The sequence below is a fragment of the Lathyrus oleraceus genome, chromosome 5 (genome assembly GCF_024323335.1).
Source record: "Lathyrus oleraceus cultivar Zhongwan6 chromosome 5, CAAS_Psat_ZW6_1.0, whole genome shotgun sequence".
NCBI lineage: Eukaryota > Viridiplantae > Streptophyta > Magnoliopsida > Fabales > Fabaceae > Lathyrus > Lathyrus oleraceus.
In genome coordinates this window covers 254472729-254544817 of record NC_066583.1, presented here as the reverse complement: position 1 = coordinate 254544817, position 72089 = coordinate 254472729, and the positions used below count along the sequence as shown (strand labels likewise).

The 72089-nt window shown below is 35.6% G+C and overlaps 3 protein-coding genes across 3 annotated transcripts; 1 reads left to right on the top strand and 2 right to left on the bottom strand.

Moving 5' to 3' along the window:
• The first annotated feature begins 44637 nt into the window (after nucleotides 1-44637).
• On the top strand, nucleotides 44638-45183 carry LOC127080053 (uncharacterized). Its single transcript, XM_051020385.1, has 2 exons — nucleotides 44638-44703; nucleotides 44824-45183. Exons 1-2 carry the CDS (start codon nucleotides 44638-44640, stop codon nucleotides 45181-45183), a joined length of 426 nt encoding a protein of 141 aa, XP_050876342.1.
• A 10537-nt stretch (nucleotides 45184-55720) lies between these two features.
• On the bottom strand, nucleotides 55721-57513 carry LOC127083617 (CASP-like protein 4A3). Its single transcript, XM_051023931.1, has 3 exons — nucleotides 56630-57513; nucleotides 56178-56313; nucleotides 55721-56093 (listed from the first exon to the last, which is right to left on the bottom strand). Exons 1-3 carry the CDS (start codon nucleotides 57136-57138, stop codon nucleotides 55896-55898), a joined length of 843 nt encoding a protein of 280 aa, XP_050879888.1. The 5' UTR covers nucleotides 57139-57513; the 3' UTR covers nucleotides 55721-55895.
• A 1096-nt stretch (nucleotides 57514-58609) lies between these two features.
• LOC127083616 (protein EXECUTER 2, chloroplastic) lies at nucleotides 58610-66726 on the bottom strand. The gene is made up of 12 exons (XM_051023930.1): nucleotides 66564-66726; nucleotides 63243-63547; nucleotides 63012-63128; nucleotides 62871-62936; nucleotides 61855-61961; nucleotides 61675-61756; nucleotides 60628-61308; nucleotides 60414-60546; nucleotides 60153-60322; nucleotides 59955-60029; nucleotides 59208-59300; nucleotides 58610-59085 (listed from the first exon to the last, which is right to left on the bottom strand). The coding sequence occupies exons 2-12, from the start codon at nucleotides 63516-63518 to the stop codon at nucleotides 58984-58986; spliced, it is 1902 nt and encodes a 633-aa protein (XP_050879887.1). The 5' UTR covers nucleotides 63519-63547; nucleotides 66564-66726; the 3' UTR covers nucleotides 58610-58983.
• Between the last annotated feature and the right edge of the window lie 5363 nt (nucleotides 66727-72089).

The window sequence follows — 72089 nt, the reverse complement described above, 5'->3', positions numbered from 1 at the left end:
TGTCCAGGAGTAGGACCAAGCCAATCACCATGGTCAGTGACTTGATGATCGTGCTCCATAGGTTGAGAGTTGTCTTCATTATTTTCTTCCTCTTCTTCACCTTATTCATCCTTCTCCTCATCATCGTCGTCATCATCATATTCTTCCATAGGCCGAGCATTAGTGCCTGGAGCTGGTTTATGGGTTTTGTATAGTCGCGCTGAGCGATCCCAAGTGTAGCCCATCAAACTCAAAGTTTTCTGACAAAATTCTTGATGTATAGTTATGGATTTGTATGGAATTACTTAAACTAAAATATTTTCTCTATGAAGTATACTTTGAATAAATGAGGGATAACAAAGAGCAGTGCCTCTACCTGACTCTTTTAGAGAAAATATCCTACTTGGGACGTAGTGCGGCCAATTTACTTTTATTTTGTGTTTAGGCACATAAACCAGGTGTACTTCGGCCTTGTCCACTCGTGAGTAACCGTCTTGTTTAGGACGCAGAGTATATGTCACAATCCAGTGTAAAATGCTGTCAAGAGGCTTCAACTGACCCGTAGTCACATTAGTAGGGAATAGAGTGCTCTGAACAACATCTGGAGAAAACGGTTTCCTCAACATTTGGTTTAAGTAAGTCCTAAAATCATAGCCGGGAGCATACACATTGTCGGTAATCTTGAGGTCATTTGGAGACGATAGTGGAGAGATCTCAAACAGAGATTTCCACACGTCATCATTCACTTCAATAACATTATTACCAATATTGCATGTAAACTTAAAGCCCTCAAATCTTTCATCCACGCCGGTATAAAATAATTTGACTAAATCCTCATTATACTCGGTGATGCAGTTTAAGAACAAATCAATTCCTTGAAAACTAATACGTTCAACAACGTTTGGAATATGCATGCGTCCAACCACTAACAGTGAGTAATGTAGCGATAAATTCATGACCATCAAGCTATGGATAAGCTTAACGTCAACAAAACCAGAGTCACCACCGCGCTTTTATTGTTTCCAAAGGAAAAGGGAAAAGTACGAACAAAACCCAAAGATAAGAAGTTTTCAAATCAAAACTAATAAAATACCAGAGATTATAGGTAAGGGGGTTGGTTACACAGAGGGAAGGTGTTAACACCAAAAGTGTCCTAGGTACTCATAGGGAGCCCTTTTTTATGTGTGTATGTGTTTTTGGTATAAATATGTTTGCAATAAATGGAGTGTGGGGATGAGAAAAGAACTCATTAATTATATTTTTGTGTTTGACAAGACCTTCGGACTTGTGCCTACGTACCAACATAAAAATGAGGAATCAAAACCTCGTAGTTTGTGGTATCAATTTCAAAATGAGTTGATTGCTTTTAATCAAAATTTAAGTTTAAAAGAGGCACAAAGGCCCAAAAGAGTTTGAAGGAGTGTTAGTTCTTTTTTGTCTTTTGAAATTTTAAGTCAATATAATTAGATTCATTTACAAGTTTGAATTAAGAAAAGAGTTTTAAAATGTCATGGCATAAGGCCAAAGTTTCTAATTTACAATAAAGTCTAAGTTTAGAAATCACAAGCAAAGAAGTTTTTTTTGAAAAGGGGGAGAGATTTTGAAATTTAAGAAGTGGGAGGAGATGAAGAGACTAATCCTAAGCATAAAATTAAAAGTTAAGAGTTGAAAAGATATGACCAATGGGATGCAATTAGACAAGAATGTCATATAGAAAACCCATTTTCCTTTTGGACTTTTGAATTAAGCAAATATCAACAAGCAATTAGCAATATGGAGAGAAAGGCATCAAATAAAGATAGCCACATCCAAGCAAGCCACTTCACAGCTAACAATCTTCTTTGTCTTCTCATGTATTAGATGACATACTCCTTGATTAGCTCAGAATAAGGCATTAGACACATGTTCAAAGTAACAGTTGCATCAAGACCATGTAGCATATGAATTCATGTGGATTCCAATACTTACATCAGATGAAAGCTCAAATCACCATAACTTGGTCTCAGAAGTGTTGCCATTTGCCAAGTCCTTTTGCATAGGGAATGTTGCCTTAATTCTAAGTCCAAAAAGCTCAGATCAAATCCAACAGTCCACATAAATATTTTTTTAGGGTTTTTGTTGTTTATTAAGTATTTTAAGGTCCTAAGACCACAAACACAAACAAAATACACAAACAAATATATACAATCACAATATGGCTCAAATGAGCAAAGTGAAAATGACATAACCATAAACAAGTTAAATGATATGTAAATGACAAATGAAATGGTAAATGACTTGAATTTAAATTGCATAAAGTAAATGACTTGAAAGTAAAAGCAAGAATAATAAAAGTTAGTCAAATGTTAGTTGATTAGATGTTAGTGGTGTTTTGCTTTTCAATTGATTAAGTCATTATTTGGAGAACACTCAACCCTCTATTCACAAGCATGGATCCTTGAACCAAGACATCTTCCAAAGGAAGGAAAAAAGGCTAAGTTTCCGCACAATACCATGAAAGAGGGGAGACTTACAATCTCACTTACTAGAATGCAATACCTTTGGGTCAAAATTTAGCTCTATGTTAAGCAATCGTAATTGGAGTTATATAGAAGTCACAATTATCTGAGATCGGGCAATAGAAATTTTGGTGTTAATGCATGTTAGAGATATGGTATAATGAACCATACTCCTAAAACATGCCACACACAAAAAAGAAAAAGATCAAAGGATGGACTTATCTCATCCATACTTATATTGGTTCATCTAATACAAAGTTATTGATGAACCAATTAGACTTAGGATATTGAGACTTCATTGGTCAATGGTAGGGATGGGAAAGAATGGGATTGAAGATGAAGAGGGAGGGGAGATGAGAGAAACACAAATTGGTCATGAGAGGAAATGTACATTTCATCAATCCCCTAAATTCAATTATTTTAACTCAACAAAAGTCAAATCAACATTGACCAAGACCCAAACAAGTATTCAAACTTCACAAGTCAATAAAAATGGCTCAACATAATTTCTACACAATTAATCAATTAAAAATCAAATAAAAAATGCATTAAAATTAAATTTAGTTTTGTCAAAACCTAAAACCTCTTTGAAACATCAAATAAATGGCCAAGATATTTATCCTAGGTCAAAGGACCTTAGACAAAAAATTTCATGATTTTTGAAAAGTCAGAAGTATTTTTAAACAATTAAAAATATGCCCAAAAACAATTAATTCATGAAAAATATCAAAATTAATCCAAAAAATAATTTTAATTCAGAAAATGAAAAATAAAAATATTTAAAGATTTTTGGTGAAAGCCCCATATTTTTTGGATTAAAAATGAAATAAATATGGATTAATTAAAATAAAGGGATTAAACATAAAAATCAAAAAATCAAAAAAACAAGGGCCATCAGATCCCCCTCATTAATTGAGGTGGCAGATATGATGGCCAAAAGCGCGTATTCCACGAGTACCTGAGTCAAACGCGCTGCAGGCTTGGTAATCAAAAGCAAGGGACGAGATTTAAACATTTCAAATGGATCATGTGGCTGAGATGTGTGACAACACATCACCAGAGCTAGGGCTCTAGTCTTCTTCTCCGGTGGACCTCACCGGACTGGTCCACCATCAATCATCACCAAAATGAAAAACAAAGACATGGATTTAAAGAAAAAATGCTCAGGAGCTCGAATCTAGCCTCAATTTTCTCAAATTCCAAGTATATAAAAAGATACATGAATTTGAATTTTAAGGATCATGAACTGAGTTGCTTCGATTTGACCTCAAAGCAACTCAATCTTCTTGCCTACATTGATAGGACTTCAGACAACCAAAAATCACAAAAAATGGTGAAGAATTGAGGGAGAATCGAAGAGAAGAAAATTCTAAAATTCACCTTCAATGGAGCTTCAAACTGGCACGATCTTGATTCCAATTGTGCTTGGCCTTGCTTCAGATGCTTGTTGGAAGTGATTAGGATCAAGAAAAGGTCTGGACTCTTGGAGTTTCAATCTTAAAATAGATGGAGATTTGAAACTCATTTTCAAAGAAATCCTTCAAGATTATCCTTCAATGGTGAGGGTTTGGGATTGCAGGTTCAAAGCTTAGGCATGAGGTCCCTAATTCTGAGCAATGAGGGTCTAATTTATAGCCAAGGAGATTCATTTCCACCCACTTCCAAATTTGGAAAAAATGAGAAATTCCCATTGCATGATTGTATGGGCGTGTGATAGGCCCATCAAGTGATGCAATCAGGTCCAAAAATGAGTGAGAATCATGCTGAAATCATGTTGTTAGGCAATGCAATCGTGTATGATAAGTGAGAGTGGAAATCATCCAAATGGTTCTTCATATTGCACCCATGCGCAAGTCCTTCATCCTTTGGCCAAATGAGATGATCCTGGACTTTTTGGAAAGGTGAGATTAAGGGGAACAACTTTAATATTGAACATGTTTTCATTTGAAGCTTAGATCATGATGGATTTTGAGGTGGAAGTTTGGAAAATCAAACATATTTGAAAATTTTCTAAGTCCCAAGTCAAATGTTCACTTCTTCCATCTTGAATAACTTTTTCTATGGACTTAAAATGAGAAAAATTCCTTTATAAAAGTTTTAGCTATTTCAAACCTATTAAATTTGGTCACAAATTTTACCTCATTTGGATTTGGCATGAAGTAGTTATGCATTTTAGAAGTTATCAAAATCACTTGTTCAATGGTATTGGCCCAAAATGACCTATAATGTTTCCTCTTGGAACATGCATTTTTAAGTTGAATTTGAACTTCCTCCAAACATAAAAGTTGAAGTATACATCGTGAATTTAATCATGTAATTCGAATAGATTTCATCTCATAAAAATTGAGCAAGTTATGGCCTTGGGAAGTTGACCTCCAAACTAGGGTTCAGACAAAATGACCTATAATATTTCACCATAAAAAATGACTTTTCAAGCAAACCTAGCTCTAGAATTAAACATGAAATTTGTTTGGAATGTAATTTTGAGTAACTTTTCTCTTGGAAACATTTTCATATGACAAATATTGTAGGAGATAGTCTAGGGAACCCCAGATTTGACTAGTTGACTTTCTCTGATCAACCACCATGGACCATCTTGCTAGCTTGACATTCTATTGATTTTTGGGACTCATAGAGGATCATATATGCATAAGATGATGTAATATGAAGTATACCTTGAAATATTTGATCAATTGTTGAAGAAACTTGTTGAAGAAGTCACACAAGATACCCAGATGGATTAGGGTTTCCAAGGCAAACAAACTCCAAACTCTTGATGATTTCTTGATCAAAATGACATGTGAAGATCATGGGGATTCATATATGATGCTTAGATCCAATGTGAACCATTTATTGATTGCACTCCTTGAATTGAGGGTCTTAAACCCTAGATATGAGCTTGATAGAGCATAGGTGAGCATGCACACTACCTACAAAATCCACAAACTATACATTGGCATATTTTTGGTATTTTGGTTACTAAATAATGAAAAACAAAGTATGATACAATCAACATGTGCTTGGTGATCTCTCCCAATGCAAACCCAATAAATGAGGGGTAAGGAGGATGCCAAGGTGCGATCACAATGCCAATGCATATGATGAGATAGCATGAGGGATCTTAGGGTCAAAATTAGGGTCTTACAAGTAAATGTATTGGTTTATAACAGTTCTATTTTTGAACTTCTTTTCATAGATTTCAGCAAGATCATCAAAGAGTAAGGATAAAGCGGTTACCGGAACATTTGATCGAGATGGTGCATTCCCAGTGTGAGAAGAGGGTCCTCTAGCAGATCTTTTTCCAGATGCTCTTGAAGCCATTTGAGTGTTGTTGGTAAGAAGATCTTAGGGTTTTTGTCTGGAGGAGAGTGATAGAGAAACGGAGAAGATTGAGTGACCAACAAAAATAATTATGCAGAAAAAGAGAATTCTTGATAACTGAGTCGACCAGATTGAGAGGTATATGTGTTGTATCCAATAATGAAGATTCGACTCATGGGTCGACGTAGTGGGACCCGAATTTAATGCAATCTCTGTATTGGGTAGCGAAGAGTTGACTCACACGTGTGATGAGTCAACACACTAATGTTTGAAATCCCAAAAGAGTAGATACTAGGTAGCAATGATTCGACGCATGGGTCGACATGTTGGGACCCGAGGAAAATATTGGGATTGAGTTCTTAGTGATGGGTCGACGCATGGGTCGACATGTTGGGACCCGAGGAAAACGCAGAGATTGATGAGTCGACTCATAGGTCGACCTGTTTGGACCCGAGAGAAATATAGGAATTGATGAGTCGACTCACAGGTCGACCTGTTGGAACCTGTGTTACTAGTTAGATGATATGAGGTTCAAAAGAATTTTCTTAACGCAGAATGCATGATAAATAAGATACCTAAGCAATTTCAAGCATAATTCAAACATAGAAATGGATCACATCTAGTGCAAACCAATCAATAATGAATATCAAAACTTAACAAGTAAATATACATACATAATTGATCAATATGTATATATATATATATATATATATATATATAAACGCGATCCGAGATATCGAGAACACCAAGTTCTCTATGGATGTGGAAGAAAGGCTCTGTCACAAGTGGTTTTATGAAAATATCGGCAAGTTGATTTTTGCTATCAACATGCTCAAAGACAACATCACCTTTCTCAACATGATCCCTAAGGAAGTGATGCTGAATTTCAATATGTTTAGTGCACGAATGTAGTATAGGATTTTTGGTTAAATTGGTGGCGCTTATGTTATCACAAAAAATGGGAATACGTTCAAGCTGAACATCGAAGTCGAGTAATTGTTGTGTGAGCCACAAAATTTGAGCGCAACAATTACCCGCAACAACGTATTCCGCCTCGGTGGTTGACAAAGCAACTAAAACTTACTTTTTGTTGTGCCAACTTACCAAGGAATTTGAATAAAAATGACAAGTACCACTGGTGCTTTTCCTATCCGATTTGCAACCGGCAAAGTAGGAATCGGAGTAACCAACCAAAGAGCAATCACTTCCCTTAGAGAACCAAATCCCATACTTTGAAGTACCACAGAGGTATCTAAGTATGCACTTGACAGATTTTAAATGTGATTCTTTGGGACATGATTGATACCTAGCACACAAAAATACACTAAATATAATGTCTGGTCGAGATACGGTAAGATAGAGGAGAGATCTGATCATACCTTTATACCTTTTGATATCTACAGCCTTACCATTTTCATCCTGATTCATATTAACAGCGGTAGGCATTGGAGTGTCGATTACTTTGGATTTTGCCATATCGAAGTGTTTAAGTAACTCATTATAATACTTCGTTTGACTCACGAAAGTTCATTCTTCAAGTTGCTTGATTTGAAGTCCGAGGAAGTAATTTAGCTCCCCCGTCATTCTCATTTCGAATTCTCCCTGCATCAACTTAGAGAACTCCTTGACCAAATTAATGTTAGTAGATCCAAAAATAATGTCATCTACATAGACTTGAACTAAAATGGAGTGATTTCCTTGACGTCTAATAAAAATGGTAGTATCAACCTTGTAAGAACAAAAATTGTTCTACAACAGATTCCATGATTTTGATGATAACAAAGGATGAAACCAAAAATGGCACCCTAACGAAAAGTTTCTAAGTGTGCAGGGTTCTAAGGAAAGAAGGAAGAGATCTAATGACGCCTTCAGATACAGAATCATATCAGATACAAATCAGCAGAACATCAGAAGCATCTGAAGTAGAAACACGCTCAAGAAGTTCTAACTCTGAGCAAAACAGCAGAACATCAGAAGCATCTGAAGAAGAAGTGCACTCTAGAAGTTCTGACTCTGAACAACGGTATATCATTCTAGAAGCTCTCAGTGCCATCTGAAGACATCATCAGAAGCTCAAAATCAACACAGGAAGATTCCAAGATTCCCAGAGTCACTCAGACTTTGGTAATGGATTTCCTAATACAGAAAGAGTAACGTTAACTTCAAATTCAATGTGGTAATGGATTTCCTAATACAGAAAGAGTAACGTTAACTTCAAATTCAAATGGAAAGGAACTATATTTGGAAAGAAGTTTTTCGAGGAGAAAAAGTTGTTTTGGCAAGAAACAACAAATGTTATGGCATTAATTCCTATTCAACACAAATTATTTGCCATCAATTTCAACGGTCCTTTCACTCCTATATAAAGGACAGCAATCAACATTAAGAACAAGAATGAATAAGAGCAAGCATACACTGAAACTTCATCTCTCTCTCTCTCTCAACATTTTCACAAAGCTTTTGCTTAGAACGTGAAACACTTTTGTTCTTACTGTTGTAATATTTGCTTATCCTAGAAGCACTCTAGATTACATAGTTCTTCATCTATTGTTTTATTTCCTCAAGTGACTCTGCGCAGTCTGTATACTTGAGAGGACTAAGAGATCCTTCTCTTAGACGTTGGTTGTAAACAATCTTTCAAGATTAGTGGATTAAGTCCTTGTTGAAGGCGAAATCACCTTGGCCGGGTGGACTGGAGTAGCTTTGTGTTATAAGCGAACCAGTATAAATTCCTTGTGTGGTCTTTATTTTGAAAAAGCGCTTATTTTCCAAAACAATTCAAACCCCCCCTTTCTTGTTTTTTCTCACCTTCAATTGGTATCAGAGCTTCGGCTCTGTTATTGATTTTCTAATCAAACACTTAACAGTGTAGAGAGATCCAGAACGAGAAAAACTATGGCCCACACAAATGAAAGAGACAGTTACAATGCTAAGCCTCCTGTTTTTGATGGAGAGAAATTCGACTACTGGAAAGATAGAATTGAAAGTTTCTTTCTGGGTTATGATGCTGACCTCTGGGACATTGTCACAGATGGATACACACCTCCAGTCTCAGAAAACGGAGTTGAAGTTCCCAGAAGTAAGATGTCAGAAGATCAGAAGCGTGTCTTCAAAAATCACCACAAGGCCAGAACCATACTTCTCAATGTTATATCTTACAACGAGTATGAAAAGATCACCAACAGAGAAACAACCAAAGACATACTTGACTCTCTGAAGATGACTCATGAAGGAAACTCCCAAGTCAAAGAGACAAAGGCTCTGGCGCTTATCCAGAAATATGAAGCTTTCAAAATGGAAGATGACGAAGCCATAGAGGTAATGTTCTCTAGATTCCAAACTCTTATTGCAGGTCTCAAGGTTCTAGACAAAGGATACACAACTGCAGACCACGTCAAAAAGATAGTCAGAAGTTTTCCAAAGAAGTGGAGACCCATGGTCACTGCCCTGAAACTGTCAAAGGATCTGAACAATATCAGTCTTGAAGAGCTTGTCAGTTCCCTCAGAAGCCATGAGATAGAACTAGAGGAAGATGAGCCTCAGAAAAAGAACAAGTCTGTAGCATTAAAGTCCAGATCTGAAAGACGCAAATCTGACAGAACCAAAGCTTTCCAGGCAGAAACTGAAGATGCTAATGACTCTGAACCAGAAGATTCTGATGATGAAGAAGAATTGTCCCTCCTGACTAGAAGAGTTAAACAACTCTGGAAAAAGAGGAACAAAAACTTCAGAAGACCAAGACCTAGAGGGGATAGATCAGAATCAACCTCAAAAGGTAAAACTAACAAAGATATTACTTGTTATGAATGTAAAGAAACAGGTCACTACAGGAATGAATGCCCCAAGCTAAAGAAAGACAATCCCAGAAAAGAAAGTTTCAAGAAAAATACCTTCAGGACAAAGAAAGGACTAATGGCTACCTGGGATGATAGTGAATCTGGTTCATCAGAATCTGACTCTGATGAACAGGCCAATGTGGCATTTATGGCTACCACATCCAAAAGCAGCTCAGATGAAGAATCTGAAGAGGTATTTTCTGAACTCTCTCGGTCTGATCTAGAATCATGCTTGTCAGAAACTCTTAGCTCATATCAGAAATTAAAACAAAAGTTTAAAAATATAAAAGGCTGTCTTGAAGCAAAGTTTGAAGAATGTGGAAAACTTGAGATGACAATTCTAGCACGTGAAGATAAAATCAGATCTTTAACAATAGAAAGAGATGGAGCAAAAAGAAAATGTTTAGAATTGGAAGAAGCGTTATCTCAAGCTCCACAGACTTCAAATACAATAATTTATAAATACGAAGAAGCCTTTCAAGAATTTCTGAAAAAACTGGATAGGTAGGAGTGTCATGGCATCCATGATTTATGGAGTCAGTCAGAACAATAAAAAGGGAATTGGGTATGATCCTCAGGAAGATAAAACTTCTACTGGTGACCAACTTAAATCTCCATTTTCATATCACTATACACACACACAAGAACAAAAATTTGAAAATGCTAGAAAACCCAAAGTTATGAGAAACTCTGGGAAAACTAATCAGAAAGGACCCAAGAGAATCTGGGTACCGAAAGATAAGATTGTTTATGTTGCAGATATCCTATGCAGCAAAGTTCAAACACCAGTCATGGTACCTGGACTCTGCATGCTCGCGACACATGACGGGAAGAAAGTCTATGTTCCAAAGCCTGGAACTTAAAGATGCTGGATTTGTAGGCTTCGGAGGAGATCAGAAAGGAAGGATCAGAGGCTCCGGAACTATTGCCATGCAGGAAGAATTAGATCAATTCACAAAGAATGATGTCTGGGATCTTGTTCCAAAGCCCAAAGGCACTCACGTTATTGGAACCAGATGGGTATTCAGAAACAAGTTGAATGAGAAAGGAGAAGTCGTCAGAAACAAAGCTCGACTGGTAGCTCAAGGTTACAGTCAACAAGAAGGTATTGACTATAATGAAACCTTTGCTCCAGTCGCAAGGTTAGAATCTATTCGTCTTCTTGTATCTTTTGCCATTAATCACTCTATTAAATTATATCAAATGGATGTCAAGAGTGCATTCCTTAATGGTTATATATCAGAAGAAGTGTATGTCAACCAACCTCCAGGTTTTGAAAATCCAAATTTTCTAGAATATGTTTTTAAACTTAAAAAATCTTTATATGGACTCAAACAAGCTCCCAGAGCTTGGTATGAACGTTTAAGTAACTTTCTTTTGGAACACAATTTTATCAGAGGAAAAGTTGACTCCACACTCTTCTGTAAGAACCTTAACAATGATCTCATGATATGCCAGATTTACGTTGATGATATTATTTTTGGTTCTGCTAACGCCTCTGTTTGTCAAGAATTTTCTGAGTTAATGCAGGCAGAATTTGAAATGAGCTTAATGCAAGAACTAAAGTTCTTTTTAGGAATTCAAATTAATCAAACTTCAGAAGTCACATATGTTCATCAAAGTAAATACATTAAAGATGTTCTAAAGAAATTTGACATGGTTGAATGCAACTCTGCAAAGACTCCCATGCATCCAACATGCATTCTTGAAAAGGAAGAAGTAAGCAAAAAGGTTTGTCAGAAGCTCTATCGAGGTATGATAGGCTCTCTTCTCTATCTAACTGCTACTCGACCTGATATTCTCTTTAGTGTCTGCCTCTGTGCCAGATTCCAATCAGATCCTAGAGAAACTCACTTAACAGCAGTTAAGAGAATTCTCAAATATTTGAAAGGAACTCCTAACCTGGGCCTGATGTATGAGAAAACATCAGAGTATAGACTTTCGGGTTACTGTGATGCAGATTATGCAGGAGATAGACTGGAACGAAAAAGCACATCTGGAAATTGCCAGCTCCTAGGAAACAATCTGATATCCTGGGCCAGCAAGAGACAGTCAACTATCGCTCTATCTACTACAGAAGCAGAATACATCTCAGCATCACTGTGCACAACTCAGATGCTCTGGATGAAGAATCAGTTAGAAGATCTGCAAATCTTCGAGAGTAACATTCCTATCTTCTGTGATAATACTGCTGCCATTTGTTTAAGTAAGAATCCCATTCTACACTCCAGAGCTAAACACATTGAAATAAAACATCATTTTATCAGAGACTATGTTCAGAAAGGGATAGTAACATTGAATTTCATTGATACAGATCATCAATGGGCAGATATCTTTACTAAGCCCTTGGCTGAAGATAGATTTCTCTTTATCTTAGAAAATCTGAACATTCAAAATTGCCCTGAATAAATTGTGCCTCTGAGAATGTAAAATGAGACTCTGACATAAACAAATGTACCTCTGCCTCTGACTCTGATACTTCTACCAAGTTAAGAAGATATCTGAGTTAGAAATCTCCAGGAACCAATCCTTTGGTATTCCTGAAGATCAGATACATCAAACCACGTGGAGCACTTAGCGTCTAACCCTAGAACTTCTAGACAGCTGTCCAGAAGAAAATCAAAGGGCAAACGCTTAAGATCTCCTCGAGCAGTGTGCATACTGTTGGGATTAGACATTCATTAATGAGCCTTAATCATTTCTCCCCCAAGCGTGCTAACTTGATTTTTGTGCTAACGCTGAATTGTGTGTCGTTTTGCATGTGTTTTTGTTTAGGGTATTTAAACACTCCTCTCACATTTCACACACTTATCACTCTCACTCACTCTCAAACTTCTCTGAAGCAATTCTGCAAGCAGTTCATCTTCAACTCATCTTCATCAACTATGGATGCTCAACAACAACAAGTTTTCAACTTTTCACAACAAATGGAATCTAGCACTACTGCCCAAAGTTCAAGCATTCCCACTCCAACAGTTACAGGCGTATCCATTACTCCAGTGTACAAGGAACCCCATGTTCTTGATCGTGAGCCTCATATCAACCTAGCAACTCCCTTTGAGGGACTGGACGTTTTATGTGAATCACTGGTAGACTTCAACAACATGAAGAGAAATGGAGTTGATCTTACTGAAGAACTCCGTCAACAAGATTGGGAAAACTATTTCCAAAGGCTCTATGGCCCTGTTTACCCAAATCTCATCAAGGAGTTTTGGAGATTTACTGATGCTGATGATCATTTCATCGTCTCCTACGTATTGGGGGTCAAGATAGTAATCACTGAAAAATCAATTGCTTAATTACTGAATATGGAGAAAACTGGAGGAAGAAGGATCTATGACATCAACCCTAGATCAAGGTACATTGCCCAGGTAATCAATCCCACCATCTTCAAACTCAACACTGAAGGCAATCCATCAAAGAACAAAGAACTTCATCAAAACCTCAGAGTATGGCTCAAGATCATTCTGGGAACCATTCATCACCGCCCAGCATCGAACTCCTCTGACTACATCAATACAGATCAGAAGTGTATTCTGTATTGCATTCACAAGGGTTTGAAGCTCTGCCTCCCAGCACTACTCTTCAGATATCTCAGAGACTCTGTACGGGAGACCAGAAACAACATGAAACCCAGAACCTACATCCCTCTGGGAAGGCTTATGTCTGATGTTTTCATCGAAAATGGGCTTATAGATCATCTGGAGAAGAACAAGCTTATGGAGGATCTGGCGATAGATACTGGAAGGCCTCTGAACTCCAGAAACCTGAAGAGTATGGGGATTCTGAAGAAGATTCAATTCAAACCCACGCTGGACACCTCCTGGGACGCCTTGAAAGATCAGAGGAAGCTGCCACATGGTCTTGCAAGGTTCTACAAGAATGAACCCAGAGAAGCAATCCTTCACTATATGCAGCGTCTGAAGGATGAAGGAGTTGACATCTCTGACTTCAGATTGGACGATTGTCTAGATTCAGAAGAAGACTTCGTCAGGTTCAAAAGAGGCCCCTCTGAGAAGAAGTCCTCAAAGGCAAAGAAAGCAAGGCTAGGAGAAACTTCTGAAACAAGATCTCCAGCGCCTCTGCAAGTATCTACTGGTAAGTCTGCTCCCTCTATTCCCTCTGAACCTCCTGTGGCTTCCTCTAATCCTCTCCCAGCACCTATATACACCACCTCTGAAACCCCACCTTCTACAACCAGAACCTCACAACCTCTACCTAAATTTAATCCTGCCCATACCTCACTACCTCTATCCGAAGTTGAAGAACTCAATCAAACCACCTCTTTATCTTCAAACCCAGAATCACCCCCTACCTTATCCTCTCCTCTGACCCAGAACCCTCTGACCCCGCTTCTCCCACTTTAGCTCACCTTCATTCTCTAAATCAAAACTCACAACAACCACAACAAACTCCACCTGAACCTGAAGTCACTTCACCACCCCTAGAACAAACAACCAACGACCTATCTGAACTTCAACCCTCTGACCCTCATACCTCTGAAACTATCCCTCCAAACACTTCCGCTGAATCTGAACCTGAACCTGAACCTCTAACACTAAACTTAAGCCCTCCAAACTCTCCACCCCAAACATCTGAACCTGAACATTCCCTGCCTACCCTTGAGGAACCCATAATGTTGTTCGCAGGGGCTTCAGTATAAAAGGTCAAGTCTCTGACCATTAACTTTGGCATCAGTGATGATCCTGACTCTGTAAGGACACACTGGAACAGAGTCATTGGCTGGATGACTTCTGAAGCCTTCAAACTGAAGCACATCTCTGAGCAAGTCAGAAACGACTTCATCAGAGATGCTGAGGCAAGACTACAGGAGAAACTTTCCAGAGAAGCTGAGGAAGAAGCAAGAAGACAAGAAGAAGAAAGAGCTCGACAAGCAAAAATCCAAAGGGCAAAGGAAGCTGAAGCCAAAGCTCTGGCCGATGTTGCTGCTGCCGCTGAAGCTGAAGCACAAGTTGCTGCTGAAGCTGAAGCGAAGGTCGCTGTTGAAGCACAGAGTGCTCTGACTCAGGGGGAGTCCTCCACTGTTGTCCCTATGGTTCTCCAGACACTTGAAGAACTTAAGAAAGACCAGAAGGAACTCCGTGCCAGAATGGATAAACAGGATACCGTCAACGACAACATTCAGAACATGCTGGCTCAACTGCTTCAGAGGATGCCTCCGCCTCCCAACCCTTAGGCACTTAGGATTTTGTTTGTTTGTTGCCTTGTTTTCATTGTTCTGATGTTTGCTTGTTTGCTTCTTGCCATTATCTCTGTTGCTCTTTTATCTGAATATAACATCTTTTTTGATTAATTTGTTTAAGTCTTTTTGATTCTGACAAAAAGGGGGAGAAATCGAATATAGCTCTGATGAAATATATTGCCTAATACCTTAAGCACTCTGCAACATACTATTTCTTAAAAATAAATTCATCTAACACTGGACTTAAGAAATTGCAGAAGGTATCAAGAAACTTCATTGCTTGGAAGCTCTGGTAAGAACTTCTGAACTCCCTAGCTCATCTCAGGGGGAGCATCTGATCTGATATTTGTTTTGTTTCATCTGCTATTTAAGTTTGTTTTGTCATCATCAAAAAGGGGGAGATTGTAAGAACAAAAATTGTTCTACAACAGATTCCATGATTTTGATGATAACAAAGGATGAAACCAAAAATGGCACCCTAACGAAAAGTTTCTAAGTGTGCAGGGTTCTAAGGAAAGAAGGAAGAGATCTAATGACGCCTTCAGATACAGAATCATATCAGATACAAATCAGCAGAACATCAGAAGCATCTGAAGTAGAAACACGCTCAAGAAGTTCTAACTCTGAGCAAAACAGTAGAACATCAGAAGCATCTGAAGAAGAAGTGCACTCTAGAAGTTCTGACTCTGAACAACGGTATATCATTCCAGAAGCTCTCAGCGCCATCTGAAGACATCATCAGAAGCTCAAAATCAACACAGGAAGATTCCAAGATTCCCAGAGTCACTCAGACTTTGGTAATGGATTTCCTAATACAGAAAGAGTAACGTTAACTTCAAATTCAGTGTGGTAATGGATTTCCTAATACAGAAAGAGTAACGTTAACTTCAAATTCAAATGGAAAGGAACTATATTTGGAAAGAAGTTTTTCGAGGAGAAAAAGTTGTTTTGGCAAGAAACAACAAATGTTATGGCATTAATTCCTATTCAACACAAATTATTTGCCATCAATTTCAACGGTCCTTTCACTCCTATATAAAGGACAGCAATCAACATTAAGAACAAGAATGAATAAGACCAAGCATACACTGAAACTTCATCTCTCTCTCTCAACATTTTCACAAAGCTTTTGCTTAGAACGTGAAACACTTTTGTTCTTACTGTTGTAATATTTGCTTATCCTAGAAGCACTCTAGATTACATAGTTCTTCATCTATTTTTTTATTTCCTCAAGTGACTCTGCGCAGTCTGTATACTTGAGAGGACTAAGAGATCCTTCTCTTAGACGTTGGTTGTAAACAATCTTTCAAGATTAGTGGATTAAGTCCTTGTTGAAGGAGAAATCACCTTGGCCGGGTGGACTGGAGTAGCTTTGTGTTATAAGCGAACCAGTATAAATTCCTTGTGTGGTTTTTATTTTGAAAAAGCGCTTATTTTCCAAAACAATTCAAACCCCCCCTTTCTTGTTTTTTCTCACCTTCAAACCTTCCCTCTTGAGAATCCTTGCTCTAGTAGAAATTTGTTAAGACGCCCATACCATACCCTAGGGCTTATTTGATGTCGTACAAAGCCCGCTTGAGCTTATAAACATAGTTGGGATGCTCATGGTTTTCAAAGCCGGGAGGTTGAGATACATAGACCTCTTCATTTATGTGACCGTTGAGGAAAGCAATCTTGACATCCATTTGAAATAATTTGAAATTTTGAGAACAAGCATAGGAAAGCAAAAGGCGTATAGCCTCAAGTCGGGCAACTGGAGCATAAGTTTCCACATAGTCTATGCCTTCCTCTTGGTTAAACCCTTGAGCAACAAGGTGAGCCTTTTTGTGATTTATGACTCTATTTTTGTCTAACTTGTTCCTAAACACCCATTTAGTGCTGATTACTCGATGTTCTAGCGGAGGGGGAACAAGATCCCACACCTCATTTCTTTTGAATTGATTAAGTTCCTCTTGCATAGCTAGAAACCGATGTTCATCGAGTAATGCGTCTTTGGAGTTTTTAGGCTCATTTTGAGAGACGAAAGTGAAGTGATAACAAAAGTTACTTATCTTTGACCGTGTGGTAATTCCCTTTGAGATATCTCCTAGAATATTATCAATGGGATGATCCTTGGAAGATTTCAATTCCAATGGAAGATCATTGTTATTGATGGAATGATCCTCCTCTTTCTTTTCGGAATTAAGATCCGACTCCTCCTCAGCTTTTTCCTGATGAGGTTCAACACGATTTTCTTCTTGATCTTTTATAATGTCTTCCGAAGGAACATCTGCACCATCAATAATACTACCTTCTCCGACAGTTTTTGGATAAGATTCATCAAAGGAAACATGCATGGATTCTTCAATAATAAGTAACCTTTTGTTGTATACTCTATATGCTTTACTAGATTGAGAGTATCTGAGAAAGATACCTTCATCATCTTTTGAGTCAAATTTACCAAGGTTTTCTTTACCATTATTTAATACAAAGCACTTACATCCAAAGATATGAAGATGTGAAACATTAGGCTTCCTTCCCTATAGAAATTCATAAGGGGTTTTGTTTAGAATAGGACAAATGAGTATCCTATTCAATACATAGCAGGCCGTGTTTATGGCATCGGCCCAAAAATAGTTAGGAAGGTTGTTTTCATTGATCATTGTCCCTCCAAGCTCTTCTAAAATTTGGTTTTTACGTTCCACAATTCCATTTTGTTGTGGAGTTCTTGGAGCAGAAAAATTATGATCAATGTCGTTTGTTTCACAAAATTTCTCAAAGAGGTGGTTTTCAAATTCACCTCCGTGATCACTTCGAATAGTAACTATGCTAGTGTTTAACTTGTTTTGAGACATCTTGGCAAATTTTTCAAAAGCAGAAAAAGTGTCACTTTTACTTGCTAGAAAGATAGTCCAACAAAATCTAGAGTAGTCTTCTACTATAACAAAACCATAGTAGTTTCCACCTAGACTTTTAATTCTAGATGGCCCAAAGAGGTCCATATGGAGAAGTTCAAGGGGTCACGTTGTGGAAACAATATTTTTAGATTTAAACGAGATCCTTGTTTGCTTTCCCATTTGGTATGCATCACATAAGTGATCTTTTGAAATTTTGATTTTGGGAAGACCAACTACTAGATCTTTTGAGACAACTTTATTAAGCAAGTCAAAGTTGACATGCGTTAATCGCCTATGCCAAAGCCACGAGTCTTCACTCATGGAGATGAGACATTTAGCGCTTGTCGAGGATACATCATTCAAGTTAAGCATGTTTGCATTATTTTCCCTCCAGCGCTTAAGCACATCATTATTATTATCATTATGTTCAATCATGCAACAATCTTTTGAAAATGAGACTTTATACCCTTTGTCACATGATTGGCTGATACTAATGAGATTGTGCTCAAGGCCTTTAACTAAAAGGACGTATGAGATAGTAGTAGATGAGGGATTACCTACACTACCTTTTCCGAGTATAGCTCCCTTGTTATTGTCACCATAGGTTACAAACCCTTTCTTCTTAGCCACAAAATCAAAGAATAAGGAAGAGTCACCCGTCATGTGTCTTGAGCATCCACTATCGAGAACCCATGTTCTCTCCGTATCCTCAAGACATTCCACCTACAAGTTTAAATAAGGGAAGGAGGTACCCAATTTTCATTGGGTCCTAGTGTGTGAGTTAAACTTTGGTTGCATTTGGGCAACCATTGAAAAATGCCTTTAGGAACTAAAAATCTCCTAAATCGACATTTAGCAATAGTATGCCCCTTTTTGCAACAATATAGACAATTTAAGTTCGGATGAGAGTTGTTTTTGCTAACTTGATCCTTTACCACATAAGTGTATTTTTGATAAGGATTATTCATGTTACTTCTAAAATGTGATTGATCAATAGCAAAGGTAACTTTAGGTTGTAAAGCCTTGTCTAATTTAGCTTGGAGAGTTCTAACCTCTCTTTGTCAAACGTGACAAGTTTCACATCCAGACCATCTAAACCAAAATCCCTTATCGTCTTCCTTTTTGCCTTTAGTAGTGATCGGGAAAATAGCAAGTGTACTATTTTGCCTGTTATAATAATAATGGGGAAAATCCCCGAATGTCAATCTCAAGGACTGCACGTAGTATTGAGTTTAAATTATCATTCAATTAAACAAAAAGTATTAATTTGGATTTTTTTTAGTGTAAAAAGAAAATAATAAAGCAATAAGAAAATAGGGGTTTATGGAGAAAAAGGAACAATGTCAGGGAAGGTGTATGATTTATCCTTGTAATTACTCTGAGTTACTATTGCATCAACAAATATCAATTACTACCAGTTCTCAAGGGTATTTTCTCCCAAGTCCTTGGTGAGAAAACCTTTAATCAATCTACCCTCATTCCTATATCCATAGCCAATGAGTGTGAAGTTAAGTTGTATAATATCAAGAATGCTCTGGTTCATACAGGGTATCCCTAGTCCTAGGTGATATCTACTGCAGAGTAACCTGATGAAAACCTTATCACTGGCGGTCCAGCCTAGGTGATAACCATATATCAATCTCGATTGGTCCGAAAGAGAAAGCAATAAACACATCAAAAGGTTACCGTAAATAAAATATTATAAATGCAAATGTAAACTCAAATTTATTACAATTCTAAATCAGGGACACCCCCTAGCATTGGGGGGGTTTAGCTACTCATATTGTTTAAAACCAATGCAAGATAAAAATTACACATTACAAGTAATTGGATGACTTTGATCTTCAATCGCTCCCGCTCATGAATCTCTCCAATTCTCCAAATGCCTTGATCTCTGTAATACTTGATTGCTTCATAATATTGTGGTTTGCTGTACTCCCGGATGATCTTTCCTTTGGTAGAAGAACTCTTTTTATAGTGAAAGTTCCCAGCAGCAGTTGGACAGGTCCAAAGATGTCTCCACAAAGCCCGAAGGATGAAAAGCCCGGAAATATTGGAAATATTGGGCTTGGGCTGACACGGCCCGTGTCAGCTGACACGGGTGGCCGTGTCAGCCTACTGGCTATCCTGACACGCCCCTGGCATGCCCAACACAGGGTGAAGTTCTTCCTGACACGGGTGGTCGTGTCGGGCTACTGTTTTCTTCCTCTATCTCCCTTTCCCTGACACGGCCCGTGTCAGCTGAGACGGGTGGCCGTGTCAGGCCTCCTGTACTGGGATTTTCTGCTCTTTTTCATACCAGACTCTCGCACTATCGTGTTCTGAGTTCTCCGGTTCTTCTACCTGGATATGTCTGACAAAAACACAGCTATTCCACGCATAAAATCAAGATAAACAAAATAAAACATAATAAAGATTAAAAATGCATAAATGACATAACGGAAGTAAAACTACTCGAATTGTACCTTAAATGCGTGCACAGTGTGTCAAATGTCTCTGTTTTGCGTCGGATCAGTAATGAAAACTTACTATAAATGGTGACTGATCAAGTAGCCTTTATCATAGATTTCTTAAGAGTTTCTAATTCCTTTTCGGAATCAGAAATCTTCTTTTCTAAATGACTGCAAATTTTCTTATTTGAGGCCAAGCATTTAAAAACTTCCTTGGCCTCGTTGTGTAGAGTACTAAAGGCATTTTGCAAATCAGCATAAGACATTTTATCGGTATGATCATATTTGGAATGACTTACATTCTTTTTCTTCTTTTGATGAGTTGTAAGACAAAGATTGACAATTTCTTCTTTATCACTTGAGTTATCATCACTTGAGGGCTCGCTATCACTCTCCCATGCAATGTATGCTCTTCTAGGTTTGCTAGGTTTATTATGGCGTTTGTCTTTTCCTTTTTATTTTTTCAATAAGGGACATTCCGACTTATAGTGACCGGAATTTCCGCAATTAAAGCATGATTCTTTTGACTTGGTTATCTTACCTTTCTCTCGATTCGGGAATTTTGATTGTCTTCTATAATTGACAAGATTTTTGTCCGAATGTTGGACTTCATTTTTTCTGAGGTACTGGTTGTACCTCCTAATGAACAGCCCCATGTCTTCATTCGAATCTTTGTCGTCATCACTTGACTCACTCTCACACGCATCATTGTTGGATGACTTATATCTTGAAGCCTTTGAAGCGACAGACTTTCTTTTGGTGTTATTGTCTTTCTCCTTCTTCTCCTTCTTTTGATTCTTCTCATGTTTCTTAAGATTCATGAGCTCTTGCTCATGCTCTTGAAGTTTTCCAAACAATGTCGTCATGTCCAATGTTCTTAGATCATTGGCTTCCTTGATCACGATGACTTTTGGTAGCCAATCCTTATTAAGACATCTTAAGATTTTATTAGTAGCAATATCATTAGGGGTATTTCTACCAAGAGCATTTAACCGATTAATTAGATAAGAATATCTCTTTTGCATACCGGGAATGGTTTCACCATCTTCCATTAGAAAAAGGTCAAATTCTTGAGTTAGGATGTTGATTCTAGCTAGTTTGACATCATTGGTTCCCTCATGGGTAATTTGCAATGAGTCCCACATTGCTTTAGCACTAGTACAATGGGAAACCCTATAATACTCATCAACACCTAAAGTGGCAATGAGCATATTTCTGGCTTTCCAATCATAACTATACTTTTTCTCATCTTCTTCATTCCATTATGCTTCAGGTTTAGGTATAACAAACCGTCCGCATTGGTCATGGTTATTTCCATAGGACCATCTTGGATGAATTTCCATACTTTCCTATCAATAGAGTTGATATGGATACGCATGCAATCTTTCCAATAACTATAGTTTTCATCGGTAAAGATAGGCGCCCTATTGTACGCCCCTTTAGGATCGTTACTCGTTTTCTAAAAAGTTATATGTGAAGCACTAGATGAACCGGCGCTCGTGATACAACTTGTTAGACGATAGTACCGATCTAGAAGGGGGGTTGAATAGATCAGTTTTAAACTTTAGCGCTTTTTTTTAAAATGTTTTCAACGGTTGCTAAAGCACCCTAGATTGTAATCGTCTAAACGATCCGTTAATGGAAAGATCGGATATGCGTGAAACCGAATGGAATTACTTAAGATAGAGATTATCAACCCTTATCTAAATCAATCGATTAACCACTATGATCCTTGATATCGTTGCCTCTAATAATGCTTCACACAATAAGAGATCAAGGAAAATATTACTAAGTTTGTGTGAGATTAATTTTATCAAACACTTGGTGTGCATTCCACACCAAGTTTCAACTTCACTCAAATTGAATGTGTAGAAATTTACTCAGTTGTAATCAAAGTGATTGCAACAATTTATCGAACAGTTGCTATACACACCAATCAAGCGATATTGATTTTATGATTAATTTCACACAAAACGTAATTAATGCAGAATTTAAAGAGTTAAGAGATAGAGAGAACAAGATCGGATTTGTTGAGGCAGTTCCCTTATCGTCCTCGCTTAGGGTACGTCTGCCCTCAATTCTAAATCTAGAATTGAGATGTTTTTATTAACATGTTGCAAATTCAATACAAGAGAACAAATGATCACAACCAATCAACCCTTAGAGTTGTTGTAGATCCTATTGTATTCTCTCCTCTTGATTCGAGTTGAACAAAGTTCTTCAAGCGCTTCGAATAAATCTCCGGTTACCGCTACCTTATTGCAAGAACACCATGTTCTCCAAAACTTCAGCTTGGCTGATTTTGAATGCAAGTCGCTTAAACTCTAAGCTTTCTTCACAATCCTCTGGTTACCGCTACTTGTTTGTCCGAACCTTCCGTTCTTCAAACTTTTCACTCGGTTGAATCTGCGAAGCAAAGGTTAGTGCAAAAAAACCCAATTATTGGAGTATAAAACCCCAATGGTTTTATTCAAGAAAAACCCACACAAAGTCTCAACCCAAACAAAGATAATCCAATCTTATTTGAACATTATCACAACAGCAGTTCACAATACTCAACAAAGATTATTATGTGTGATTATTGAGAAATGCAACGAAGAATGAAGATGAAGAGCACTTTGGTGTATATCTTTCACTTTTCTTGTTAATTTGCTGAAGAAGAGATATATGAATATTTATATGATGCATGGACCAAATAACTAACATAACAGAAATATTTTGCAAAGTTACACAGTAGAAAATTATGTAGAACAGGCAATGAGTCGACTCAAACAGAGTTTATTTCAGGGTTGAGTCGACCTATGACTCGACTTGTTCGGACCCGTGGCAACATGGTTCAAATGAAAGTGGGAAATGAGTTGGTGTAAGGAGTGGATGAGTCGACTCATTCAGGTTTCCCAGGATTGAGTCGACCCGTGACTCGACCTGTTCGGACCCGAAGGTTTTGCTCCGAGTCATGAGTTGACTCACAGAGCTTAAACTCCCAAAAATGAGTTTTGAGATTTATTATGATCAATTTAAACTGATATCCTATGAACCTAGGATATTTACTATGATTAAGTGCATGATTCACATATATGATATGCTCCTATATGCTTGGACACACTGAACCTATATTTTGAACATGTTAAAGGGTGAATGATTTCTATGCTATGATGATATCATCCAAAGACACGTTGTGGGCGACTAGAGAGGTTTGACATCATTAAAATAAGGACTAGGCATATTTGCCCTCACAGTTCTTACTCTAAAATACGCATCTCAACAATCACCAGCAAGTATTTACAACACTTCACATAATTATACTTACACTTCACAACATATATTCACACATCGTATAAACATCCACATAGCACTCAATCATATCAATTCATCTTATTATCCCTTCATCATTAATTCATTCATTTATAATGGTTAACCTTTCGTTCTTTACCGTCAATCATTATGTAATAAGTAAAACAATTAAATTTAACATATCCTAGTATCTATCTAGCCTCCTAATAGATTACTATGGTGTAGTGATATGTGCCAGCATTCCAAAGCGTCAAACCGCGTCCCAAACGGGTTCACGAAACTCAAGTTATGATAAAAACAATATTTTGAACAAAATATGCCTTCATGATTCGAATCATGTTTATTCTGTGATTCGAATCAAATCAGGCATAGACCATCATGAGGCTATGATTTGAATTAAATTTCACAGTGTAACCCCGTGATTCGAATCAAATCATTCTACAATATTTTTCTATCAGTTTTTCACCATTAGAGGCCTTTTGGACCTCCGATTTTGATCTCAATCGACCCCACACGCACAAAATTCAATCATAAATGTTAATACAATATTGAAACACTTAATTACGCATCGATTAACATATATTATATCTATTTAATTCAAAATCATCATCACCTTCAACAATTGCAACCCAACTCATAAGAACACCAAATTTTAAAATTTAATCATATAGTTTCACATGGAATTATCATGGAATTATCATGAAATTAGTACACGAATTTCACACAAAAACATCAATCAAAACTGAGTATACGTGTACTCATAATCAATAGTTCACACATAATCAATAATGACAAAATAGGAGAAAACCTAGAGGAGGATTAAGGAGTCCTCACTATTCTTCACCAACTTATTTGAAATATAAATTTCCTCACAACTTAAATTAATTAAAATTAATCCAATTATATTCTACTATTCTCTTAATTCTCTCTAATGCCCACTAAGACACATATGTTCATCAATTATCCAAGTAAAATCATATGAATTAATTTAAATAATTAAATCGAACTAAACAAAATTTAATTAAATAATATAATTGAATTTGGGGCGTTACACCCATCGGTTCCATGCCCTGGCGCATTCGCTTGTCGTCGAGGCCTCCCACGATTTCCCTGAGGTGTTTGGGGTCTCTTAGTATTCGCATGAGCCAGAGGTGTTTGGTGCGAGGTTCCTGGGATATTAGTGTTATCTAACAAATTATCGATCTTATCTCCCCAATAGTTCGTACTGCCATAATCGAGTTTAATGCCCATGTTGTCGTAGTTGGGTCGTGTTGGTTGGGTTACGTGTGAGCGAGTCGGTTGGTTGAATTGGGACAATGATTTATTTTGGAAACGAAGCAATGGTTCTTATGGTGTTTGAGAGGCATATGTTAGTATTGTGCTTTGACGGTGGGATGTTTGAGTGCTTTTGTGGTGTGATGCTTGGGTTACATTGGTTGGGTGTTATGGTAGGATGTGGTGGTATCATATGCCTCATCGGTGATATGGTAAGATGTGGTTGCGGCATATGGTTGTTGGTGGTATGGATAATGCTCTTGGTTTTGTGTTTGGGTGTGATGCATGAATTGGTCGTGGGTTTTTGTGTGTGTGGCTTCGTAATCATGTCCGGTTGGTTCTTGGATGGATGTGGTATGGTAATATTGTGGGGTTGGTTATTGGATTTGGGTGGGTTGAAAATGTTGTTGGGTTTGGTAATGTTATGGGGTTGGTTGTCGGCCGTATGATAATGAAGCTCGTAGGTGTAGGTCGATCAAATACCTTGGTTTAGCTTCGTTTGGCATGATAGTGAAGATAGTCGGAATATACTCGAACACGTCGCACGATCGAACATACAATAGAGTCGTCATCGAACTTTATTTATCCCAAAATAGGGAAGAAAAAATATCCATAAAACCCGAGGTAAAAGAGAAATGGGTAAGGAAGTCATTTGTGCAAGAGGAAAGTATTATCACCCCTAACATCCATGGTAGTCCATGGGAACCATTTTGATTTCTCTTTCTTGGATGGGTGTTGCTATCTTCATGTACCTGCAAAATAAATAAAAATGGGTTATAGAGAGTGCTCGAGGAGGATTGGGGCCCTCATGCCTACATATTCTCATAGTGCAATGAGAAATTTAGAGCCTCGTAGTTTGTGGAACCAGAGAAAGAAAGAGGAAAAAAGAAAGAAAAATGATCGCCAAGAATTCACATCCTTGTGTCTACGCATCCTCATAGTGCAATAAGAAAATCAGAGCTTCGTAGTTCGGAGGACTAAGACTGAAAGAAAGATATGATCGGGGGTGGTGTTTAAACCGGAAAAGGCTAGAAACTGACTGAAGCGGTGCTTAAACCAAGGCAAAAATAGTAGTAGAGAAATGGCGTTAAAACCAAGAAAGCGGTGTTAACCATGAAGGTGATTAACCCAAATTATGGTGTCATAACCAAGAACAGAAAGATAAAAAGTGGTGTCAAAACCAAGAAAGATGGTGTGAACCATGAAGGTGATTAACCCAAATTGAAAGAAGATGGTATTTTAACCAAGAATTGGTGATTAACCAAGGAAATGGTATGTTAACTATAAGAGGTTATTAACCCAGAGGGAGAGAAAATTATCTTTTAATCGAGAATCGGTGATTAACCAATGAACGAGTATGTTAACCATAAGAGATGATTAACCCCAAAAAAAGGGAAATGGTCTTTTAACCTAGAATCGGTGATTAACCAAGGAAAGGGTATGATAACCATAAGAGGTGATTAACCCGAAAAAGAAAAATGATCTTTTAACCGAGAATCGATGATTAACCAAGGAAAGGGTATGTTAACCATGAGAGGTGATTAACCCAAAAAAAGGAAAATGGTCTTATAACCGAGAATCGGTGATTAACCAAGAAAATGATATATTAACCATCAGAGGTGATTAACCCAAAAAAGGAAAACGGTTTTTTAATCGAGAATCGGTGATTAACTAAGGAAAGGGTATGTTAACCAAAGGAAAATGGTCTTTTAATCGAGAATCGGTGATTAACCAAGGAAATGGAATGTTAACCATAAGAGGTGATTAACCCAAAAAATTAAAGCAAATGATGGTGATCAAACCAAGAGGAACTTGAGATGGTGAGCCACAGGGCTAACTGCAGACTTGACAATGAATTGACTTGAATTGCACTAAAGTCTATGAATAGAGATGAATACTCTGAGCAACTGGTCATTTGTCCCATGCCCAAAATATTCAGAATGAGGATATGAATTCTCCCTCTCATCCCTTCTATATTGCTTAAGGCTCATGACATGCAGTCCTTGTCAGTGTCTGACAAGTTGTTGAAACAGGTTCTCAAAGATGCTTTGTGGGGATGAGGCAGATGACGGATGCCTTGACTTGAGCTTGAGGTCTTATACTTGTTGGGAAGCTTGAGCTCCAAAGTAGCAAAGATAAGTCCCATCAAGTGACCAAAAGACTTATGGTCACATGACAAAGACAAAGGGAATGTGTGCAAAGTCAAAGGATTTAGTTTATCAAATGGAATTTGATCAAGCAAAATCAAAGGGAAGATGATGGATAAAACATAATGCATGATCATACAAAGACTAGCCTAGGGTCTCATTGTTAGGTAGCCCAAGAGTAAGCCATATGGGTGCAAAAATGTACTAAGCCTAGGTCTCATTGTTAGGTAGCCCAAGAGTAAGCTATGTGTGTGCTAATATGTGTTAACCTAAACAAATGAATGTGATAAGAAGAGGCATAAGGCAATGGACAAAAAATAAGATGACAATATTGAAGCTCAAAAGTTCAACAAGTGAACAAGGTGTAAGTGATTATGAGATTAATTAGTCCAAGGTCACTCCAAATCGAGCATAGGTCTAAGTCCAAAGTATCACTCCAAGTTAAGCATGGCTCTTAAGGATCAAGTCTATACATTTTATCATGTTTTGATTCATTGAGATTGTCAAGCAAACCAAACACAAGATAAGAAGCATAAGATGAAGAAGACAAGATGAATAATGTATGAAGTGAGATGATAAATGAGACATAAAAGTAAATTGCAAGAATGTAAAGTGTTAGAGGTTTGAAGTTAGATGTTAGGTGTTAGATGTTAGAAGGCAAATTCAAGTCATCACATTGGGATCATCTATCAACAAGTCAAAGGACTCAAACATATGCTACACTTAAGGGATAAACTATCACTAACTCAAAGTGTCAAAAATATGATCAAATGATCATCTATCAACATATTGAACTAGAGAAGATTGAATCAACCAAGAGACTACCTATCATTGATTTGAAATGTTAAAAATCTCAACAACCAAGCAATCACTCAAGCAAAGTCAAAATAATGACAAAATTTGAACTAAAAATGAAATAAAAAGGATTAAAAAGGATTAAAAAAGGGAAATTAAAGAGAAAACTTTAAACCATAAGTAAAACAATGAATAAATGGCCAAGAAAAATACACAAAGTCTCAAATATTACTCATGAATTGATTTCAAAAATTGGATGCAAAAAGCTTTGAAAATGATTAAAAAATAAATTACAAAAGGAAATTAAAAAGAAAAATTAAATAAAAATAACCAAAAATGCAAAAATGATTAAGAAAAATGTATATGATACAAAATATTTTTAGAGACCTTATGTAAAAAATTTGGATCAAATTGAATTAAAATTGAATGAGAAATTAATTGGAAAAGAAATAAAAGAAAAGAAAAATAAAATAAATGAAATAAGGCGCCAACGGTTAAGAAATTAAAAAAAAAATGCGTTGGCACAATGTGATTGGTTGAGTTTGAATCTTGGAACTAAAATGCGTGCAGTTCAACTTTGTCTTCAACTTTGAACTCGATTTCAGCAAATCATGAACTCGTGTTTTTAGCAACACCCAAGCATGGAGTTAGCTTCGCAACACATCATCGTTCATGCCTCCCTGCATCAGAGTCATTTATTAGCTCTGAGCAGGGAGAATTTTGCTCAAGAACACGAAGAATCCTAAGTGTTCAAAGTAAAATTAAATGACTAATACAAAAGATAAATTAATGGTGATAAAGGGTTTTTGATCAGTGGAACAATGTGAAGAGACTGGTAACTTATTTGCTCAAGGATTTAACTCGTGGCTACCTTTCCAGTTGAAGCTTTAAAGGTCAACAATGGTAGAAATGGGAAGCATGATGCAAGAGGTTCCAAGGAAAATTGGTGATGCAGTTAGCTTCATATGATGTTGATGAAGCTTTCTGGGCAAAGATTTGAGGTTAAAAAAGCTTGAATCGAAGATACCACAAACTGGTTTTTGAGTGATATTGGGTTTGAGTGAGGCAGGTATTTTCTAGTTGTTCAAGCTTGCAAATGAAGGAAAATCCATCCCCTATTTATAGAAAATGAAATGGGAAGCTCACACATGCCAAACAGATCTCAAACCATGTGAGCTAGGGTTGAAAATTTATCCAATGGTGCTCGTGTGAAAACAGGTGAGTAAAGCATGAATTGATGATGAAATGTGGTCATTTTTAGCTTGTTTGCATGCGTTTTGGTGTCGCGAATAAGTTGCACATGTACAAGTGGTCCCAAAATCCAAAATGACATATAATTTCAAATCTAGGCTTCGTGCAAAATAGAGTTCAAAGTGCTAAGTTTGAAGCTAGGCCAAATGGAATTCACTCGTGCATTTTGAGATTTTCTTTGTGCCTTTTGTTCACTTCAATACCATGAATCCAATGCAAAAATAACCAACTCAAAAGGAGGTCAGAGGTGAAATTGGCAAGTGTTGAAAGTTGAGATCATGACGTGCCTTCTAGGTCAGGCATTTGGTCAAACGGTCTAGGCGTGTTTTGGGCATCTTGAGGCTCCAAGTTCATGACACCATAACTTTTGATTCCCTCGTGCATTTTAAGCCAAACTTGGGCCAAATGAACTTTGACATAAGCTTAACAAAAGGCAATAGGAATGAGATCAAAAGGATACTTGAGTTGAATATGGCATGGTTGCCAAGTGGTGGTCATGACAAGGTTTTGGCCCAATTTGGAAACTTGGCCCTTTCCAAAATCGAGGTCCTTAAGGGTTGAATTGATGCTTGAGCCTTGAAGAATTTTTTTAGAGGAAGTCATTAGGAACATTTGGCTCAAAGAAGCTTGTCGATTGGTTTAAAATTGAAGAAGTTATCGGATTTTGACCAAAAGTAAGCCAGACTTGCAAATTAGGTCAACCAAATTTGTGCCAACTTATGCAAACTTGAAATTCTCTTGCATCCCAAGCCAAAATGATGATGGAATGAGCATCCCTTAAGGAAAACTAGATTAAGGCTTGAATTATCTTGAGGATGGCTTGAAGATGGGATAAAATGACATGGAAATAAACACATGAACCACCCTTGAATCAATGAACCACACTTGCATATTTCTTGACCAAAATAACCTTTTATTTATCTTGAATCGAGGCATGATCACCTATATGAACAAGGGAGAAAACAAGTACCATCTCTTATTGATGCTTTGGTTAGTTTATAAGCAAAACAAAGTGAAAACTCTAATGTTAAGATCAAACCAAAGAATGTGGTCATGCTTGTGAGCCAATGACCAAATGCATTGGTCATGCTAATGTTATGATGATGCATGATATGATTCCCTATATGCAAAGGAAACTTGAGAAAAATGTAGAAAAAGGGAGGGTAAGTTTTGGGGTATAACAAATAGGTTCATTTATGGTATGTTGATGTTAGTGCTTCCATTGATGACACACCTCCCTAATGAAGTATCTCCAACCAAAAAAATTCCATTGGGCATCGACTCTTAGTTGATGCCATTGTGCCAAACACGTCGGGGGGTCTGGGATTTGTTGCTGCATGTTGAACTGCAGTTTGACACGGTTACTCTAGTGCATCTCCATGGTAATGAACCTGGTGATTTCTATTTTTGCCATCTAAACTGCAACGTCCCCGGGGTTAATCTCAGGGTCAAGGATACATCATTGAACGTGAGTACAATAATCTCCCATATCACAAGATACAATTATACTCCCTCATACAGGAAAGCATGGATGGCAAGGACTAAGGTTGTTGAACAAGTTTACGAAAATTGTGAGGATTCATACAAAAAAATGGCAGATATCTTGTCTTATGTTGCTTAATGCCGCTTACTAATCCTAGTGACTTTCTACTTAGGACTCCCCCATAAATATGAGAATCCACTCACTTTCTTCAACCACTAACCCCTAATGACCAACCTCAATAACAAGTATATTGATTGTTGAAAATTTACAACTCAACTAAGACAAACCAACAACTATGCCAAGTTACTGAAACATAGAGTAGTGTACACAAAGATTCAACATTAATCCTTATTATGGCATTAGAGTGGAATACAAAGAAACACTTTGTTCTCAAGCTTATAGACCTAGTGTCTTGGAAAAAAGTTGTACAACTTAATTAGAAAACAAAACTTTATGCCTTAAGATATGAAGGGAGGACTACAGTGGTGCACAAATAAAGACTCAAAAGATAAACCCTAACACGAGGAACCGTCAAATCATGCACACCTCAAAAGTGAGGTTTGAGTCTCGTTAAATAGCAATGTTTCTTCTTGGCTTTTTTCAATGGACATTTGATTTGAGTTCGTCTAGAATAAATGTAGATTTTATTGAATATGATTTGTTCCATAAAAATCTTCAACAAAAGGTATGTTTTGTTTTTAATTTAAATCTCTATTTAAATTAATTTGATCTTCAACAATTGTCAAACAAATCACATAAACGCATTGCTAAAATATAGCAACAAATCTTATTGATTCTAAACTAGAATTTTGCTCCAAAAATGCAACAACATTGGCCTGCTGAACTAAAGCCAGATGTTGTACACATGTTGGGACATCATGTTCCACATGTGTCCCTTATTCACCATAATTGCAATAATATTTATTGACAGAGACAAGTTGTTGTAGCACACCTTTCTATACCACAACTACAATAACATCTATTAGAAACCAGATGTTGCAGTACACATGTTGGAACATTGTGTTCCATATGTTACACCAGTACATCCAAAATAAATCTCTTCATATAAGATTTCTTTGTAGAGTAAATCTTGGACCAAATCTTCCTTCAAGGTACATCCAATCAAAGCTTATTTGAATGAAACAAATCCAAATCTTTCCAGATAGATTTTGGACTAATTACACAAACTTCTTCCCAAAAGAAAACCTTTGCAGCGTTTGAAGAAGACAACACTACCACTCTTCTGAAGGACATCTGAAAATAGTCAAAACCCAAACCTTATACCAAGATGATACATACTCGCATGTTAAACCTTTTTGCTTAACTAGTCTTGTCAAGCACTTTAGCTGCATCTTGGAACCTCTTGCTTAACTGGTTCTATCAAGCACTTTAGGTGAGCAAATATTGCTTAACTGATTCTGTCAAGCACTTTAGCTAAACAACTCTTGCTTAACTGGTTTTGTGACTTTAACTGAATAACTCTTCTTAGAAACAAACTCAGGTGTTGGAACACGTGTTGGCACATCTTGTCCAAAATGTTGCCTAAAATTCATTTTGTATGTATATTGTTTTACCTAATGCATCCAACCAAAAGGAACTATAATCCCCCCCTTTGGCAAATTTTGGCTAAAGCAACTACAAGATGTGATATTCATGAAGTAGCACACCATATTACCCAATAGAATCAATATAGTAAACAACAACAACAGAAGTAGCATATAAGTAACGTGATTGCTACACATCAAGATATCAATTCCATTATGTTGGACATCTTTAACATCTTTTCCCTCTTTTTACCATAATTTGGAAAAGGTTTGGAAAGAACCACTAACATCAAGCTTCATAATCCATATCAATAATTATAGAAGTAGCAACGCAAATCGGAGAATAAAGACAGAAGACACGAGTAGCTCCACATGATAGTTAATGCTCCATAGTAGTTAGGCACGCAAGTATAATGTCATTCATGCATGAACACCCAATTAGTAGTTAAGTCAGAATCAGCAGTAAATACTACAAACACTGATATCAGCACACCTAGTTGAGGGCCAGATGTCAGGCCAGATGCTTTAGCATGTATGAACACATCAAACCAGAACACTTAGTATCCAACATATCAAGTAGAACCATTCACACCATATTCAGTAGCATAAATCAGTTCTACATTGCACAATCAGTACAGCCAGTAGTAAGGACATACTAACCTATACACCACATAAATAATGGTAGCTACAACAGGATAGGTGAAACATATCTAACATTTCTCCACAAAAACCATATCATATTCATCAACTGGTATATATATGTTGGATGCAATGTTTGAGACATACTCCTCAAATTGCAATGATCCTCTGCAACTCATGAGAAGTACCATAATCCTTAATCTCCTTCATCGGCCTGAGAGGACAAGCTTCAATATTCAGCACCGTCTTCAACAACTGATCATCACTGTGAAGCTTCAGAACTTAATAATACACTAGTGCTCCAATAAAAATTCTTCTGCATCCTTATTTGTAGTTTATTCTTCTTTCTTAGTTCCCTTGTCCTTGGCCATGATCTTATCAATATAGGGAACCTTCCTTCTGCCCAATTAATTAATAGTGGAAGATGAAAGCTTCACACACTTTCCTCTATCGTATACTTTCCTAAGATCCTTGACAAAATTCTTATTGTTATGACCATCATCAATAGTAGTCTTCATGATTCTTTGAAACCAAGAGCTTTTTCACCTAGCTATCTTTCAGTTGCAGACCATATTTGAGGATCATACTTCCATTTATGACTACTTGTTTTTTAATGGAATAACATATTATCCATGTCTGAAGAGGTGTCATTTTCATGAGTTTTCTTCCCTCCAATCTTTCTCCTCGTGGTGAACATATGTCTTGGAAATTTGCTTCAACATCTATCACAGATTCACTTATTTGAACAAGCTTGTTATTTAATTCATAATTAAGAAGATCATCCTTCCTCTGAATTGGAAACTCAATCACCAACATGTCACACATATTGCTTGGCACAACCCGGTTGACATCTCCGAGCATTTGGCTACTTCACAACAGCTGAGTGCAACTACTTCCAATATATATATACCTTGATAATCATAGGTGTAGTCCTTCCTTATCTTCACTTGAAAATCAGGAAAGTAGGCAATATCTCCTACCATGTTCAACTCAAAATCAGATTGCATTTGTTGAACAAAATGCTCTAACATTTTAACTGACATCCTACACAACACAATGTCTTTAAATGAATGTGAATTATCATCATATTCTCATTGTCTTCCATATGGACACCCTTTATGTTATTGATATCAGAAGTAACATCTATATTAAAATTCACATAATCACCATTACTAGCCTTCAGATTGGTTTCCACATCTAAGTACCTATTGAGGAATGCGTTTTTCACATCCATCTGACAAAGTTTAAGCTTCATAATACATGACAGTCTTGGTATAAATCTGATGGCTCCAAGATGGGCAATAGGATCAAAATCTTCATCTTCATGGAGAGTCATTTCAGTTTGAACATTATCTATATATTGTGTTCCCATGGAAAAAAATCTATACACCTTGCTATTAATAACACATACCAGAAATGAGCTTTCATCGTTACTTATCACATCTTCACATAATGTCTCAACATGATTCTTCATATTTTCTATTGCATGATCTTTTTTTCCTTTTTATAGAGATTTTATTTTCTGATCATGGTTATTAGTAGGACCATCATGATCTGAACTTGTATCATCTTCATGAACATCATAACTCACAAGGTTATTCCCATTGATCACATCATCATTCTCCTTATGAATTTGAGATTCTGTCAACATGTTGGACAAGATGTCAGTTACTTCTTTGTCAACATCTTGAATTCCCATATTGGTTTTCTAGGTCTCTTCACCAAAATAAATTTGAATGAGATGATGATTTCTCATAGGCCCATACATAAGTGGAACATCAAATACAATTCCACCAGCAGCTAGATCTGACTTATCAACATGTGGAATATTATGGAGAGCAATATCAAGTACATATTTCTTGATAAATAGATTATATTGGACTTTAATACACTAACAGTAACACCAATTCTAGCTTCACTAAACACACTATCATGTTTTTTGTTAATCTAACCTCTAGACACATGAGAAGCAATTCTAATTATGCCATAATCCATATTCTTCTTCAGTTTCTTCTTCTTAACCGTTATGGGTTGTTTAATGTTGGGAGGACCTCCAGCCTGACCATCATCATTCCCTTCAATAACAACTCCTTGCTTTCTATCACGGTGAGAATCGGAGACCAAGCTATTAGGTTAACTTGACTCGCAAAACAAAATATCACCACCGAACTTTAACTTATCCAAGGGAGCGGGAAAAGATCAAATAACCCATAAATATGCAATGCAAAACCGTGCAATAAATAGATTAAAGGTCAGGGGGTTTGTTATGAAAAGGGAAGGTACTAGCACCCTAATCATCTATAGTATCCTATAGGAACCTCTTGAGATATTTGTGTTTGGTTATTATTGTTTGCTAAATATTAGGGAGATGAGAAGAGAAGTGTAACGCCCCAGATTTCTTTCAGGATTATCGACTGACCCCACAAACCAACACAGGTCTTTTCAGCATGTTTTATCCTTACTCACACGCTTTCGAGAAACTTCCTAGAAGGTCACCCATCCAAATACTACTCCAAGTCAAGCACACTTAACTATGGAGTTCTTATTTGTTAGGTTACCTAAAAGAAGATGCATCTTATTGATATAGATAATACCAATTAATCTTTATAAGCCTTCATTCAACCATGCAGTCTCATACCTACACAACCTCAGAATCCCTCTCATTCCGATGTGAATTTGGTTTTTCCCTAGAAGCTGCTAGGAGTGTATCATTGTCATGCCTCGTGCACCGACAACCACTCCCTCGCCCTCGGGTGTAACATGTAACCACTCTTTGGCCTTTCTGGTGTTACATGCCCACCAGCTTTCGCTTGGTTCATCCCCAAACCACATCGTATTGGGAGAGGCCTGGCTCTAATACCATTTGTTATGCTCCAGACTACTTTTAGGATTATCGACTGACCCCACAAACCAACACAGGTCTTTTCAACATGTTTTTTCCTCACTCACACGCTTTTCGGAAAACTTCTCAAAAGGTCACTCTTCCAAATACTACTCCAAGTCAAGCACGCTTAACTATGGAGTTCTTATCTTTTAGGCTACCAAAAAGAAGATGCATCTTGTTGGTATAGGTAGTACCAATTAATCCTTATAAGCCTTCGTTCAACCATGCAGTCTCATGCCTGCATAGTCTCAGAATCCCTCTCATTGTCATGCCCTCGTGCATCGACAACCACTCCCTTGCCCTCGGGTGTAACATGTAACCACTCTTTGGCCTCTCTGGCGTTACATGCCCACCAGCTTCTGCTTAGTCCATCCCTGAACCACATCGTACTAGGAGAGATTTGGCTCTGATACCATTTGTAACACCCCAAGCTGCTTTCAGGATTATCGACTGACCCCACAAACCAACATGAGTCTTTTCGGCATGTTTTGTCCTCATTCACACGTTTTCCGAGAAACTTCCCAAAAGGTCACCCAACCTAAAATTGCTCCAAGTCAAGCACGATTAACTATGAAGTTCTTATGGAATGGGCTACCGAAAAGAAGATGCATCTTGTTGATATAGGTAATACCAATGAATCCTTATAAGCATTCTTTCAATCATGTAGTCTCATACTTGCACAATCTCTGGATCCCTCTCATTCTGATGTGAATTCGGGTTTTACCCTAGAAGCTGCTAGAAGTGTCTCATTGTCATGCTTCGTGCATCGACAACCACTCCCTCACCCTCAGGTGTAACATGTAATCACTCTTTTGCCTCTTTGGCGTTACATGCCCACCAGCTTTGGCTCGTCCCCGAACCACATCGTATTGGGAGAGGTTTGGCTCGGATACCATTTGTAACGTCCTAGACTGCTTTCAGGATTATCGACTGACCCCACAAACCAACATGATTCTTTTCGGCATGTTTTGTCCTCACTCACACGTTTTCCGGGAAACTTCCCAGAAGGTCACTCATCCTAAAATTGCTCCAAGTCAAGCACGCTTAACTATGGAGTTCTTATGGAACGGGCTACCGAAAACAAGATTCTTCATGTCTCTTCACGATAATGTTTTTCCAGTTTTTTTTTCTTCTATGTATCTTTTCTTTTTAATTTTATTTTATGATTCTCCTTCTCTCTTTTTTTCCTCCCTTCCCATAATATAATAATAATAGTAAGAATAATAATCATAATAATCATAATGACCATAATAATTATAATAATAATAATAACGGTAATAATAATAATAATGATAAATCATATTAATATAATATTATTAATTATAATATTTTAGAGTTTAGTTAAAAATATTTAATTATTTAGAGATTCGTAGAGTTATCACTCGTAAGTTACTGATAGAGCAATTTAGAGTATTTTTGGGTACTCTAGAGTTATTTTTGAGATATAAGGATTATTACAGAGTTGTTTAGAGTTTCTTTGATAACTCTGTTAAATTAATATAAAAGTGATAATTATTTTTAGAAATTATATGATTATTGAATTTAATTATATAAATAATTTTTGGGTTGGTTCAAGGGTGGAACCTAAATTTTGGAGTGTTGTGACGTGATTATGCATAATAATTATTTTGTTGTGCGTATGATTTTTGAGTTACGTTGATGAGTTGTCATGTTCATGCACCATACTAATATGGAGATTAGGAAGGACTTCGGTCTAGTGACGTAGGACCTCAACCCAGTGATGTGGGACTTTTGTCTCGAAGTGACGTAGGACTTCGGTCCGATGGTGTTAGGGTTGTTGTCCAGTGATGTGGGATAATATTAGTAACACACCTCTGATACCCAAAAACTTGATACCACATATATTTTGATGAAGTGTTGGTGTATTAGCTTTGTATTATAATTTTTATTACTGATGTTGTTGTGTGAAAATAATTTAAATTTAAATTTTAATTAGCCTGCTATTTATTTTCACTGTTAACATTTGTAACGATTATTCTCACCCCTCTCTGGTTTATTTTGTATGTTTCGATACTTATTGTACAGATAATCAGCAACAGTGATTGCTTGTGATTAGGAGATGGCTATGCATCTTACCTTTTCATACTATATTTATTTTTCGCTGTATTAGAGGGATATTGCTCTGGTTACGTAACATCATGGGACGGGAATATGATTTCTGATGTTTATTGAACTTTATTTGCATTTTCCTTATCTTTAGATAATATGGTGATGTAATAATTTTAATTTCTACAGTGACTATGACTTTTTTATATATATGAGCAACATCTAATATTTTGAAGTAACATCCTAAAATGTATTTTATCCTTTATAATTGCGATTTGGGGAATAAGGTTTTATATAGTGGTATCAGAGTCAAACTTCTCCCAGTACGATATGGTTCGGGGACGAACCAAGCGGAAGTTGGTGGGCATGTAACGCCAGAGAGGCCAAAGAGTGGTTACATGTTATACCCGAAGGCAAGGGAATGGTTGTCGGTGCACAAGGCATGACAATGAGACACTCCTAGCAGCTTCTAGGGGAAAACCCGGATTCACATCAGAATGAGAGGGATCCAGAGATTATGTAGGTATGGGATTGCATGGTTGAAGGAAGATTTATAATGATTAATTGGTACTACCTATACCAATAAGATGCATCTTCTTTTCGATAGCCTAACAGATAAGAACTCCATAGTTAAGCGTGCTTGACTTGGAGTAGTATTTGAATGGGTGACCTTCTGGGAAGTTTCCCGAAAAGCGTGTGAGTGTGGACAAAATATGCTGAAAAGACCTTTGTTAGTTTGTGGACAAAGTATGCTGAGAACAAAGAAGGACCTAGAGATTTCATCTATACTAAGGTAAGGGTGGGATTTCAAGTGGTTATGGGTAAACATAATGTATGTAATGTATGTGGGTTAGATATCATGAACTAAGGATTTAGGGATTTTGATTTTTAAGAAACTCTAACATGTGTTTATGTTTTAATCCATGAAATTGATGTTTATGGTATGCTATGATGTTTCTCTATTGAATTCCATGAATGGTTATGTGTATAGAACATGATTTGGTGTATAATAGCATGGTTGAGTTTCACTTGAAAATGGTTGATTTAGGATTTTGGTGAAAATTAGTGGAGCTTAGAATCTTGTTTCTATGATCCTAATAGTCGCTATATATATATATATATATATATATATATATATATATATATATATATATATATATATATATATATATATATATATATATATATATATATATATATATATATATATATATATATATATATATATATATATATATATATATATATATATATATATATATATATATATATATATATATATATATATATATATATATATATATATATATATATGTATATATATAACTATTTATTTCATGAAAAATGATGGATTAATATGGTTTTATGATGAAAATTCGTGTTGGGCAGTAGCATTTTCGCAACAGCGGTTTTTCTGGTTTTTGACAGCATTTTCGCAACAACAAATTTTCTGTTTTTGACAGCATTTTGAAAAACTTGTAAATTCAATAACTTTTGAACTGTAACTCCGTTTGAGGTGCCGTTTGGACCGTTACGAAGCTAAGAATATAATCTATAAAGTGATATTCATTTTGATAATAGTAGATTAATATTTTATCAAAATAATCCTAATGTGGATGTATGTTGTATATGTGGTGAATGTGAATGACATGTTTTCTATTGTTTGGCATGTATTGGATGGTTTTAGATGGATTTTGTGAAGAAACATAATACTTGAAATTATGTATGTGATGATGTGAATTGGTGAATTTGATGAATAACATGAATTGACTGTTTTCTTTATGTTAATGTGTTGTGATGAGATGATGAATGTTATTTGATGTATTGTTTGGGATTATAGTCATGTTAGGTGTATGTTATGCAAATGTTGGATGTGGTATGCTTATGTATGATTAAGGGGTTGCGATCGTCTTAATTGCATAAGTCTTATTATTGTTGCACACTTACACTAGCATGAGTCTATGAAAGAGGCAATGTTGGATAATCTCGCGTAGATTATTTGCTTGTCCCAAACCTAACGCCGAATAGGGTTTGAAAGCTTAAGGCCGAATCGAGCTTTAGAGGTGGTTATCTAGTCTATTTGAGAGACGCTCGGTAAGTCAGAAATGATAACGGATGGGATCCTCATGCATATTGCATTGAGTCACACATTGAGTCACACGTGTCGGTGTGAATTGTTGTTTGTGTGATTATGTGATATGATTGTGTGGATATGATTTTGGTAGATATGCATATACGTAGATTTTAGGTGATCCATTTGATATGAATTGTTGATGTGTTGTTGATGTGATATGTGTGCATATTTGTGATATATATGATGAAATGGTGACTTGTATACATTATGGAATCATGTGAAAGTTGTATACCTATTTGATGATGATTTGTAAATGATAATGGATGATAATATGCACATGAAATCGATATGTTATGAAATATGACTTTTGTACATCTTTTAGTATATATAAATGAATACTTGTGGATTCTTCAGCCATGTCGTATGATGGTAAACACGTGATTCTTTAATAAAATGATATGATGCATGTTTGTATGAAGCGTGACGAATTCTAATAATATATGTATGTTTGTTATACATTTCATGTTATTATGTTTTTCTATAATGATTTGAATTCTCACCCTTCTAATCGAATGATGTTCTATCGCAACATCTCTCAGGTACCGGAGATAGTGGTGCTTCACACAAGGATTAGATTCGGAGGCTAGTTATTGTTGTGTTTTGACTAGGTAGTCTATAGTGCTCTAGTCATGTAACACTTAGGTTTATGGGATTATTTGTATTTGTTTTGATGTTGAGAGATATTATTGTGCTCTCTTTTATCTTGTTATGTGGATATGTTGGTTTTGATGTTGAGTGGCCTTAGATCCCAAAATGATATTTTGTCGTAGATGATTTATGAGAATCATCACTATTTACCATTTATGAAGAGAGATGTTATTCCGCTATGTGAGTTTGCATGTTGGTTATTTGGTTTTGATTTATAATTCGTGTAACTTGTATGTGACCATGGCATGTGTTGTTTCTGGCAGAAGTAAATGTGATGCCCTCGTGTATGCATGCTTTAATTTACTGTGATTATGCAATTGTATGTTGTATTTGAGTAGTAATAGTTTAGGGGGTATTACATTAGTGGTATCAGAGCACGGTCGGTCATTCGGCCAGGTTATGAATTTGTTTGATTTTGTTGTATCTGATTTGTGTGTATGACACAATCGATATAGTTTGTTTAATAATCCTTGTTGTTGTGGTTGTTTGGTTGGTGTAGCAGGAAGATGGTTGCTGGAAGAAATGATGGTGCGCTTGCGGCGACATTGACGTTGTTGGCTGGTGCCATTCCGTAAATGAATGTTGGTGATCGGGAGCGTGATGTTGATGAGTTTCGTGCTTTGGGGAAGTTCTAGAGGAACAATCCACCAACTTTTGAGGAGCTCATGAACTTGACAAAGCTTAAGAGTGGTTGAAGTCGATTGAGAAAATCTTTCGAGTTATTAACTATTCATATGCGCAGAAGGTGCAGTTTGGCACTCATATGCTTGAGAAAGAAGCTAAGGATTGGTGGCATAACATTGTTCAGAGATTTGATGAGGATGGCGTTGAAGTAACTTGGGCACTTTTCCGTGATGCTTTTCTGGAGAAGTATTTTCCAGAAGATGTTCGTGGAAAGAAGGAAATTGAATTCCTTGAGTTGAAGCAAGGTAATGGTACCGTAGCTGAGTATGCTACAAAGTTTGAGGAGTTGATCAAATTTTGTCCCCATTACAATACTGCTAATGCTGAGAGATCCAAGTGTCTTAAGTTTGTGAATGGATTGAGAACTGATATGATATCAGACAATGGGTTACCAACAGATTACGAGATTTTCTGAGTTGGTTAACAAGCGTAGGATCTATGATGAGGATAGCCGTGAGAGTGCTGCTCATTACAAGTCCTTGCATGATAAGAAAGGAAAAGGGAAATTCTGAGGGAAGTCGTATGATGGTAAGAAGAAAGCTGGTGATGGCAAGAAGTCGAGTGGGGGAGGATCTCACACTCCTGTCAAGTGCTTCAGATGTGGTGTTGAGGGACATCGTGCTCCCGAGTGGGGCGACGTGACTTGTTTCAAGTGTGGCAAGCAAGGTCACAAATCTTTTGATTGCAGAGTTGGTTCGAATGTGACTTGCTACAACTGTGGTGAGCAAGGGCACATTAGTACCAAGTGCAACAAGCCTAAGAAGGAGAAAGCCAAAGGAAAAGTGTTTGCATTGTCCGGTGTTGATACTTCTGTTGAGGAGAGATTGATTCGAGGTACGTGTTTTATTAATAATATGCCTTTGATTGCTATTATTGATACCGGTGTGATGCATTCTTTTATTTCTTTGGATTGTGCTAAGAGATTGAATCTTGAATTATCTGTTATGCGCGGAAGCATGGTTATTGATACTTCGGCTATGGGTTCAGTGACTACTTCATTTGTTTGTTTGAAATGTCCGTTGAATATTTGTGATAAAGATTTTTAAGTTGATTTAGTGTGTCTTCCATTGAGTCAACTTGATGTTATTTTAGGAATGGATTGGTTGAGGGCTAACCATGTCTATATCAATTGTTTTGCGAAAGTTATTCTTTTTCTTGAGCCAGAGAAGGAAGGTGATTTATTCTTGTCTACTCAATAACTGAATGAATTTGTGCAAGATGGTGTTGAAGTGTTTATGTTGGTGGCAAGTTTGAAGCTTAGTGAAAATGGAACAATGGGTGAATTTCCAGTTGTTCGTGATTTTCCTGAAGTGTTTCCTGATGAGGTTAGCGATTTGCCACCTGAACATGAAGTTGAGTTCACGATTAATTTGATTCCTGGTACTAGTCTGGTATCGATGGCTCCGTATCGGATGTCACCATCTGAGTTGAAAGAGTTCAAGAGTCAACTAGAGGATTTTCTTGATAAGAGGTTTATTCGTCTGAGTGTGTCAACGTGGGGTGCACCTGTCTTGTTAGTTAAGAAGAAAGAAGGTATTATGAGGTTGTGTGTGGATTACAGACAATTGAATAAGGTTACTATCAAGAATAAGTATCCGCTTCCGAGGATTGATGATTTGATGGATCACTTGGTTGGTGCTTGTGTGTTTAGCAAGGTTGATTTGAGGTATGGGTATCATCAGATCCGTGTGAAAGGTGAAGATATTCAGAAAACAGCTTTTAGAACAAGGTATGGACACTATGAGTATTCGGTGATGCCTTTCGGTGTGACGAATGCACCTGGTGTATTTATGGAGTACATGAATCGGAATTTTCATAAATATCTCGATAAGTTTGTTGTTGTGTTTATCGATGATATTGATCTATTCGAAGAGTGAAGAGGATCATGCTGAGCATTTGAGGATTGTTTTATCTGTATTGAAAGAGAAACAGTTGTTTGCTAAATTTTCGAAGTGCGAGTTTTGGTTGAAGGAAGTGAGTTTCCTTGGTCATGTGATCTCTAGTGGTGGTATTTCGGTTGATCCTTCTAAGATTAAGGTTATATCTCAATGGGAAGCTCCAAAATTTGCGTCTGAGGTTCGTAGTTTTCTTGGTTTGTCAAGTTATTATCGAAATTTTATTGAAGGCTTTTATAAGTTATCTTTGCCGTTAACACAGTTGACTAGGAAAGGTCAAGCTTTGATTTGGACTGCACGGTGTGAAGCTAGTTTTCAAGAGATGAAGAGGATATTGACTATTACTCCTGTTTTGATTTTACTGAATCTATCAGAACCATTTGTTGTGTATTATGATGCTTCTTTGATGGGTTTATGAGGTGTGTTAATGCAGAATCAACAAGTTGTAGCTTATGCTTCAAGGCAACTCAAAGTGCATGAGAGAAATTATCCGACTCATGATTTAGAATTAGTTGTTGTTGTGTTTGTTTTGAAGATTTTGAGACATTATTTGTTTGGGTCGAGATTCGATGTGTTTAGTGATCACAAGAGTTTGAAGTATTTGTTCGATCAGAAAGAGTTGAATATGAGGCAAAGGAGATGGTTGGAATTCTTGAAGGATTGTGATTTTGGTTTGAATTACCATCCTGGCAAAGCGAATGTTATAGCCGACGCTTTGAGTAGGAAATCTTTGCATATGTCAATGTTGATGGTGCGAGAATTGGATTTGCTTGAACAATTTCGAGATATGAGTTTGGTTTGCGAAGAGACTTCTTTTGGAGTGAAGCTTGGTATGTTGAAGCTTACTAGTGGAATTTTGGATGAGATTCGAGAAGGTCAGAAATCTAATTGGGTTTTGGTAGATCGATTGACGTTGATCAATCAAGGTAAAGGTGGTGATTTTCGGATTGATGAGAATGGTATCATGAGGTGTCATGATAGAGTTTGTGTTCCCGATGTTTCAGATTTGAGAAAGAGGATTCTTGATGAAGGATATCATAGTGGTTTGAGTATTCATTATGGTGCTACTAAGATGTATCGAGATTTGAGGAAATTGTTTTGGTGGCCTGGTATGAAGAAAGAGATTACGGAATGTGTGTATTCGTGTTTGATTTGTCAAAAATCGAAGACTGAGCATCAGAAGCCGCCTGGTTTGTTACAACCGTTATCTATTCCTGAATTGAAATGGGATAGTATTTCTATGGATTTTGTTTCTGGTTTACCTAGGACTCCGAGTAATTGTGAAGCTATTGGGTTATTATGGACAGGTTGACGAAATCTGCTCACTTTATTCCGATTAGAAGGGATTATCTTATGGAGAGGCTTGCAAAGTTGTATATTGAGAAAATTGCCAGTTTGCATGGTATTCTCTCTAGCATTGTGTCAGATAGGGATGCGAGGTTCACTTCGAGATTTTGGGAAGGTTTGCAACGTGCTTTGGGTACAAAGTTGTGTTTGAGTTCTGCTTATCATCCGCAGACAGATGGTCAGACTGAGAGGATGATTCAATCGCCTGAGGATCTTTTGAGAGCTTGTGTTTTGGAACAGTGAGGTGATTGGGATAGTTATTTTCCTTTGATTGAGTTTACCTACAACAATAGTTTTCATTCGAGTATTGGTATGGCTTCGTTTGAAGCTTTGTATGGTAGAAGGTGTAGGACGCCTTTGTGTTGGTACGAATCTGGAGAGAGTGTTATGGTTGGACCTGAGATAGTTCAATATACTACTGATAAGATTAAGATTATCAGAGAGAAGATGAAGGTTTCTTAGAGTCGTCAGAAGAGTTACCATGACAAGAGAAGGAAAGCGCTTGAGTTTGAGGTAGATGATCATGTGTTTTTAAGAGTTACTCTGGTAACGGGTGTTGGCATAGTATTGAAGTCGCGTAAGTTGACGCCGCGTCTTATTGGTCTGTATCAGATTTCCAAGAAAGTAGGTGATGTGGCTTATCGGATTATGTTGCCGCCGTCACTTGCTAATCTCCATGATGTGTTTCACATGTCTCAATTAAGGAGATATATTATGGATCCTTCGCATGTTGTCCAATTAGATGATGTTAAGGTTAGAGATAATTTAACCGTGGAGACATTACCTATGCGGATAGAAGATAGAGAGGTGAAACAACTTCGTAGTAAAGAGATCGCTTTGGTGAAAGTCGTTTGGGGAGGACCGATTGGTGGAAATGTGACGTGGGAGCTTGAGAGTCAGATGAGGGATTCATATCCCGAGTTGTTTGCTTGAGGTGATTTTCGAGGACGAAAATATTTCAAGTGGGGGAGAGTTGTAACACCCCGATTTAATTTCGGTATTTATTTATTAGGTGTTTATTTTAATTAATCATTCTTTGGGGTGATAATTAATTAAATACGTGTTCTGGTGATTATTTAAATTATTTGAATATATGTGTTATTTGAATAATTGAATTTTATAAGTAGAAATAGCAATTGTCTAGTAATGGGCCTAATTAATTAAAATAGGTGGATAAGTGGGTTAAGCCCATTATGAGTTAAAAAGATAGTAAGGATTTTAGAGATTAGAGTTAGTTTTGTAAAACAAGAGAAGGAGGGAGAATAGAAGAGAAGAGAAGAGAAAGAGGAGAAGAGGAAACTAGAAGAAGAATGACCTAGAGATTTCATCTATACTAAGGTAAGGGTGGGATTTCAAGTGGTTATGGGTAAACATAATGTATGTAATGTATGTGGGTTAGATATCATGAACTTAGGATTTGGGGATTTTGATTTTTGAGAAACCCTAACATGTGTTTATGTTTTAATCCATGAAATTGATGTTTATGTTATGCTATGATGTTTCTGTATTGAATTACATGAATGGGTATGTGTATAGAACATGATTTGGTGTATAATTGCATGGTTGAGTTTCACTTGAAAATGGTTGATTTGAGATTTTGGTGAAAGTTAGTGGAGCTTAGAATCTTGTTTATATGATCCTAATAGTTGCTATATATATATATATATATATATATATATATATATATATATATATATATATATATATATATATATATATATATATATATATATATATATATATATATATATATATATATATATATATATATATATATATATATTGTATAACTATTTATTTCATGAAAAATGATGGATTAATGTGGTTTTATGATGAAAATTCGTGCTGGACAGAAGCATTTTCGCAACAGCAGTTTTTCTCGTTTTTGACAGCATTTTCGCAACAGCAAATTTTCTGGTTTTGACAGCATTTTGAAAAACTTGTAAATTCAATAACTTTTGAACCGTAACTCCGTTTGAGGTGCCGTTTGAACCGTTACGAAGCTAAGAATATTATGTATAACATGATATTCATTTTGATAACAGTAGATTAATATTTTATTAAAAGAATCCTAATATGGATGTATGTTGTATGTGTGATGAATGTGAATGACATGTTTTCTATTGTTTGGCGTGTATTGGATGGTTTTAGATGGATTTTGTGAAGAAACATAAAACTTGAAATTATGTATGTGATGATGTGAATTGGTGAATTTGATGAATAACATGAATTGGCTTGTTTGTTTTATGTTAATGTGTTGTGATGAGATGATGAATGTTATTTGATGTATTGTTTGGGATTGAAGTCACGTTAGGTGTATGTTGTGAAAATGTTGGATGTGGTATGCTTATGTATGATTAAGGGGTTACGATCGTCTTAATTGCACGAGTCTTGTTGTTATTGCACACTTACACTAGCATGAGACTATGAAAGAGGCAATGTTGGATAATCTCGCGTAGATTATTTGCTTGTCCCAAACCTAACGCCGAATGGGGTTTGAAAGCTTAAGGTTGAATCGAGCTTTAGAGGTGGTTATCTAGTCTATTTGAGAGACGCTCGGCAAGCCAGAAATGATAACGGATGGGATCCTCATGCATATTGCATTGAGTCACACATTGAGTCGCACGTGTCGGTTGGAATTGTTGTTTGTGTGATTATGTGATATGATTGTGTGGATATGATTTTGGTAGATATGCATATACGTGGATTTTAGGTGATCCATTTGATATGAATTGTTGATGTGTTGTTGATGTGATATGTGTGCATATTTGTGATATATGTGATGAAATGGTGACTTGTATACATTATGGAATCATGTGAAAGTTGTATACATATTTGATGATGATTTGTAAATGATGATGGATGATAATATGCACATGAAATCGATATGTTGTGAAATATGACTTTTGTACATCGTTTAGTATATATAAATGAATACTTGTGGATTCTTCAGCCATGTCGTATGATGGTAAACATGTGATTCTTTAATAAGATGATATGATGCATGTTTGTATGAAGCGTGATGAATTCTAATAATATATGTATGTTTGTTATACATTTCATATTATTATGTTTTTCTATAATGATTTGAGTTATCACCCTTCTGTTGGAATGATGTTCTATTACGACATCGCTCAGGTACCGGAGATAGTGGTGCTTCGCACAAGGATTAGATTCAGAGGCTAGTTCTTGTTGTGTTTTGACTAGGTAGTCTATAGTGCTCTGGTCATGTAACAGTTAGGTTTATGGGATTATTTGTATTTGTTTTGATGTTGAGAGATATTTTTGTGCTCTCTTTTATCTTATTATTTGGATATATTGGTTTTGATATTGAGTGGCCTTAGAGCCCAAAACGATATTTTATGGTAGATGATTTATGGGAATCATCACTATTTACCATTTATGAAGAGAGATGTTATTCCGCTGTGTGAGTTTGCATGTTGGTTATTTGGTTTTGATTTATAATATGTGTTACTTGTATGTGACCATGGCATGTGTTGTTTCTATAAGAAGTAAATGTGATGCCCTCGTGTATGCATGCTTTAATTTACTCTGATTATGCCATTGTATGTTGTATTTAAGTAGTAGTAGTTTGGGGGGTGTTACACGTCGCTCCAGCAAATACCTGGACGTCATATTCCATCTACATGGAAGCCATCCAGAGTAAAATGAAATGGGGTATAAGGGAACAATGTCCCGATGAGTGGTGTATAGTGTCCAGTCGATGTCATGATGTTGAGTTTGGTCAATATACACATGAATCGGTCGTACAACATCATTCTCTCTGTGCGAGAAATATATGCAAGCACGTAGTCAATCCTCAGTATAGTCTAACACATGATCAAACTCGTGTATGCGATGAAAGTGAGATAGGCTTCATCCCTGAAAATGAATAAGAAAAAAAATAGTAACAAGTGTAAGAAAAATAAGTGCTTTTAAAATTATTAGTAGCTATGAAAATTACCGTCAGCAAGGTGCAGGAGCCTGTCATTTGCTTTGCCATCCAAGAGGAACATTCGCTCATCTTAGAGTACAGGTATACCAAATAGGCGGCCCCTAGTTCCATCGTGAATGGCTGACAAATCGGTTAATTACTTAAGGTACGCCACATAAACGTAGATTTCACTTTTGTCCACAAACATGGGCGTGCCAACCAAGAGTAGGAGGTAACACCTCAAAGCACAGTTCTGGTGGTAAGTAACCTATAGATCATCGTCGTCGACTTCTTTGGCCAACTCCAAGTATTCTCCATAAATTTTCTTCAAGTATGAAAATTTGGCATGAGCGCCTCTGGTGCTCTCACACTGCATCAGCGTATCCATCGGCCCAGCTCCCAAATAAATGACCATCATCTCTTGGGCTTCATCACATTTGATCCTGGAATGATCAAGTAACTTATCCATGATGGGAAGGTGTAAAAGGAAAGCGGCGTCATCTAGTGTAATCGTCATCTCGCCAGTGGGAAAGTGGAAAGATGAGTTTTCTTTATGCCATCTTTCAGCAAAAGCCCCTTGTGTGCCATGACTAATGGTCTTGTACCCGGAGAAACACAGATCGACAAGACTGGAGTATCAAATGACACTTAGTAACCATTCAGCCTAAGACTGATAAAGATGAATCTTTTTATTATGGTTAACAAACTTCAAACATTCGCACTCATGTTTTAAAAAAATATTAGTCGCAGGGAATTTATTTAAAACATATAAGTAACAACCATTAACAAATATACCTATTCGGCTCAGACATGCCCAGAAACACAATCTCTATATTATATCAATAAGGAGGTGTTAGAGGGCCCTCCTAGGTAAGGGTCTACAAGTGGAGGGACATCATCATGTGCCTGGGAGACGTGCCCCTATGAAGATTGCCAATGTGACATGAGGCTCCTAGAAGTCGATGTTTCCCCGTCAAAAGGCCTAAGGATGGTTCCCCGCCTAACTTTGGCCTTCTCATTCGGAAGTCTAGCCCCCTCACGTCGAACGGACACATGTTGGGTTTCACGGTCGAGTTTCATTTTGTCATCGTTGTTTGCAGACATTTTTCTGAAAAATACGAGAAAAGGACATCGTTTGCATCCAAGACATTTTCGGATATGCATCTTCGAAAACCAACAAGGATACAATTTGGAGATGCATCTCCGAAAAAGCTCGTGTTTGCAACAATGGCATAAACGGTCACTAGTCTTGCCCTAACAACCCAAAATGCAATCAAATCTTAATGCATGTCTCTAACAGTTACCTATTTCGAATGTGACTACTACCTAATGCATTTAAAACTAATTATTTTACCTAATACATTAATCAAAAATCAAAATAAAAGTTAAATGGAAAACTTACTCAAAAAAGTGTTGATGAGGATGAAAAATGTTTAATGTAGTAAGTGGATTGAGTTGGGATTTGTAATATTGAAGTAGAGGCATTGTTGTTTCTTGAAAAATTGATTGGAAGAATGTTGTTCACGAGCTCCAATGGAGGTATGTAAAAAGTATGTAAAATGAAGAAGGAGAAGAGGAAGGGTTTGTCCATGCATTTTATATATATATATATATATATATATATATATATATATATATATATATATATATATAATCAAAAATCAAAATAAAAGTTAAATGGAAAACTTACTCAAAAAAGTGTTGATGAGGATGAAAAATGTTTAATGTAGTAAGTGGATTGAGTTGGGATTTGTAATATTGAAGTAGAGGCATTGTTGTTTCTTGAAAAATTGATTGGAAGAATGTTGCTCACGAGCTCTAATGGTTAAATTATTTTTTTACTTAATTAATCATTAGATTAGATTCAATTCAAAGATTATGAGTTAGAGTAAAAAAAAAATTACTCTTAGAGTACAAAATTATAAAAGACGGTTAATTTTGTATAAATATCGTACTATTTATAACTAATTTTATATATTGAACTCGTTCATTTTAGTTTTAAAATAAATCAATTTTTTTTTACATTTTTGAAAATAATGTTATAAATTTTTTTAAATAGAAAAAATTAAAACTTATTAAACATCCACTAACATAAATATAAATTAAAGCATAATCAAAATCACGTCATTTTAAAAAGAAAATACCTTTAAATTAATTTTTATGAGAAAGTTATTCAAAAATTATTTTGAATTTAGATGAGTTTTTTGAAATTTTATTATCGGAAAAATTTATAATTAAAATATAAAAAAACTTAAAATAAAATCTAATGAAAAAAATATTTAAACTAATTTTTAACTAAAACTTATTTTGATATGTTTCATGTATGATCCTTTCAATTATTTTTTGACTAAATTTTTTAACAAATAATTATATGTTGGAACATGTCAATGCTGCAATAGGGATATGAAATTGAAAAAGTTCCTTAAGTTCCATATTGTTAAACAAAATAAAGTATGTTTGTGAGTTAGTTGAAAATTTTCATTAGTCTCACATTGTTTAGATTATAAAATTTGGCTACGCTTACTTCATTATATAAGAAAATCATTTGTTTCATTCCAAAACACACTAAAAATTTCTATTGAAATTTTCCTTCCTTACTCTCATATCATAACTATGCGTCTTTTAAATTGTCAATCAATGATTTTTCCTCTTTCTTTCTACTTGTTGAATTTTCCGAGTACTTTCTTAAATTCTCTCTAGATAATTATTTTAATTTCTCCTCATTTGAGTTGAGAAATTACAAGTATTATATTTAGATTCTCTTTGAAGAATTACTTGAATTTCACAATGTTTGAGAAATCATTTTTAGTGGTCAAATGACCATATTGAATTCTCTTTGGAGAATTATATGAATTTCTCCTCGTTTGAAAAATCATTATGACCGGTCTTTATACCAAATACTATGAGTGGTATTTATACCATATTCGAATAGTTTTTGTACCATCAGAGGGTGTATTTCTAGATTGATTATCTATCGTGCAAGTAGTAATCATACAGTATAGAACCGAGTTATTTTATCTTGGAGGCGTTGCAGTTGAGTAACTGCGTTGCACAATTTTGGATAGTGTTGTGAAACGACTTAAAGAGAGCGACCTAGTCTGCGACTCGACCCGGTAATTTCTTCAGTGAAATTTTTTCAAAATTGTAAATCAATAATTTTAAGACGTTTTGAACTGCCATAGATACCAAAGAAGTTATCAGTACTTCTGCGGTTATTGTCTCTGACAAACCGTCCAAGTTTGAAGGAAGCCACTTCAAACGTTGGCAACAAAATTTGCGATTATTCTTAGCCTTAAAAAAGATTGTCATCGTTTTGACTGATGATATTCTTATTGTTCCTTCTGGATCAACCGAGCAATTAACGGTAAGAAATATGTGGATTTAGATGGAACATTTAATAGTGTTGAAACTAAATCTCATGCACTAATTAAAACGAATAATTTACAGCTTGCGAAAGATATCACCTCATAGAAAGAGAATGATTATCTCTACACAATTAAATTTTGAATGGACTCACAGATGATCCGGATGATTATTGCAAAAGTTGTGATACTGCAAAATTGGATTGGGAGACTCTGAAAAAGAAGTATGATGCCGAAGAAGTTGGAGAAAAAAGTATGTTGTTAGCCGCTATCTAAAGTATCATATGGTATAAATGACAGGTTTGTGGAGGTCAAATGTTATAAACTTCAAAAGATTGTTTATGAGATCATTAACGAAGGTATGTCTTTAGATGAACAATTTTAAATTATTTTTTATTATTGACAAATTGCCCCTAGTTTGAAAGTTTCAAAAAGAATTTGTTTCGCCATAAAACAAAATTATTTTTAATTGAGAGTTTGATTATTCACCTTCGAATTGAATAAGAATCACAAAGACATGATCAAAAATAAAAAATACTGGTTGTTTCAAACAACAAAAAGAAATTTGGTGTAGTTCTGAAGTCATTTGAAAAATGATTAAAAGAATCAAAATCACAGTGTTGTGAACTGAATTAACAATGAGAACCCTTCAAGGGGGTCAATTACTCAAGTCGATATGAAACAACCACAACCATAAGGAAATGACATTGGTGTTTTCTTTTGCTTCAATTTAGGAAACTAGGTCATATGATTAAGAAATGTAAGATCAGGCTTAAATCTTGTGTTGCCCGTAATGCACAAGTTAGCCTGACTGATGGACAATTTATTGCTTTAATCACTCAAATTAACATGGTTAGTGAATCTAATGATTGGTGGTTAGGCATTGGCTCATCTCGTCATGCCTGTTATCATCGTTCAATTTTCAAAACATACACGAATAAGGTTGGGAGTTGCCTAAACCATTATAAAGAAATTTAATCTTGAAAGATTTCATGAATACTCCTAAGATTATAAAGAATCTTGTTTCTGGTTTTGTTCTTAATAAGACAGGGTTTAGCCAGTCTATTAGGGTAGATTTGTACATAATTACTATGAATTATATTTTTGTGAATTGTTATGTTTAAGAATTTTGTGAATGAAATTGAAAATCAATTAGTAAGAAGATTGAGAAACTTTGTAGTGATAGGGAAACTGAATATGATTCTGGTTTATTTAATGAATTTTATAAACAACATGGAATTGTACATGAAACAAATGCACAATATTCTCTTGAAATAAATGGTAAAGAAGAAAGAAAGAATAGAACACTTATTGAATTAGTTGTTGATATTATGTTGAGTTTTGGTGTTGCATCTCATTGGTGGGGGAAATTTTATTGATTGTTTTCTATGTCCTAAATAGAGTTCCTAAGTCTAAAAATAAGATCTCTACTTATGAGACATTGAAGAAAAGACAATCAAACTTGTCTTACTTTAGAACTTGAGGTTGTTTAAGTTATGTCTGAATTTCGGATTCGAAGCGAATTAAACTCATTAGTAGATCCTTTGAATATGTTTTCATTGGGTATGCAGCAAACAATAAAGCATATAGGTGGTATGACCTAAATGTTAAAGTGATCATAGAATCAAATGATGTTGAATTCTATGAAGATAAATTTCCTTTCAAATCTAGAAATAGTGGGGGAGTTAATTGAATCACATCTCTGTGATAAGAAGCATCAAAACGAGTATGCAAGCATCATTGGCATAATTAGATATGTCATTGATTGTACTAGACCCTTCATTGCGTTTTTCGTAGAATTGTTGTGCAGGTTTACAAGTAGACCGGACAATGGGAATTAGCAATCCATGAGAGGGTCATGTGATACCTTAAGAGGACCGTGAATCTGGGTTTACATTTTCAAAAATTTCCTGCTCTACTTGAAAGATACAGCGATGTAGATTGCAACACCTTATCAAATGATAGCAACGAGTGGCTATATATTCGGTATAGTTAGAGGAGTTATATCTTGAAAATCAAAGAAACATACTATTTTGGCTCAGTCCACAATGGATTCTGAAATGATGACATTAGCGTGTGCTAGTGAAGAAGCAAATTCCTTAAGATGCTTGCTATTTATGATCCTTTTATGGGAAAAACATATGGCAGTTGTGTTGATCCACTACAATAGTACCACTACTTTGCAAAAATTAAGAATTGATAGTATAATGGTAAGTGACATCAAATAAGGAGGAAGCACAACATTGTTAGAGATTGTATCTTTAAAGGAGCTATAAGAGTAGATCATGTACACAATGATGAAATTTAGCAGATCCTTTGACAAAAGGATTAGCTAGAGAGAAAGTCCATAATACATCCAAGAAGATGGGACTAATGCCTAAGAGAAATGAATTACTCATGATGGTAATCTGACCTAATAGATTGGAGATCCCAAGAAATAGGTTCAATGGGTAATAACAAGTTGTGAGTAATATTATGAGGTGATCATGCTAGTATAAATAAGAGAAGCATGAATCCTGGAGGGAAAAAAAGGATGAGATAATATAAACTCTTAATGAGAACTATATTATGTATGAGGGACTACCTAGCTACTGGAGTACTCTTGATAGACTCGTCTGTGTGATTGTGAAACTAAGGTCAGTTCTATGAAATTTCGAGGAATAATTTCTAGAGCCTTCACTAAACTGGGATACACATGCAGAGTCTTCAAGCACGAGATTTTAAAATACACTTTAAGAAAAGGTTGTGTGTGGGTTTGATGTCTGAGATAGAGTTCAAGATAATTGTGTCACTCTTATTGAATCGAAATCTACTTGTTACGCAAAGGTTCATGTCGGAGACACCTCTGTTTATACAATCTTAAAAATGTTTGACGTTACTTCTGAAACATTTTTTTAAATTCAAGTGGGGGATTGTTGGAACATGTCAATATTTCAATTTGGAGATGAATTTGAAATAGTTTCTTAAGTCCCACATTATTAGAAAAAATAAGTGTGTTTGTGTCTTAGATGAAAAATTTCCTGTCTCACATTTTTTAGATTAGAAATTTTGGTTAGTTTACTTTATTATATAAGGAAATCACTTCTTTCATTCTAAAACGCACCAAAAACTTCTATTGAGTTTTTCCTTCCTCACTCTTATAACTCTGCACTTTATGAATTATCGAAGCGCCAACTTATCCCTCTTTCTTTCTATTTGTTAAATTTTCTGAATACTTTCTTGAGTTTCCTTTAGAGAATTATTTTTATTTCTCCCCATTTGAGTTGAGAAATTATCAAGTATTATTGTTTGATTCTTTTTATAGAATTACTTGAATTTCTCTATGTTTAAGAAATCATTTTGAGTGGCCAAATGACTATTATTGGATTCTCTTTGGAGAATTATTTGAATTTCTCCTCGTTTGACAAATTATTGGGACCGGTCTTTATACCAGATACCATGAGTAGTATTTATATCATATTCGAATGGTCTTTGTACCATCAAATGATGTATTTCTAGACTGATTACCAATCGTGCAAGTAGTAATCATGCAGTATATAACTAGCCTGTTTAATCCTGGAAGCGTTGTGGTTGAGTGACTGTTTTGCACAATTTTGAACAATGTCAGGAAACGTCTTAAAGAAAATGGTTGTCCGCGACTCGACCCAATAATTTCTTCAGTGACAATTTTTCAAAACCGTAAATCAACATTGTATCATACACGTCAATTAACGTCAAAATTTGTTGTTTTGCACTTTTTTATGTAAAATTTAAAAGAAAAAATCTCCCACAAATCACCATTTAAGAGCATAAGGAGCTTTGAGGTACAATGAATGAATGTATGGGCCCAATTAGTTCTGCTGTATAGTTCTTTCAAAAAAAAGTTTTTCAAAGTCTAAGAACACCTCCATGCATTTGTTACATTATATCGATGAAAGTTAACTCACTTGCCCATATTTCTGTTTATTATAAATTTATAACTAACTGTTTTGATGTCAATTCTTAAGCATTTAACTTTGGTTGAAAAAGGTATGTAGTATGTGTAATGAAATTGCAAATCTGTTTAACCTCTTTATCTTGGAATGGTTCTTTTTCTCAGAAAGAAATGATTTTGTCATGTTAAAAGTAAATTGTTAGAGAGAGTATTGAAAAGGGTGTAAGAGTATTACTAGCAACTCGTATAGACCAAAAACTGTGACAGATAACAAAGCTTTTAAAAAGTGACATTGAAATTTTGAATGGAAACAAGACAGGGAAATTTTGTTCTTCACCCTCTTCTTAAGATGAACAACATACTGAAACTATATATATACACACAGTTCAAGTCTATCATCAGAGTGAAAAAAGAAACTAAGGAAAAAAATGGAAATTTACATGGAGTTACGGCCGTTACATAGGATGTAACCAGAGATGAGTGAGCTCATAGCAAATGCAACAAAAGCCAGAAATGACATTCCAACTGAAACAGTAGCCATCTCAGTGAACTCATCTTTCCCCCAATTTGATTGCCAATCATCCACCCTTGTGGCTGCAGAGGATGATGCTGATATCAGAAGATATGCCACAACCTACATATCAATTTTGTGTCAGTACAAATTTGAAGAAAATAATAGTAATAGTTTGGCTTTTGGAGTGAGTTCTGTATGACATGCCTGATCCATGAAGAACTGGAAATGGTGGCGAAGGTGGTGACTGATCATGTGTTTTCCTGTGACTAGTTGAAAGGCTAGATCACAAGCTTGTAACCCTGAGTATGCAAATCCGATAACATTCATTGATAAACAATACCTGCAATACATACAACTAGCCTTTACCATCACCATTGTAGTTACCATATTTTGAACACTTCAATATAGTATCTTTTAGACTTTGGTGTATTGAAGTTTGGTTTGATATCTAACATAATTAAATTATTTAATGCCTTATTTATATTTAATATTAATTTATTTATAATTTTTTTATAAATACTAAATAGTTCTAATCCATTATTTTTAAATGAGTCTAATAGTGTAAATTTCAGCAAGAAACAGTAAATTTCTAACTAAATTAACCATGGAAATTAATGAACAAAATTAACCACGGAAATAAATGAATGAATGAATACCTGTATTCTTTATAACGATCATAAGAGTCCCCACTCCAACCTTGCGTCTTATTTGCAGCCATAACGGAAAACGAAATCAGACACACCACCACCTCGCATAGCCGGAACCCTAACCCCGCCTTTCTCGTAACCTCCTCCGCCGTAGAGCTTATCGGAGCCGGCTTCGGTCTCCGCTCCCCACCTTTTTCTGCAGTCTCCACTTTCGTCGCCTGCCGCTGAGGCTCCTCTCTCTCTGATCGGGTGAACACCGCAACGGTATTCTCCGGCGGTAGCTTCCGTTGGTCAGGGAGTTTCTCTTGTGAAATATGTTTTGGCTTGTCGACGGTAATTACTGCCATTGAGTTTTCTACCATCTTTCCGGGTGAGTTTTCAGGTGATCGGTATTCCGGTGAGTCTGTTGCATCCCATCGTAAGGGAGAGCAGAAACGTGCCGGAGATTCGAACTGAGTTGAGTCGGAGCCCCTCGACCATGATTTTTTCATGGCTGGGGCAGTTGTTGTTGTTGCCATTCTCGGTTTTCGCTTCAAGTTCCTTTTCCTTGGCTTTTGCTAATTTTGAAAAACGAAAGTGGAAGAAAAAAAGAAGAGGAAGAAGATTAAAATTAGAAAAAGAAAAGAAAAAGTTTGTAAGTTTGATTGGGCGAGTGGGTGGGAAAAGGAAAAAGAAAATAAAGTGGAGCGTGTGTGGGCTTTAGTTTGGTTTCTAATTTTACTGTAATAAAAAGCATGACACGTTCATTCTATCAAAGGGGATTTTTTATTTCATCGGTGGAATGCAATTTAATATTCGGAACCTCTTATTCATAGGGTCATTCTTTAGAGGGATGCTCATTTTATATTTGAAAATAAATTTTCTGACTAAATTTAATCATAAAATTAGAATATAGTTAAAAAATGAATGAGTTGTTTGTGTATAGAGTGCATTCAAAAATACATCTCTAAAAAATATTTTAGTAAATCAAAGGATGCATTCAGAAATCCCTTTTATCAAATGCCTACTTCACTTTCTTCCTACATAAATTTGTATATTTGACAAAACAGAATAGACAAATTAATTCATTCTATCACATACACTTAAAATTGAAATTGAAGAATGAAAAATGAAGAATTGAATATAATCGATTTCTTCATATTCCATTCCACTTTATTCATACACGTTTATATCTATTTATGAAATCTTACTCATTAAATTCTTTCAATATTATACAGAAAAATCTTTAGATATTTTTGGATTTAGTTGAATGTGAGTACATACTCAATCAAAATGCTTATTGAAATTTTTCTTTAAATTGATGGTGTAAGGTCCAATAAATGAAGTTAAGAACCATCAAAGTGCTCTTATTTTCTATAATAAAAAAAAACAAGTTGCTTGATGAAAAACGTGAAAGAAATTTAAATTATGCAAACCAATATTATGTTATTTTTTCAGTATGAATTTTAAGTTGATAGCATCTTGCAAATAATAGAAGAAAAATAAAGTAGGTCCAATTACCTAAGCAAGCTTTTTCAATGGATGAATATCTTATTACTTTTGAGAGTGGATTACCTTTAGTTCAATAAAGACTTAAAGTGTTTCAGTGTTTCAGACTTTAACTTAGTGTCGACCATAAAGGTTCATCCTTCATTCATGCTAATGCTAAATAATTGAGCTCTTAATTTTCTCACAAGAAACTTTTCATCTCTTTCCACGCCACCAAAAGCATTATCATAGGTTTATATAGGATCTATTTTGAGTCACTTTTTTGAGCTACCAATACCTTAACCACATTCATTCTTCTTCATAAAATTCACAAAGAATAGAACTTACTATTATCTTTCTTATGTGACCAAATTACCATAGGTATGCAACTCTTTATTATCAACTATCGATCCCACGCGGATAGCTTGGTTGATGAATAACAAAAACGAAAAGAGTGTTAAGAAGTTCCAGAGTTCAAACTCTAAAAACTAACATAACTTCTAACTTACTAACACTTGTCAGTAAAAATAAAACTTTAATTACTATTGGCTTCCTTTGATGCAAGCAGAATACATGAGACTTTCCACCAACAAGAAAGAAGGCACAGAGCCATATCCATAATGAACATAAAGGATCCTTGAAGGTCTTTCTATAGTTCCTACTACACTATTTTGTCAATCAGCAAAATTTATATATACATAAGATGGTATTAAAGAGATTGAGTAAGGAAACAACCAAAAATTAACTCTTAAAAGGCATTGAGAGGCTAGAAAAATTACAAGTACCTGCGTGTCTGAGTAATTAAAATCATCGCTCAATGAAGAAAACTAACATACTCTCATCACTATATTCCAACGGATTTTCATGGAGGAAAGAAACTGGAAGGGTTTTGTGGCTTACTCAGGTAGTTTCAACCGGTTGAATAGTACAAGAAAGCTTTGGTCGGGCACAACATAAAGGAAACCAAGATCTGCACCTTTTATGTGAGGTCCCATGCCCTAAACACAGCACAGCATTAATGTCAACATAAATTTTACATACAAAAACTGGTTTGTTGATTGATACCAAAAATCCTGCTTGTATATTGAGAGAGAAAAGGTAACTTTGACCACTAATTTACCTTGCCATTAAGTTGAAGCAATTCCCCCTCAACCCATTTTGAATTCCGGAAACCAAAGTCTGCTATTCTCCCCTGGCCTTTATAACTTGCATTCTGTTTGTAAATGAGTGCAGAATTTAAGATTAGTTGTATATTTTTCAGAAAAATCATGAGGAAACTAATGGAAAAAAGCTTAAATTTGTTTGCAGTTAATTACTATTACAATTTCTTATATATTGTGAATGATGATGTCACTTGATACAATCATGACTGATGAGCCATATCTAAAGGTTAAGTTGTATAGGTGAAGATACGTGAATGACTTCGGCAAACATGCACACAAGTCTACCTAACATGTGCTAGCATTTAACTTTTCAAAAGAAGAATGAAGGTGGCAAGGATTGAACTTTAGATCATTTGGTCAAAAAAGCTTTGATATCATATCATGAACTATCGTGACTGAACTATCCGGAAAGCTTAAATTGTTTTGACACACATGATTTGTTTTTCCATTATATATCTCTAACAAAACTAACTGTCGGTGGAATAGCTTTTTCCAAAGCTGTAATATAGAGATCCAACCCAATTTTTTCGCATTTATTTGAACACTAAAGAAAAAATAGTGCACACATAGGCATAGCTACGAATGACAGCAGATGCGATGTTATATCATAACAAATTGTTTAGAAAAACAGCTCCAGCATGATGAGTTGAAAGGGAAATTGAAAATGAGCATAAAACCATGTGAATATGTATTTAGTAATTTACCACTCCTAATTCATCAGGATACAGTCCACGGTTGGCATTGCGATTGACTTTGCCAATTTTAGCACGGAATGTCACCTACACGCCATAATGTAAGATTTTGATTATCCTACCATGCTCACATATAAACTCAATAGAAGCATATAAATAAATAAATAAAGTAAAAGAATATTCCAGAGATTCAAAAGAGCATAAATCAACCTCGCCTGCAGGAACATTAAAATCCCCAGTCAATTTCACTGCCTCAACATATTCAAAAAATTTGATATCGGAAGTGTTGTTTTCGTCGTCCGCATCATTCCAATGTCCAAATTTTCGCTTCAATTGCACTATTTCAATACCATAAGAGCCAAATGCACCAACATAGAGTCCTGCATTTTAATCAGAAAAATAAATTCTTTGAGCTACTTTCTGCATAAATTTCAAATAATATAATCAACACAAGAGAATAAACCAACTCACCATCAAAAGGATCAGAATCCCCTACAGAACCGGAACTTGTAATCCGGCTAAAATATGTATCTTCAGATAATCTATTATTTTTCTGTGCTTGGCTAAAAGCAAGTTTGACAATTTCTCGCATGCTTTTGGGAACCTAAGTCATGCGAGACATTAGTCATTTTAATAAAATAAATAAAAACAACTTTTAAATAATAATTAAACTATTCAATCTCACCTTAGAAGAGACTTTATCAGAACCCAAAAATGCCTTAGCAACATCAGAATACATAAGTTCTGAAATTCCTTGTGCTGTCACTTTGATATTGCGAACTTTATCCTCTTTTCTATCATTGTCGAGATTTCTCCTAGGTATATGTAAGAGGAAAGACTCTCTTTCCATATTCTTTATTTCCGCGGGAAGACGTATAAATTCCTTAGCAGCATTATCTTCATTGTTGTGTACAATCCCACCAAGAAAAAGCTTCATATCTAAATCTTTTTCTTCTTCTGAGGCATCAATATCACCTTCTAGAGTGACCTCATCAGGTTCGTCCAGGTTGTTAACTTCCCCTTCAGAATTCTCAGTGGAGTTTGTTTTATTACCATCATCCTCCATGATTTGTTTAATAGAATCACTACCCTCTCTAGCTTCCTTTTCAACAGTAACATTAATAACTTTGACTTTCAACCCTGGAATTTTTTCTTTCAGAAAATCTAAGATACTTCTTTTAATGCCCTCTTCAGTTGGCGCCTCAGTGTTACTGTTTTTCTCATCGTTTCTCTCTTCTAACTTCTCTTCAGGTTCCTCCACCTCAACTGAAGACAAATTCTCAACCTCAGGTTTGGACGGGCTTTTAACAGGTATAGATGGAGGATTACTTGTAGACTTTCCTTTGGATCTTCCCAAATACACTACCTATTAAGTGTTGCCATGTAGACATCATCATAAGCATTATTACGCATACATATAAAGTCAATTATTCAGAATCAGGTAGATATATCAAAGGCAAAAGACTTTCACAAATGTCATGCTAACTGAGAAATCTTAAAACTTCAATCAAAAGCTCATGTTCTTCCGGAAAAAAATGATGTTTCCATTCCATAATTCATTTTATATTCAGATCATGACCCATGAAAAAGTTTCTTCATTTAGATTGAAATAAATTCAAAATCACCCATGATCCACAAACATACATTTGAACTAAGACTCTCTTTCACCCCAATGGATCATTAAGTCATAAACAAACAAGCATAGTTTAGCTGGAAACTTTGAATATATTACCTGCATATCATATGTGTCGTCAGCATTTTTTACCACATAAATTTCAAATAATGGTGTTCCGGTAGATGATGTGAGCAACTGCCTGTAGCAAACAGAAAAAAGCATTGATCCCCAATCACTAGAGCGAAAAGAAGAAACATCAATCACTAGAGCGAAAAGAAGAAACTAGAAAGATCGTACCTTGGACTGTAACTCTTGCCGACAAACCTACCCATACTAGGACTTATACGTACTATTCTACCAAATGGGTCCTCTGAATTTTTTGAGTATCCTACCCACCAACCCACCTGCATGTAAAGGTCAAAACGGTCATTAGGCATTAAAGGCATGTGATTCACAATTCACAAAAGATGCTAAGGCCTAAGGGCATTAGTACCGAAATCAATACTCATAAATCATAACCACCACTTGCATCTTTTCCCCCAACAACAACATTATTTCACAACCTAGTACATCATCTCTTTTAAAGTGTCTTAATTTGGAGTCACTTTCAGATTATATAATACCTTCTCCAATCTTAGCAAGTGAAGAAAGAGTTTTTAGATGATTTCCAGTTTCCCCTTCCACGCTATACCCAAAAAATTTCAAAACATACATTTAACTCTCTATTATTTCCCCAACCCCAAACTGTAATGTTAAGTTATTGGTCGTGAGTTGTAACGCATATGTGCCATTTCATTTTTTTATAAATACAATCCAAGAATACAGCCAAATCAAGAAATACTTTAATCTCAGTTGTCTTTCTCCAATGAACGCAGGAACATTTAGCAAGCCATGTTAAACTTTGTGTTCAACTGTGTATTTTTATTATTAATATAGCTATTATTATTATTATTACTATTACTATTATTGTGAGATTTTCCCAACTAATCATGTGTATGTGTGAGGGTGAGAAGTTATTGTTATCATGAAATAATAACAATTAAGTACAACAATATGATAAAATTAATAGTTCATATTAAATCCCTAATTACAATTCTTAACCGATCTTAAATTCAATATGAGACAAGATCATGCAAAATTTATAATAAACCATATAATTTGAACCATTCATTTCGATCTAATTATCGTAATTTCTCTCTTCATTTCTCACAAGATACACTAGTGTGTGTGTGTGTGTGTGTGAATCAAAAAAATGCAAGAGAAATGCATGCTTTTGAATAAAGCAACCACAAATTAGCAACAAAGAAAGGTACCAATCCACTTCCAGTGTATTTGCATAATCTCGAAGCATCGTGGTAGCGCTCATCGTGGATGGCATTCTGCAACATACAAGATCATCACTGAACAAACCATAAGTAGGAAAATTAAGACACTAAGACAAAACCTGTTCTTACCTTCAACTGAGACATAATCTCAGCAACACTGTCCTTGGATGTCGCTTCTTCTATAGCCCTCTTTAACTTGGCCGCTTCTTGAAACTCTTCTTTCTCAACAGCATCCTCAAGTTGAAACTGAATTATACATAATAGCAATCATATGAGCAAGAGTAAACCTTCAATTCGGTCTCTAAAATTGTCAATTGAAAAAAAAAGGGTTTGAATAAGAAGAAAGATGAAATTGGTTACCTTGAGAAGAGAGGCGAAGCTTTCAGCCTGTTCAATATCAGAGAAATGGCGACACCATCGATTCCAATCCCAGATAAGAGAAGTATCGTTGGTGGAATTGGGGGTGCAACGGAAAAAGTGAGGGGTGCGGTTTCTTCTGGGGAAAATTGAAATTGAGGGGTTGGTTTGAAGAGGAAAGGACGGTGGTTTGTTTGGGTAGAGACTGAACCGAGAAGGGGTTGTAGTTGGAGCGGTGTTGGAGAAAAAGATGGCTTGGGATACACCCAAGGAAGCCATGAGCGTGATTGGGGTTCGTTACTTGCAAGGTTTGGAGAAGACGAAGATGGAGTTTGAAGAAGATTGACACAAGATTGCTGTGGTGTTTGTGCTATGCTGCTGTGTTGGGATAAGTTTTCTGTTGGCACGGGGATAAAACAAATAAAAAATAAGCAAATAAATCGATTATGTTTTATGGTTGATGTGATATTCTTTGGGAAGTCAAAATCTTCTTAAACGCAATTCATTGCTATTTTTTAGAAATTTTTTTTACTCGTCTTAAAATGAGTTTAGATAAGCTTTTATTTTTAAAGTTGACCACTTCGTTAGTGTCAGATTTACTATCCAATTAGAAAAATATTTGAGATTTAAAATGAAATGCAAATGAAAAAGAAAATAGGATTTCTTAAGAATCTATGAAAAGATAGGTCAAAAATTACTTCTTGAAAAGGTGGATCTTTTGAACAAGGTTGTTTGACTCTTGTTCTAGTCCATTCTTATTTTTTTATTTGATTATAAAATATAAATGTGCTGATTTTCTCAAGATGTTTGTGAGATTTTTGGATAGAGTTGCGAAGAGTTTTTTTGACACGGTAAGATATAAGAATCTATCTAAATTGTTGGTTGAAACAAGATTATGAAGCATAGAAGGGTAGGTAGTTTAGGGATTCGTTTGATTCGTTTCTAAAATACTATTTTATTAGATAAACTTGTTTGAAACTTAATGTAATCAGACAAGAAGTTTTTGGTTTCGTTATTGGAAGATAAATAACTTTTTTATAGTAACACCTTTCTCAATATTAAAAAAAAATAAAACTGACTTGCCTATATGGAAATTCATTCTCAAAGTTCTTGATGTGTTGAAATATGATATCATTTATAATACAAGAGATAGAGATATCAATGTTTGCTTTCAATCATGATTGTTAAAACATCATATTTTTTTAGAACATCTAAGACATCTCTTCTCAATCAAGGGGTTCAAGACCAAGGACCTATGAGTTGATGGTAAAAATATCATTGCAGACTTAAATCTTCAATTTCCCCATAAGTTACTACTTTGATTGAGATTGTATTAAACTTTCGTTAATGGTGAATATATTATCATAAGTGAGTTTTATTGGTTGTGAAGTAAAAATATTAATGGTGAATATATTATCATAAGCGAGTTTTATTGGATGTCATTTATGCATCATGATTATGATTTACTAGAATTGGATAGGGAAGTTACCTTATGTAATAAGCATTCAATTTCTCATTCGGCAGATTTGGCATAACTCTCTTCTAACCAAGTTTATCTTATAACATCAAAATATTAGTATTTCTCACATATGTTCTTATCGTTTTGGAAATGTTGAAACTATTACTCACTAGTTATGACTATTTGGTGTGGTGTGGTTTTTAGATATCCCTATAAGATTTTATCAAATTGATAATGTGAAATTATTAAATTTTATGCTAAATATAATTACTGAGGGAGGGAGGTAACGCAGCTCATTTAATTATGTTGATCTTGTGGTGCATAAAAAATACACTTTTTTAAGAAACATAATCAACTGCTACGTCTACAATTGCTTGAGTTTTTTATAGCATCACATGTCACAATAAGCATTTGATAACTCAAATTTCTCTTATTCTTTGTGACTTCCAAGTGAAGTGTGTTGGAAAAATGGTGGCAATGAGTTCTAAGTATTTGTGACAATGCATTAACAACCCTGAGACAAACGGATTATGGTGGTTAGATGCGCAACTTGGATGGTTAATTCCACTTTATTTATTATGGTAGTATGGTATTGTCAAATATTCTACATGTAGAGATGTAAGCATTGTTAACGAGAATTACTCTTTGTTGGGATGCATGCTTCAAGAAAATCATGTGATTTTCTAACTCCCTCAATGTCCGTCCAGTTAGTGACGGAAAAAGTATTGAGATTTCATCATGCTAACCTTTTGAAACTAATTAGAAGTCATCTGATAAAAAATTGTGACATATGTAGAAGGAAACTCTTCTACAAAAAAAATTGTCAAAATTAGATGTTAATTAAAGGGAATCTCTTGTGATGATGTATAAGCAGTTGTCTTATCTTTCTTCGGCACTATTAGCAGATGTTATAGGAGTATTATTTATTAGGACACATGTCTTTGTCCTTTTGTTTTTCTTTTTTATCTCATGCAATCAAGAAAAATGGGATACATTAATCATTCTATCAATTTTTATTATCTTTTTTTATATGATTGAGTAGTGACACGAATTACAAGGTACATACTTTATCATGTTTTAGATGTGTACTTAAGATGAAACTTTGAGATTGTATATCCCAAAAATTTGTGGAAAGGCATAAGCATGTTGGATCATATCTAAGTGCAACACGACTTTGGACCTTCAGTGAGTATTGGCGCCTATAGGCTACCTCGGGGATGAAAGACACCGGGAAAGGTCATATAAGTCGTCCAAAGTTAAGGTATACCATGAGAAGGCGTATAAGTCACCCATAGTCGAGATGTTCCAGACATGTTTTATGGGTGTTTATCATCAAAACATCGGCTTCTTTAAACATGTCCTTCAAATTCCATACTTACCCAATATTGGACCTTAATGGCCATTGAATGGAATTCAAGTTGTCCCTACTTATCGTGTCTCATATTAGGGTGGGATAACTATTATAATAAGAGGATACTTCAAAACAAAAAGGGTAGACTAAAATCTTGAAGTAAAAAAGTCACCTATTATGACTCTCTTGTGACTCTATTTGGCTAGCTTCAGAAGAGTTATCAAATTATGTTCTTGCGTGAACATAGGAAGACCTTGTAGATTTGTTTAGTTTAACAACAACTAGCAACTCCTTGATGACAACAACTCTACAAGAATTACAATGTTTGAGTAGCTTATTGATGTCTACACATGTGGGTCTCTTGTGACGTCATTATCGTTCATCGTAAGTGAAGGAAACAATGTCGATGTCGCGGTCATCACGCTAGGATCTCCAGAGAGATTATACTCAAATCACATGAAATATCCAAAGGCCTCTAGCGAAGTATGAAATTGTCTTTTCACTTGGTCGCAAGGTTTGGAGAAGACGAAGATGGAGTTTGAAGAAGATTGACACAAGATTGTTGTGGTGTTTGTGCTATGCTGTTGTGTTGGGATAAGTTTTATGTTGGCACGGGGATAAAACAAATAAAAAATAAGCAAATAAGCAAATAAATCGATTATGTTTTATGGTTGATGTGATATTCTTTGGGAAGTCAAAATTTCTTAAACACAATTCATTGCTATTTTTTTAGATTTTTTTTTTACTTGTCTTAAAATGAGTTTAGATAAGCTTTTATTTTTAAAATTGACCGCTTTGTTAGTGTCAGATTTACTATCCAATTAGGAAAATATTTGAGATTTAAAATGAAATGCAAATGATAAAGAAATTAGGATTTCTTAAGAATCTATGATAAGGTAGGTCAAAAATTACTTCTTGAAAAGGTGGATCTTTTTTCTTTATCTGATTATAAAATATAAATGTGTTGATTTTCTCAATATGTTTGTGAGACTTTTGGGTAGAGTTGCTAGGAGTTTTGTTTGACATGGTAAGATATGGGAATCTATGTAAATTGTTGGTTGAAACAAGATTATGAAGTATAGAAGGTCGGGTAGTTTAGGAATTCGTTTGACTCGTTTCTAAAATACTACTTTATTAGATAAACTTGTTTGAAACTTAATGTAATCAGACAAGAAGTTTTTGGTTTCGTTATTGGAAGATAAATAACTTTTTTATAGTAACACCCTTCTCGATATTAAAAAAAAAGTAAAACCGATTTGCCTATATGGAAATTCATTCTCAAAGTTCTTGATGTGTTGAAATATGATATCATTTATAATACAAGAGATAGAAATATCAATGTTTTCTTTCAATCATGATTGCCAAAACATCATCTTTTTTTAAAACATCTAAGACATCTCTTCTCAATCAATGGGGTTCAAGACCAAGGACCTATGAGTTGATGGTAAAAATATCATTGCAGACTTAAATCTTCAGTTTCCCATAAGTTACTACTTTGGTTGAGTTTTTATTAAACTTTCGTTAATTTTATTGAAGACTATTGGTTGTGGAGTGAAAATATTAATGGTGAATATATATTATCATAATCGAGTTTTATTGGATGTCATTTATGCATGATGATTATGATTTACTAGAATTGGACAGGGAAGTTACCTTGTGCAATAAGCATTCAATTTCTCATTTGGCAGATTTGGCATAACTCTCTTCTAACCAAGTTTATCTTATAACATCAAAATATTAGTATTTCTCACATATGTTCTTATTGTTTTGGAAATGTTGAAACTATTACTCACTACTTACTACTTTGTTTGTGAGTTATGACTATTTGGTGTGGTGTGGTTTTTAGATATCCCTACAAGATTTTATCAAATTGATAATGTGAAATTATTAAATTTTATGCTAAATATAGTTATTGCAGGAGGTAGGTAACGCATCTCATTTAATTATTGTAGCGGTGTATTCGTCGCTATATGATCTATTGGTTAAATCATAAGCAAAGTATACAATAAACATAGAGTCGCCACCGCACTTTTATTTATCCTAAGGACTGGCTAAAAAGCGAACAAAAGCCTAAGAAGTTTTACTCGTAGAAAACCAATGAAAAGATCAGAGATCGGGGTAAGGGGTAAATTACGCAAAGGGAAGGTGTTAGGCACCCAATGCGTCCTAGGTACTCCTAGGGAGCCCTTTTCACACTTTGTTGTTTGAAAAATTATTATTTGTCATGACATAAGTATTGTGCAAACATGATTGGGATGATGAGGAAAGAATGTACAAATTAATTATTTTTGTGTTTGAACGGATGAACCCGTTGCCTACGTACCTTCCATCAAAGGTAAGGATCAAAACGCCGTAGTTCGGCTAAAAACTTCCAAAAGTTAGTGGATTCAATTTTAAAACACAAGCTCAAAGGTCTTACGTTACCCACGGGAGAAAACTCAACCTTAAGAAACAACAAGTCCACCATGTGAGAAAAGCTTCAACTTGCTAGAGAGGGGTTAACCCTATAATAAGCAAGGAAGACTTACAATTCAATCAACTAAGGACAAATAGGTGAGATTAATATCAACCAACTAGGGTAAATCAAACCTATAGCTGATGTATGAAAACTTAACAAACATGGACAAAGCCACAAAATCATTTGAATGGGTGAAGTTATTTGGATTATTTACAAAAAGTCAAAGTATGGTTAAAGTCAATTCAAAATGAAGTATTTACAAAAATGAAGTTTGGAAAATCATGGACTTAAGGTCCAAGTTTCTAATTTGGGAAAGAAGGTGAGAATGTTTGCACAACATATATATACAAGTTTTGAAACATGTGTGAAAAGTTTAGGACACAATGGGGTGAATGGAATAGAAGAGTGAATGTAAAACTTCTTAGGAGGGTCCACCTCTTGAAATCATATAGAAGATGATTCAAGTGGGTCCTTAGGAATAGGCTACAAATGAGCAATAATATGAACATGGTAACAGATGAAAGTAAATAAAAGCGGATACTGGATGCCACTCAATGGTCTTATACCTGTCTCCTAAAACAAGTAAGGATATCAGAGGCCACTCTATGGACTTACACTAATCTCCATCAGAATAAAACAAAAAGCAAAACAGGGAAATCAACTGCCAATCCATCTGGACTTATGTTAACCTCCACAGTATGATCATAGGAATACAAATGCCACATCACAGGGACTTACAATGAATCCTCACATACAACAACAATGCTCAAACAAAGAGCAAAGAAGATATGAGTGACCAATGAGGTCTTACACTCTATCTCTTCCATATCCTAGGAGCAAAAGCCAATCTACATGGACTTACAATTGTCCTCAATGGGGAAACAACAATGCATCACAAAGACAAATGAAATGATCATGCACTAATGGCAAACAATGATGATGAATGCACAATGGCAAACTCAAGTAATCATGTATAAATGAATCAAGTAATCAATCACATAAATTCAAGTAGCACACACTATAACCATTCAATTAGGCTCAAACAAAAGGGTGAGGCATTAAAGCCAGCTGGAATAGGGTTAAAGTTGCTCTTAACCTTGCCATTGAGGGGCTAAGGTGAAGCAGATGAAAGGATATGAGGGGTGTGCCTCATCACTCTTATCTCTGGTCAGAGAGAGTATTGAATATCAGAAGGTGTGGGAGTTCAGAAAGATGGAACTCTCTCCACATATTAGACTCGATAGATCTTGGGTTTGGATCTCAATGCTACAACCATGTAATGGGAGCAAGGAGAAGACTCACAGAATAGTGGGAGATAGGCTACATATCTCTTATATCCACCAATTGCCTCAAATGAGGACTTTTCCTGCTTGGGACAAACATAAACAATCACAAACATTGCCTCTTAAGGAGGACTTCAGACAGTTTGCCCGGCCAAATAACAGGTCGGGTCTCCAGACTACATGAAGAATAGAGAGTCTACCTCAATGCAAATTGCTATTTAAGCAAAGCAATGCAAGTTCTTAAGAGAACTGAGCAACTAAGGGTACCTGCAATCAATCAAGTATCATCAGTACTCAGACAGACAACAATAAACATAATGATCAATCAACAATGTACAGTCAAACAATAATGTGCATAGCACCAAGCTCAAGTGGCCCAAGCACCCTACAACACAAACCAATTAGTTCACAATAGTCAAAAGAAATAACTCAATCATGAATCAACCTCCTTAAGGCATTAGCTTTTTAACCTGAAAAGTCAAAGTCAAGCTCAAACATAAGTAACAAGACCACTAGGACAAGCCTAGGGTCCAAAGGAGGGAAAAAACTTAAAACAGCAAGTGAATCATGATTCAAAGTCAAGATAATTCAATTAATAAGAGCCTCCAATTGGTCTCATATCCAAACTATGCACTAATTTCATTTTATGCACATATTAAGGCAAAGTAAGCAATGTTGCATCACATATGGACAACCAGAATGATTTCAATCCAAAAAAATATCAAAACAATACAGTAAATTCCACAAAAATTATATCCTAAACAGAGGGCATTCAATGAACTACACATCAATTTTCATGCCATTTGGACAAAAGGAACTATGGGAATTAAATCAACATGTTAAGACATGCAAAAACACAATCTAATTAAGTCACAACATGAGTATCAACTTCAATCCATTGGTAAACAGTGAAATCAAATTAGAAATGGATGGGACCAAAGCCAAATTAAAGCTATACATGTTAGGAAGCACTCCATAATTTTTCATATTCATAGGATAAGGGATGAGCATTAAATGATACATGTACATTTGTCACTCATAAAACAAACCAAAATTGCTAAACAGCAATCAAAAATCCAAATAAATTAGAAAACGGATCAATTAAATCCACAAAAACTCAGGGTGAAACCTAACATCAACATTGTATCTCATGCAAAAAATCAGGGCCATAGGCCTAGGGGAAGCATGGAAAAATAAATCATGAACTCAGCATAGCATAGTGTGACACATATTGTCACACTCAAAAAGAATAAATCATATCTAATAGACCAGAGGTCTAAAATTTACAAATCATATATCAAAATCTCCAGGAATGTGTCAAGAATCATCATATGAATTTTCAATTAATTTGGAGCTAGCATGAATATTTGGTGATTAAAATGGTAAAACACATGAATATTGCACACATGTCAAAAATCAATATACCATTCAAAATTCTACCAGGCACAACTTACACTACTATGCCTAAAAAATTCTAGAGGAAATTCTGAATCCAACAAAAAAAATTCCCACCTAATTTGGATTAAGAATGAGTTAATTAGGATTTTTTGAAGATTGGTTAAATATTGAAATAATTATCTAAGTTTAAATGAAATTAAATTAATTCAGCATGGCAAACTTGTAATTACTTGCGCCATAGCCAAAACGACGCAGTTTCATTAAACTGCATGTCAGCACGCTATTGGTCCATTCCGGAGGGAAACAAGATTCAAATGCGCGGCCAGGGAACTGAAGATCAAAACACGAATTTTCCAGAAAACTCCAAGAACATCAACGTGTTCTTCATGTTCATACCGGTAAACAGCAAATCATCACAAAAATCATCATGCCATATATGGATCGAATCCTCATTCCACCTAGATCATGGATCTAACAATGATTTGACCTAAATCTAATCATGCTTCACGGATCGAGCCAAGAAAGTTTCACAGTCAAACATTCAAATCCACATAACTTCATCAATACCTAACGAAAATTCATGATCTAAATTGCAGAGTAATCTATGTTCCACGATCTACCTAAACCACATGCTGATTTCAAGAATCGAAGGATTCGAAATCTCACCTTATGAATGTACAGTTCGTGTTCTTGAGCTTTTCGAGCCTCCAATTGTCAAAACAGATGTCCTATGGTGTTGTGGAAGATGAATGCAAGTAGAAGTTTAGCTCGACACAGCTTGATGATGTAGAAACTTCAAGATGCCATGGATGAACAAGGTGATGACAGTTGCGGTTTAGCCAAGTTCTTCAAGATTTCTCCTGCAACAGTTCCTCGATAACACCTACAAATGATGATTAAC

Bases quoted from the DNA above. Each gene is read 5' to 3' on its own strand.
- LOC127083616 (XM_051023930.1), bottom strand. From the start codon at position 63,518: ATGGCTTCCTTGGGTGTATCCCAAGCCATCTTTTTCTCCAACACCGCT. The intron at 62,937-63,011 runs GTAAGAACAGGT...TGTATGTTGCAG, and splicing joins AGATTATGTCTCAGTTGAAG to AATGCCATCCACGATGAGCG. The intron at 61,962-62,870 runs GTACCTTTCTTT...CTTTACATGCAG, and splicing joins AATACACTGGAAGTGGATTG to GTGGGTTGGTGGGTAGGATA.
- LOC127083617 (XM_051023931.1), bottom strand. From the start codon at position 57,138: ATGGCAACAACAACAACTGCCCCAGCCATGAAAAAATCATGGTCGAGG. The intron at 56,314-56,629 runs GTATTCATTCAT...TATGTATTGCAG, and splicing joins GATCGTTATAAAGAATACAG to GTATTGTTTATCAATGAATG. The intron at 56,094-56,177 runs GCATGTCATACA...ATTGATATGTAG, and splicing joins TCCAGTTCTTCATGGATCAG to GTTGTGGCATATCTTCTGAT.
- LOC127080053 (XM_051020385.1), top strand. From the start codon at position 44,638: ATGGTTGGACCTGAGATAGTTCAATATACTACTGATAAGATTAAGATT. The intron at 44,704-44,823 runs GTTTCTTAGAGT...ATAGTATTGAAG, and splicing joins TTATCAGAGAGAAGATGAAG to TCGCGTAAGTTGACGCCGCG.